Raw genomic sequence first — 55,305 nt, forward strand, 5'->3', positions numbered from 1 at the left:
GCAGCTACCATAACACAAATCTAATTGCTGTAGTCCACATTTTTTAAACAAATTGGGAGTGTTTTCTTAAAGTTTTGGTCCTTAGAAAGTGTGAACTTGGACGTTCAGAATTATTTCACAATAATTGAGGTTCTGGTAGGTAGCCATTAAACAATATGTTGTACCATTTCAAACCTCTTTGAAAAGCAGACACATCATTAGAAGGCTGTGTACAATATTTTTCTTGATTATTAGTTATTACAATTAAAAAATGGGACATTCATCGTCAGTGGAAACTAGTTTAACATCGGAGTCCAATAAGAATTGAGAATTTGGCGATTATTTTAAAAATATGGTTGCAATATATGGTTAAATAAATGGCAATATGATAGATTCTTTTTGGATGACGGTGTAAAACTATTGTATATTGCAAGGGCATATCCATTAAACTCATGTCTCGGTAAAATGGCATATGCATACAGAATGGTAGGAATTAAAGAGGTTTAAGTATTGTTTTTCGAAGAATAATGCGATTTTATATAAGTTTAAGCTTAAAAAGATGGTTGGCATCAAGAAATTTAATCTGATTTGCAATTACAGTTTGAAGACCAATTTGCAGAGTGGAAATAAAAAACTTGGCGGAGATCAATTTGCAGAAAGTGGTTGTATAGATAAGAAGGAAAGTTGGTAACGTACTTTACCAATCGTTGAATAGAACTTGGGAATTAATAACTCAACTAATTAAAGTAATTACTAAGATAATGAAATCATTGCATATAACTGGAGGAAATAGCAACTAAGTGAAAATAAAATAGCTAATTATCTAACGCCTAACTTCTGTAACAAGAGGAAACTGCGTCATAAGTGTTGATTGTGAAACGACGGCAATGGTCTTGGATGACTGTTGACAAAGGGTGTTCGAGCAACCACACACTCAGGATGGAATTAGGACCTGAGATTAGTCGATTTCTTCAACGGTAATTATGAGGTGTGTGTTTTTGTTGTGTGATCTTTTAAAGTAGAGTTTTACGAATGATAGGTTGAGGATGAGTGATTTCCATAATTTAGACACGCAACTGAATCTCACGAGAGGTTCCACCGGAAGCCATGAAAGGATTTCCTGTATGAGTTCAGGAGGTAGAATCGGTGGAGGAGACATTATCAACGAGGAAGAATCACACATTAACACAAAACAATTTTTGTTTGAGGGAAATTAACACAATACAATTGAAAATTTGGAATTATCAATCAATCTATGGTGTATATAATAGTGTATATATAAAGTAAAGTTTTTTATGCTATGTAAACTTTGACAAAAATATCTCAACAAACTTTGATCCTATCCACTAAATATTTTTGTTTATTTTTTTTATTGAATTCCTAATATTTTATGTAACAGAAATATCTAACAAACTACATATAATATTTTCAATACTATCCATTAAATTTTCACATATTCTAATCGTGAATTCCTAACATTTTTTTTATATTATCTTTTAGCAACATATTCTAATCAAAAAGTTAACTATAAATAAAGGAGATTTTGTTAATCACATGTTTGGAGCACAAATCGAAACTCAAACCTTCTTTTGATCTAAACTTTTTCTTTGTTCAGGTTTAACAAACACCTATTCTATTATTTCTTTGATTTTTATATAGCCAGATATACCAAAAACTAACACCTACAACCAGCTACTACTACTACGAGTGTTTGCATAGGAGTTGCAGATTGTTTTTCTCTACTCCGCGCGCGGGAAACAATACCGCTCTTCTCTCTATTTTTATTATAATTGAGTTTGTGAAATCCATTCTTATTTTGTTTTATATTTATTATTGTTATTATTATTGATTTCGTTCAGCAGTTTGGCAATCAATATTTATTTAGTCTATGCTTTCTGTTTTTTTTTTATTTGCTGATTTAATGATGCTGGTGCGATAGGTTTTGTGAATTCGTTAACAGTTATGATTGATGCGTGCCATTATGAGGACACCATAAACCCAAATGTCTATAGGAACACACACCTTGTCTAAATAACCAACCAATCACCAGTCATTTGTTTTTCAAAATAGTTATAATTTGCTAAAAGACACATTCATAAAAGGTGTCTTCTAGCAAAATCTATATATATATATATATATATATATATATATATATATATATATCCACTTTCTAATCTTACTTTTTAATATAACATGTTTTTATCTTTTTGTTATATTAATTTTCATTCAAATTTGATTCCTAACTAACCAATAAATTTCATCATTTTGGTTTTTCGATTTTCTTTTCTAGAAATTTTGACTACAAAATTTGATCTCATTGATAGCATTACCATCAACAATAAATATAGAGTATGGAGGTTCAATATTAGGATCATTAGAATGTGGATAATGCCAAACTTTAAAGATAGAGACCAGGTTGATTTAATCAATTTGATTTTCATGGATGAAAAAGTATGCATCGATTTTTTTTTCTTTATTAACATTTACAAACTAACATGATTTTACATAATTTAAAATTATTTTTATATGATCATTAATATTTACCGTTTTTATTTGTTATGTTTTACTATTGTTTTTAGAATAGCTCTATGTATAGTTTATTCACATTTTTTGTTGACTTTTGTTGCTTCTAATATTCTAGGGGAGCAAAATTCAATGCATTGAGTGAAGTGATAAATTTTCAAATTATCAATATATGTTGGTTGAGGGAATGTGTTACGAAATAAGAAATATCTCCGTTTCAAAGAACAATTATAAATTTAAACCAACTTGCCATGATTATAGACTATTTTTTAAGGATGCGACACTGTGGAGCCTATTGATGACTCAGTGGTTCCTTTTATTCATTCAAGTTCACATCATATGATGAAATTTTTAAAGTTAAGAATGAAGATTAACACCTAATTGGTATTTGTTAAGGAGTTTTTGTTTTAAAAAAATCTACTGCCTATTTACTTCTTATAGTTTTTTTTTTTTAGGTTTAATTGCACTTTTCCCCCCTATAGTTTGCCAATTGTGCGATTTTGCACCCCATAGTTTTAAACGAGCGATTTTGCCCCCTATAGTTTTCACCCTTTCTGATTTTATGGTCCCCATGACATTTAGTGCTGGTTTTTTTATCAATTAATGTGTGTCACGTGTGTAATTCCATTTTTTAAAAAATAAAAAAATTGTATTTTTCAGATTTTGAGAGAAAGAGCATGTGATTTTTCAGATTTTAAGAAGAAATATCACGTGCCTCCTTCTCTCAAAATCTGAAAAATACCATTTTTTTATTTTTTAAAAAATGGAATTACACACGTGGCACACATTAATTGATAAAAAAACAGACATATCAGCACTAAATGTCACGGGGACCATAAAATCAGAAAGGGGGAAAACTATAGGGGGCAAAATCGCTCGTTTAAAACTATGGGGTGCAAAATCGCACAATTGACAAACTATAGGGGGGAAAAGTGCAATTAAGCCTTTTTTTTATTGCATTGGATATTAACTTCACCTTTCACATTTTTGTAAGATATTATTAGAGTATTACCTGCAAAGGGATAACCTACCGAATACAAAGTGGTGTTTAGTCAATCAATTATTTGCCTATGGAGTTGGATGATCTTGAGTAAATATTATTGGGTAAATACCTCTTTTCGTCCCTATAATATTAGCGAATTCCGGTTTTAGTCCCTGTAAAAAAAAAGATTTAGATTTTGTCCCTGTAATTTCATATTCTTCCATTTTTGGTCCCTCATTCCACCACGTAAGCAGAATCTGCATACATGGTACGTAAAATGAGGGACCAAAAGTGGAGGAATATGAAATTACAGGGACCAAAAGTGGGAGGAATCTGAAATTACAAGGACGTAATTTATGAAGATTTTGTTGACTTGATGAAAGGAGGGACCAAAAGTAGAAGAATCTGAAATTACAGGGACAAAATCTAAATCTTTTTTTTTTACAGGGACTAAAACCGGAATTCGTTAATATTACAGGGACAAAAAGAGGTATTTACCCAATATTATTTAATGTTTTTTGTTCCACTTTGATAAACTCTTATGCGATTTTTAATTTAATTTGATAAACTTCTGTGATTTATAATTTAATTTATTTGCAGAGGAAGGGAGAAACTCAAGTGCACACTATGGGGAGAATATGAAAATCAACTTATTGGCTTTATGTCTGAAAATTTTGATGTCCCAGTTATTTTGATATTGCAATTGGCTAAGTTTAAATTATATAGAGGTATTTTTCTTAAGAAATTCTTACATATTTTAAATTTAAGTTTATTTTTTTCCTTATATGAAATAAATCGATCATATTCTAACTATTAAAAAAGTTATTGTCATATGTCTTTAAAACATTATTTTATCGATAAAAGTATTATACCTTTTAATATATTATTTTATTTTATTTATACAGAATATAAATATTATTTTCTGTTACTACAAGTTGAATCTTGATAGCTTATTTAGGTGCAAAACTAAAGTCAATAATTGTTTTTGAGGGATAAAGTCAATATTTATTGGTTAAAGGATTTTAACCATTAATATGGTATGTAGTTTAATGATTTTTATTTTATAAATTTAAATTATTTTAATATGAGATATACTTAACCTGGGCAACGCCAGGTATCTAAACTAGTATATATATAAAGTAAGAATAATAACTTGTCAAAAAAAAAAAAAAAAGTAAGAATTTTTATGCCACGTGTCACTTCCACGTGTATTCCTAATATTTTTATTATTCTTTTTATATTTTAAACTTATATATATTTTATTTGACATAAATATCTCAACAAACTTTAGATCTTATCCACTAAATATTTTATTTAATTTTTATTGATTTCCTAATATTGTATGTGGCAAAAATATCTCAACAAACTACCTATAATACTTTCAATACTATCCATCAAATTTTCACTTTATTTTTTTATTTTTATTGAAAAAGAAGCTTCAATTAATTACTATCTAATCTTTTAGGTTTTAGCACCATATTCAATCAGTTTTTCTTTGAGGAAAAATAAACTTTGGTTGGTTTTTTTATAATATCTTTTAGCAACATATTTTAATGAAATTGTTGACTATAATAAATGACACTTTGTTAATCACGTATTCACATATTTTTAGGATAAACCGAAATTCAAACCTTCTTTTGGTCTAACATTTTTCCTTCTTCTGGTGAAAATTGTTGATTTTGGTGAAAAATGATGTTGTCATTCCATATTTGTTGTTGCTTTGATTTCCTTTTGATGTATATAAACTAGTACACAAGTTTGGGGAATAAATTTGGATCAAAGGGAGATCAAAAACAGGGATTTTGAATTAAAATTGGAGAGTTCCCGAGAGGGAACAACGAAGAACAGGGTTCCTGTTATGGTGTAACACGCTAGGCAAGTCGAGTCACATGACCTGGTTTGTTGAGAAGCCTCCCTTTCCAATATTCTAGCTTATTGGAGACTCTATCCATAATACTAGAGAAATCCTCTTTCTTGATTCTTTCATGGTGCATTTGGAAGCCAAGATATTTCCCCAAGTTGGATGTGAACTGGTTGTGAGTGGTGCTAGTGATGCTCTCATTTCTTCTTCTCGTAACACTCGCTGAAGCAAACACTTTGAATTATCAAAACTAACTTTAAGCCCTGAAATAGAACAAAAGTCGTCCAGATTATTGTTAATTACTCTTGCTTGAAATCAAAGTAGAATTGACAAAATTATCTTTTAATTTAAAGTGGTTTATGATAATGAAACTTGGTTTTTTTTGGTAAAAAAAACAAGTACACGTAGCTTGCTAACTTTTTATTTTTAGTTAAGTATCCTAGTGGTTCGAGCTCACACATTTTAAATGTGGAGAAGTGAGATGTCTAGGGTTCGAACCATATCCCCCGCATATAATATGCAATATCCCTATTAACTGAACTAAGCTTATGGTGACAACTTGCTAACTTACTTTTTAATATGTTTATGTGGATGTAAATTAGGAGCCCATATATATATTGCCATGAAAAAAACGTCTCCCAAAAAAGAAGTATTTTTAATGACATTAGTTAAGAAAGAAAATATATAAATGACAATCTTTTCAGTCAAAATTTTGAAAACACCGCTTCTAAGAGGATTATAATTTTTTTTTTTAAATTATATTTCTTTTTTAAACAAATGTCTTTCAGACACTTTTATTACTTTATATTTAATTTCGTCAAACAACGAAAGTATACGAAACCATGAATATATGCTCGAGTAGTCACAAGTTTTTGGCCACTTTTTATTATTTTATTTTTATTTTAATCAAACAACGAAAGTAGTATATGAAACCATGTAAATACATGCTTGATCACAATCATTTGAAAACTCTATTATTATTATTATTATATTTTGAAGAAGTCAAACTAACCTACCGAAACTAACACAGAGAAATTTGAATAAACACGTATTTTGGTATGACCATAATATATGCGCGTGTAAATATTATGAGTGTCAATGGACTTTGGCTAGATCAAAGGTTCAGAGTTGTTTATATTATTATAAGTGTTGTTGGAACCCCAAGGATTGTATTTTAAGGTGAATATTGGGTGTTGGTTTTAGGTGCTAAATTTTTCGAAGTTTTTGGCTGGGAATTTTATAGTTGTTACGCGTGTGACGACACTGTTGTATTCTCTCTTTCGGTAAGCCAATTGCGTGTCTTGCACAGACTATGCCTTAAAAAATATTTGTTGATTAAAAAAAAAAAAAAGACCATGTGGCCAATCAACCGTTGGATAAAAAAAGGAGAGGAGTTTGCACAAAAAAAAAGCAGGAAAGAATCCAAATACTTGTTTTCCATCTTAGGTTTACCAAAATAATAACAATAATAATAATTTTCCTTTCTTCCTTTTACCAAGAATAATAATTTTCCTTGTTTCCTTTTACCAAAAATAAAAAATAATGATAATTTTCCTTGTTTCATTTCTTTTTTGTTTGACTGAAATAAATAAAAAATGTTGACCAAAAATCAATAACTAAATAAAAAGAAAATGCTAAGAAGTGTCCTTTTGACCTTCAACATTTCTTCCTCCCAAAAATTAAACGTTAAAAGTTGTAACAATACCACAACAAATGCATTACCTCACTCCAACTCAGTCACAACGTTCTCATAACGGCATACCATCGCCGAAATTCATTCCCGAGGAACACGTCAGTGATATTCTTTCATTGCTTCCCATCAAATCATTCCTTCGATTCAGGTGCTTAAGTAAGTCATATGACTCTCTCATCTCTAGTCCCACCTTTGTTGCTGATATATCTTCAAACTTATATTAATTCCATTAACATCTAAAGTCTGTTGCTGATAGTATGAACGAGTGATCCTATCAATTGATGAGACAACGAAAATTAGATTCATCATATATCTTCAAACTTATAGTAATTCCATTTACATCTGAAGTATGTTGCTGATAGTATGAACGAGTAATAGATATTTAATTTTTCTTGTTCCGATTGTGTTTAGACATAGTACATCCATGTTGATTGGGGAAGCAAGAATTATTACTCATTATTTACGTGTAATGGATAATGGTATTGCTATAGAATCTAATCTTTAATAACACAGCCCTCATTTTACCTGTGATGTAGGTTTGTATTCATGTCAGCACGATTGAAAGTTGTTGCAGAACAAATCAATGTTGTCAGCTCGTCGTTCGTGTATGGTGTGACCTTCTAGTGGATGCGGTGGGCTTTGGTGCTTGGTAGTTTTGTGTTTTATTCTCTGGTGCAGATTTAGGTTCAGTTCTAAATCTCTCATCTCAACAAACCTAGATTGATGAACATTTATTTTTTGTTTGGATTTGTTTCCTTCTATTAAATTAACAGGAACTTATATTCATTGTCTTTGTTTTCACTCAAAGCAGGAACTTTCTGCTTGTTGATTGTTTTTTAATGCATATCAGATTAACATAACATTTGATCAAGTTCTTCCTACCTAGAATAACTTCAATTAAAGTTTTTATAAAGATAACGAATCTGGACAGTTTTTAGACTCTCTACTTTTCATTTACTCGAATTTCTGCAGACCTAAATAGGCTTGTTTTCCTTCATGGAATTCAAAAGGAAATTATAGTTTGATGCATTTAATTGTTGAATTTCTGTATGCCTTCTGCATTGTTTGTTTATCAACAAGATAGATACAAACTTGTCAATACACTCCCTATCACACCTATCACACCTTAAACTATCAGTGCTCATAGAACATTTAAAAAATAAGTTGCATTGATGGGTTATATTCTAAGCTCTGACAGATCTAGAGATTAAATTTCTATGACTGCAACAATCACAATGCGCTCTACATGGCAACTAATATTATTTAAATGTTCTATGAGCAAATGAAACACTTATATATATATATATATATATATATATATATATATATATATATATATATATACACACTATCACACCTTAAACCATGTTACATAACTTTTGATATTGGTTCGTGAATACTTTAGTTGTCAACAAAAGTAGTTGTTCTTAAGATGGCTAACAACAGCAAAGAGCAGGTCATCTTCTCAGTGTTAGAACATTTGGGTGATGAAGGTGTAAAGGAAATGGTACACACGTATGTGTATCTTTCTTCTAACTTCCACAATTCTTATATTTAATTTTTACTGTCATGTATGATTATGTTTTTTTTCTTCTTTCTGTTAAAACTAAAACAATTTGAAAGAAAATGAACTGACACTAATACATGATTCAATACTGTTCTTTGTTTAACATTGATTTGCATTTTCACTTCATTCTTTTGTTAATTTACAAGCTTGAGCATGAAAGCGGGTTGTATTTTGACATGGAACATTTTGAGGACATGATACTCAAAGAGAAGTGGGACGACACTGAGAAGTATCTATCATGATTCACAAAAGTTGATGACAACGATCACTCAATCAAAATAATTGAGCATTGATCGTTGTCTTCAAGATATTTTTGTTTTCTAAGCTCAAAATATATTTTGACTAAGTGATCGTTGTCTTCAACTTTTGTGAATCCTGATAGATATTTATCAGCTTCATCCCACTTCCCTTTGAGTTTCATATCCTCAAAAATGTTCCATATCAAAATACAACCCCCTTCACGCTCAAGCCTGTAAATTAACATAAGAATGAAGTGCAAAGGCAACTCAATAATAAACAAATAACAATATTCATGTTGTATTAGTGTTAGTTCATTTTTTTCAAATCATTTTAGTTTTTCCAGAAACGAAACAAAAAAACATAATTATATATTACAGTAAAAATGAAATATAAGAATTGTCGGGGTTAGAAGAAAGAGACACATACGTGTGTACCGTTTCCTTTACACCTGCATCACCCAAATGTTGTAACACTGAGAAGATGACCTGCTCTTTGCTGTTGTTAGCGATCTTAAGAACAACTACTTTTGTTGACAACTAAAGTATTCACTAACCAATATCAAAAGTTATGTAACATGGTTTAAGGTGTGATAGTGAATTCATATATATATGAAGAGTAGAAAAGTTTATCACACCTTACGAACTAGATCTCAGTTGATATCTAAGTGTTTCATTTGCTCATAGAACATTTAAATAATAGGCTTAAATATGTAATTCATCCCTGCAATTAGGGATCATTTAAAAATTGGTTCATGTAATCGATAATCTTGGCAAACTACCCTCTCAAAATTTAATCACTTAAAATTTCGTCCCTCAACCAAGTTAATCAAAGTTAGTCACGGCCAAGTCACGGATTAACTATTTAACTTGCGAAAAGACCAAAATACCCCTGGCTTCATCTTCTCAAAACCTTGTGCCTACTACCGGTGTTCCAACTCTGTCAAAACCATAAAGTTTCTCAACGTATTCTCCATCACCTTCATCAACCATAAACTAAAGCACCTAAAACCAAAATTCTTTAATAATCTCAAATCTTTGTCAAACACATACCATTGTGAAAGATTCTTAAATCCAAAGCTTCAATCTGATTTTGGTATATGAATAGGATCAATAATATAAAATCAACAAATTAGTATGAATACAATGATTTTGCTAGATTACTTGCTGGTAGCAAACATGATAGTGTTCCTGCTTGCTTCATTCATACCTGCAGAAATGCAACAAAGCCTCACCAAAACCATACCATAGAAAAGATGGACCCAAACAACCACATAGCAATGATTTCATTGGTCCAATCAATCTATGCGAGTTGAAACTTGGTGTTGAGTTACAACCAGATCCGGCGAAAGCTTCTAATAGCGATCTCTCATCGCAGTTGAATCGGAAGCCTCTCCACCGTGTCAATTCGATGAAGATGAAGAAGAGAGCGGAACCGGAACTTTCGGTGCTCGTTCCAGAACGGCGTCGTTTGGTTCCGCGCTTTGTTCTTTAACAGAGTTGGAAGAAAGCCATGCCAATCTCAGTTGTGAAGTAAATTGGGGAAATTAGTCAATGATAATTTGAAGCTATATTGGTGATGCGAAAGGGAACGTGTTGTTGTTTTTTTGTTTTGGATTCGTCGGCGTTGATTGCGTCTTCGTCAGAATCGAATTAGGGTTGTGGTGAGGTCGCCGGCGGGTGGTGGTGACGGTGGCGGTGAAGGAGTAGGAACCAGGGTGATGATGAATTTGGGATGAAGATGATGTTTGTTTACCGAGGGGTATTTTCGTCCATCCACACTATCTTTTTCTGACTCAACAACTGACTAACCCAATTAGCAGTGCCACGTCAGCTAATCGGTGACGTGGCAGTGGTTTAGTGGGATGAGGGACTAAATTTTAAATGATTAAACTTTGTGAGGGTAAAATGCCAGGATTAGCGAATACAGGGACCAATTTTTAAACGACCTCTAATTGCAGGGATGAAATACATATTTAAGCCTAAATAATATTAGTTGCCATGTAGAGCGCATTTTGATTGTTGCAGTCTTAGAAATTTAATCTCTAGATCTGTTAGAGCTTAGAATATAACCCATATGCAACTTATTATATCGCTGATTAAGAGAAAAAAAATCAGTGAGCTACTTAGATTTTCATTAAACAAATGTTTGACCAAATGAAGCAAGTATTCACGAGAACCGGCCTTGTCTGCGTCACAAAAACATCGGCGAAGCTCTTTAAAGGATTTTCTAGGTGTGGTCAATTAGTCAATACAAATATCAACTTGATTTGATGGGCATTAAAAAATCATTTAAGCACAATTGTCATGTTTTTCTAAAGTTTTATTTAAGACAGAAAACAAAAACATTAGGAAATAGAAAATAATTGAGCATTGGTGAGCATCCGTGACCATTGATATATATGTGTGTGTGATTTTTAGAAATGACGACGCTTTAAAGAAGAAATATTATAGTGTTGTGGACCTAGCATGTTTACTCTGTTATTTCCCGTCCATTTGTAGTTCAACTCTACATTGCCTGTTTGCATGGTTAACAATATCCTAAAATCAGCATTATAACTGTTGCTTGTTTCCTTCCTCTTATGGTTTACTTGATTCTTCTAGTCGCTATCTCTAAAATTGACTTGAAACTTATATGTTTTTGTAGTATATAATCACTCATTTAAACTTAAATGATTGGGCAACTTATCCTATAGAATCAATAGGAAGATCAAGTCTATCTTATATCTGATATAGATACAATTATAGCAAGTAGAAATTCACTATAATCAAATCACAAGTAGAAAACCACAACTTAGAAAGGAAATGTGAAGTCGATATCTAAGTTTTTAGTTTGCTCATGTGTGTCTGACAAGAATACTACACCGACACATATGATTACATTTAAATATGTCATCTTCTCAAATTATTATCACTTGTCTGTGTCGTGTCTGCGTCAATGTCTGAGTTTGTGATTCATAGTTGTGGAGTATTCTATCATTGAAAAGTAAAACACAACAATGACTTGCTTCTTTGTTTTACATTAGACAATTGAACTCTCCCATTTCCGATCTCACCCTCTCCCTCGCCGTCACCGTCAGCCCCTCCCTTGCCGTCACCATTGCATACCCCGATCTCCAACTCCTCTTCGATCTACCCCGCACCGATCATCAATCCGGCGAAGAAATCATTTTCGCTCAATCTGTAGAGTTTGTCAAAACTTTACGTTTTTTATTCACACAATTTTCGGATCTGTGTTTCTCTGTTAAGAACCCTAAGTTTTGTAATTTCACCTCAATTTAATTTTCTAGGTTAATTTCTTTGAATAATTCACGTGTAACTTAGCGTGTAGTTAAAATGATTTGAATTAGGATTAATTTCTTTGAATTGCATTGAAAGTGTGTTTGTGTAAATGAAATATTCACTGAAATCATGAATAATCACGTTTGGTTCTACTTCAATTCATTCCTATGGAACCTAAAACCTTGTCCTAGTATTATTCAATGTTGAAATTCCCTTTGGAGCATGTGTGAGTTGTTGTTATGCTGCATCAAACTTTAGAGAACTACTAAGTTAGGGTTTGTTTGGATAAGTATAGCTTAGTTGGAGCTTATAGCACAAACACTTCTCATGATAAGCGCTTATGTATAAGGTTACATAAGGTGGTTTTATTGGAAATGATAAAATAAAGTTTAATTTTTTTTTTCGTATATGCTATAAATAAGTGATTTTCAGAAGTTATCTTAGGGAACTTACGAAAATAAGCTGAAAAAAGCTTATGAGAACTGTCATAAGCTGTTTATGAGAACTGTCACAAGCTTATGAGAACTGTCATAACCATGAACTCTTTCTATCTACCCTCATATTATTTTCATATGAGCATTTTGAATTTTTCATTAGCTTGCTCAACTTGGCAAGATTTATTAGGTGTTTGGATTGGCGATTGATATTCATCTGTTTTGTTGTTTAAACATGTTTATTTGATATTGCAACTTGCCCTTGTAGTAAGGTTTGAGCTTAAACATGTCTATTTGATATTGCAATTTGCAATTCTTCATTATAGTTTGTAATTGCAATTTACAAACCCAGCACCATGTGACTTGTGTCTCAGATTACATTAGGGATTTTGAAGTACCTGCAATTATGGTAATTGCTCCAAGGTTCACAGAAACGAACATAGCTAGAATTGAGAAGGCTAGTGGGGAGTGCCTCGTCTTGATCCGCTGGCTCCTAGAGCTCCTTTATGCCAGAACATGGTATGTATTTTAATGCTACTTTTGTTTTCTTATTGCAATTATAAGTGTTATTATTTTGTCAAAGTTGCAGTAATTTTTGAAGTCTGGATATTGGCTTAGCTCATGTGAGCAAACATTATAAGTTTATAATAGTTTTGGCTTTCAAACCTCATATATCATAACACATATGTGCTTGTCCTGATGTCAAGGCTCCTTTTTTCACTGTCATTTCATTTTTGGACAAGTAGCAATTTTTTGAACATAATTTGAAACATATTCGAGGGCAGACCATTGCTTTCAATTAAAGTTTTTATCAAGATAAGGAATATGGACAGTTTTTAGTGTCTCTGCTTTTGGTTTACTTGCATTTCTGCAGACCTAAATAGGCTTGTTTTCCTTCAAGGAATTTAATAAGAAATTATAGTTTGATGCATTTAATTGTTGAATTTCCATATCACTACTAAAAAAACAAAAATTAGTGAGGGAAATTTTGTGAGGGAAAACGTGAAATCCCTCTCTAATTCCGTCACTAAATTTTACGACCATGAAATTTGTGAGGAATTTCATTTTTTCCGTCACTAATTTCCCTTGTTAATTTTGCTTTTTCTAGTAGTGTATGTCTTCTGCATTGTTTGTTTATCGACCACATAGATGCAGACATGTCAATAGACTCCCTGTCACACCTATCACACCACAAACCATCAATGCTCATAGAACATTTAAAAAATATCCTATCACATCTTAAACCATGTTACATAACTTTTGATATTGGTTAGTGAATACTTTAGTTCTCAACAAAAGTAGTTGTTATCAAGATGGCTAACAACAGCAAAGAGTAGGTCATCTTCTCAGTGTTACAATAATTAGGTGATGCAGGTGTAGAGGAAATGGAACACACGTATGTGTCTCTTTCTTCTAACTCCGACAATTCTAATATTTAATTTTTACTGTCATATATGATTATTTTTTTTTTCTCTCTGAAAAAACTAAAACGATTTGAAAGAAAATGAACTAACACTAATACATGAGTCAATATTGTTATTTTTTTAACATTGAATTGCATTTGCACTTCATTCTTTTGTTAATTTACAGGCTTGAGCATGAAAGTGGGTTGTATTTTGACATTGAACATTTTTAGGACATGATACTCAAAGGGAAGTGGGATGAAGCTGAGAAGTATCCATCAGGATTCACAAAAGTTGAAGACAACGATCACTAAACCAAAATATATTTTGAGCTTTGAAAACAAAAATATCTTTAGGCAGTCGACAGGTATTTAAGAATTTTATGCTCTATATATGTGCAACAACAAATTTTATTGCAAATCTTATGTAAAGGGTTTTGAAAAAAAGAAAAAAAATGTTTATGGTATAATTAATTTTGGAAGGTAACAATGACTATGTTAATTGTAGTTCGGATACTACTTTGGTTTTAAATATAAATAAAAGTTAAAGTGTATTTAGTTATTGTTTGAACCAAATTGAAAAACAGTTTTTCAATTTTTTTCTTTTTGAATTTTTTTTTCCAATATTTGTTCGTAGTTAGTAATCATAATTTTTTTCTTATACTAAGTTTTTGTTTATTTCATTAGCAACGACCGTACCAAGGCTTCCAATATCCTCATGAAGGATTGGAAAGTATTTCGCTCAAAGAGTGAAGGACTATTTAAAGACTTGACTCATCTTCTGACAATTGACAATATAAGGTATGAGTCAATATTATTTTGCTGTGTGATGAAGTCCAGATTGAATTATTCTGTATGTATACAAATATTTTTTTACCTGATTAGGGACCACCCATTACTTTCAACATATCAAGATGAAAATTCTGGGAGATAGAATGTGATTGATGAAATTAAGAAAATCATATAGAAAAATCCTATGTTAGATGGAAAATTGCAGTTCCCTGCCAGTGAAAGTCAGAAGCAAAGGTGTCTACTAGGTGAAAGGTTTCACACTTATTTCCTTTGGAGAAGATTTGCAATATAACTTTGAGGTGAAATTTATACGGAGGAATGCATTGCATTTATTACGATAATTTAAGAAAATAAGTGTGAAACCTTTCACTTAGAAGATGCCTTAACCTCTGACTTTCAATGGCAGGGAATTGCAATTTTCCATCTAAAATAGGATTCTTCTCTATGATTTTCTTAATTTCATCCATCACATTCTTTCACCCAGAATTTGCATCTTGATATGTTGAAAGTAATGGATGTTCCCTAATCAGGTAAAAAAAAATATAATTCAATCCGGACTTCATCACACAAAATAATATTGAATCATACCTTATATTGTTAATTGTCAGAAGATGAGTCAAGTCTTTAAATAGTTCTTCACTCTTTGAGCGAAATACTTTCAAATCTTTCATAAGGATATTGGAAGCCTTGGTACGGTTATTGCTAATGAAATAAACAAAAACTTAGTATAAGAAAAAAATTATGATTATTAACTACTAACAAATATTGGAAAAAAATTCAAAAAGAAAAAAATTGAAAAACATTGTTTTATATTTACATTTGGTTCAAACACTAACAAAATACGCTTTAACTTTTATTTATATTTAAAACCAGAATAGTATCTGAACTACAGTTAACATAGTCATTGTTACCTTCCAAAATTAATTATACCATAAACTTTTTTTTTTGTTGTTTCAACAACCCTTTACATAAGATTTGCAATAAAATTTACTATTGCACGTATATAAAGCATAAAATTCTTAAATACATGTCCAATGCCTCAAGATATTTTTGTTTTCTAAGCTCAAAATATATTTTGATTGAGTGATCGTTGTTTCAACTTTTGCGAATCCTGATAGATAATTCTTAGCTTCATCCCACTTCCGTTTGAGTATCATATCCTCAAAATGTTCCATATCAATATACAACCCAGTTTTACGCTCAAGCTTGTAAATTAACATAAGAATGAAGTGAAAATGCAATTCAATGTTAGAATAACAGTATTGACTCATGTATTAGTGTCAGTTCATTTTTTTTCAAATCGCTTTAGTTTTTTCAGAAAGAAAAAAAAAATATAATTATATCTGACAGTAAAATTAAATATAAGAATTGTCGGAGTTAGAAGAAAGGGACACATACGTGTGTACCGTTTCCTTTACACCTGCATCACCCATATAATGTAACACTGAGAAGATGACCTGCTCTTTGCCGTTGTTAGCTAATAACTACTTTTGTTGTGAACTAAAGTATTCACTAACCAATATCAAAAGTTATGTAACATGGTTTAAGGTGTGATAGGATATTTTTTAAATGTTCTATGAGCATTGATGGTTTAAGGTTTGATAGGGAGTCTATTGACATGTCTGTATCTATCTGGTTGATAAACAAACAATGCAGAAGACTTGTGGAAATTCAACAATGAAATGCATCAAACTATAATTTCATTTTGAATTCCTTGAAGGAAAACATGCATATTTAGGTCCGCAGAAATGCGAGTAATCGAAAAGTGGGGAAACTAAAAACTTTCCAGATTCGTTATCTTGATAAAAAAACTTTAATTGAAGTTATTCTTGGTAGGAAGCACTTGATCAAATGTTTATTTAATCTGATATACATTAAAAAACAATCAACAAGCAGAAAGTTCCTCCTTTGAGTCAAAACAAAGACAATGAATATAAGTTCCTGTTAATTTAATAGAAGATGAAATTTAGAACAAGTTTAAGAAAACAAAATTGATACCAAATAACAGTCTTCGAAATTTAATCTGATATACATTAAAAAACAATCAAAACAAGCAGAAAGTTCCTGCTTTGAGTCAAAACAAAGACAATGAATATAAGTTCCTGTTAATTTAATAGAAGATGAAATTTAGACCAAGTTTAAGAAAACAAAGTTGATACCAAATAACAGTCTTAGAAATTTAATCTCTACATCTGTCAGATCTTAGAATATAACCCATCAATGCAACTTATTATATCTCTGACTAAGACAAAACAATATCAGTGAGCCACTTAGATTTTCATTAAACAAATGTATGACCAAATGAAGAAAGTATTCAGGAGAACCGGCCTTGTCTGCGTCACAAAAACATTGGTGAAGCTCTTGAAGGGATTTTCTATGGGCGTGGTCAATTAGTCAATACAAATATCAACTTGATTTGATGAGCATTGATATATCATTTAAGCACAATTGTCATTTTTTTCTAAAGATTTATTTAAGACAGAAAACAAAAACATTAGGAAATAGAAAAGAATTGAGCATTGGTGAGCATCCGTGACCATTGATATATATGTGTGTGTATGTGTGATTTTTAGAAATGACGACGATTTAAAGAAGAAATATTTTTGTGTTGTGGACCTAGCCTGTTTACTCTGTTATTTCCCGTCCATTTTTAGTTCAACTCAGCATGCTAACTGTTGCTTGTTTCCTTCCTCTTATGGTAGTCGTTATCTCTAAAATTGAATTGAAACTTATATGGTTTCGTAGTACATAATGACTCATTTAAACTTATATGGTTTTGTAGTACATAATGACTCATTTAAACTTAAAGCAGCTTAGCCTATAGAATCAAAAGGCAGATCAAGTCTATCTTATATCTGATATAGATACATTTATTGCAAGTAGAAATTCACTATAATCAAATCACAAGTAGAAAACCACAAGTTAGAAAGAAAATGTGTAGTGTAGTCGATATCTAAGTGTTTAGTTTTCTCATAGAATGCTTTTCTGTTGCAGTCTCCTGAGCTATGAAGCACTAATATAGATATGTATCATGTCTGACATTAATTCTACACCGACACATATGATTACATTTCATTTTGTCATCTTATCAAATTATTATCACTTGTCTGTGTCGTGCCTAGCGTCAATGTCGGAGTTTGCGATTCATTATTGTGGAGTATTCTATCTTTGGAAAGGAAAACACAACAATGACTTGCTTCTTTGTTTTACATTAGACAATGGAGAAGAAAAACATGCTAGCATATATTTAGGTTTTAATGGAAACTCATTAACCATGAAATATGACACTACAAAAAAGGGGCTGGGAGTTTTAGCTTCTCATACTGAATGTGGTTAATTACAAATAATTCCTCAAAAGTTCTCCATCAGGTTAAAAAAGGGAATGATATAAATTTTCAGATGAGACGCTATCTATATTGATTAGGATATGGAACATGAATCAAACTGTAAATGGCTGCATTGAATTGCTACAAGACAAAATATATCAAACTAATCAAAGGTATGAAAATACTATATAAAAGATCTAATATAAATTCATCATATCTAATTTGCATGGGAGAAATTGAAAGCCTCACAATTGAAAACCATAATCCAATATGCCATTAGTAAATGAAAACAAATATACGGAAAAAAAAACACATATATCAATTCCAATTGTTAAGGTAGGTCTTATATTGCTACAATACATACACTGTAATTGGTTATTCTACATTTTAATGTTAAGTCAGTTATATTTCTCAGGGTACAGATTGTGAAGGGGTGAAAGAGCTAATTATCAACATCGATTACAATACTCAACTTCAAAATATTTTAGATGATTTCTTGATATTAAATCAAGTTTCATTTGAGAAATTTGAAGTTCAGTGTGGTGATCTTGTTCGAAAAGCAAATGAATGTGAGAAGCAGCTGGTTGAGATGGAGACTGAGTGTCATGTTGTGGTGGAAGAAAATGCTCAAGTGAGGAGTGTTGGTCTCTACCTGAAGTCTCCACCAACGGGGTTGAAAGAAACCATTCCTTTTCAAAGGTATATCTATTCTTCGTTATGGTGGGATAGCTCTAATGCCAAAAGTCTAGCAGTTGGATCATGGGAGCATCTGCTACTTTGTATGAAGTTCATGGAATTCCTACCAAAGAAGAGGAATACGAAAGATGACATATTATTTCTTTCATATCTGCCACCCTAACAGTGTTTGAGGCGTCAAGCTTAATGACGTAAAAGAAAGCGCTTGATGGGAGGCAACCCATTATATTTTCTAATTTTTTTATTTGGCTGGTATTTCTTTTCAAAAATAAAATAAAATATGTGTGACTGCTGCTAGTGTTATGAATTCTATACCCCATGTTTTGTAATTGCATTTGCACTTGTTTATTATTAATGAATTTGCATTGTCTTGAATTTTACCAGTCTAGTTGCATTTTTTCATCAATGGTGTATCAAAAGTTCAAGGAGGTAGAGCTTGCATGAGGTTCCGTTGGTGAAGTGTACGGCAGTGTGAATTTTTAGGTAACCACAACTTTCATAAACCTCAGCTAGTAAGTTCCAAAGCAAAATCTTTGTTTTTTAATTTTCACAAATATGAGTGTTCCATGCTGATACTATTTCTGGGACTTGCGAATTTTCTTTATGTCAATTGGTTACATTGCTTACACACTAAGGCAAAGTGCTTGTACTTGAGCTTTCGAAGCCTACCTGTTGCATTGAATATTTCCATTTTTAAGCCAACTTTGAGCAAAATAGGTTAGACCTCGTTGTTTCGGTAGCAAACCATATTACAAGCCTAGAGACCTTAAGATTATTAACCCAAGTTTCTTTGGAGTTAGGCATTGTTATCTATTTCTAAAAGTCTAAGTTTTGGGGTTGCTCATGGGATAGCAACATTTTAAGTTTGGGGTGAGGGGATATAGAGAACATGAGTAAATAGATCACATTGTCTCTATTTAAAAATGAAAAGAAAATATATATAAAGAACAAAAAATTCAATCAAGTTGATACAAAAAAAAAAAAAATCAACCAGCTCAAAAAAAAAATGTGTGTATATAGTTATGAAATGAATTAAGACAAAGACTTGTTAATTGAGTGATCCAGAATTTCTGTTGTGTTCTCTAGTTCTCAAATTTGAGCAAATCATTTCGGGTTGTGGTGTTCCAATTGCCAAAGTAAGGAGGAAATGTTTAACTCCAATTTGTTATTTTAAGCCTACTTTCCAAATAATCCCATCTGTGACCTTAGCCCCGTTACACTTTGGAAGTCCTTAAAAGTGTGTATTGCAATGTAACTTTGATTGATGTTTAGAAGCTTTTCAAGTGTTGGTAATATAGTGATTAGTATGTCGACTTGTGTACCCTTTTATCCATGATATTGCGTGAAGTTGTTGAATGGATGTTCTGGCAAGCAAGTTAGCCCACTAACACTTACAAGAAGATGAACTTTAGATATTACCATTGTTGAGATATTACCATTGTTGAGGTAAATGCTATTTTACTATTACCATTGTTGAGATCTGGAGAGAAGGTGGGAGACCATCAAAACTCTTATCCAGTTACCAATTTCATGTAATGAATCTTTCTTTCATATTAGTTATTTGTGCTTTAGCCATGAGTAGCTAAATCTATTGTGATTAGGTCAAGAGATGATTTTGTTCTAGCTCAGTACAATGTAACCTGTAACTCTTAATCTTTATGAATGTCATTCTAGTTTATTCAATATAAATTACTCTTAATGCATTTATGATTCTGACCCAATATAACTGATTCTAGGGCATTTATGATTCTAGGACTTAAAACCTTTGATGATTATAGGTTCACCTAAGGGATTAGGGAATTATAATCAGAAAAGAGGGCTTAGGATCAAGGGATTCACCTAAGCTATTTTGTTAATATGTCGTAAACTTTATAGCATTCGTAGACTTAAGAAACAGTTTGCTAATGAGTGATGAGCAGATGAATCGAATGACCTAGTCATTTCTCTATATTATTTCTAAAACCAACTTTACTTTATGCATTTTATTTACAACTGCAAATCAAACCAATTGCCTCAGTGCAGCCCTCTATTTTACCCACATCCTTAATAATAATGTTACTACCGAGTAGAAATTGAAACAGTCTCTGTGGATACGAATGTTATAAATTTTATTACTTCGATATAAGTTAGTACACTTGTTAATTTATATCAAGTTTTTGACTTTATAAGCATTACCATCAACAATAAATATAGAGTATGGAGGTTCAAGATTAGGATCATTAGAATGTGGAGATTGCCAAACTTTAAAGAGACCAAGTTGATTTAATCGATTTGATTTTCATGGATGAAAAAGTATGCATCGATTTTTTTTTTCTTTATTAACATTTACAAACTAACATGATTTTACATAATTTAAAGTTATTTTTATATGATCATTGATCTTTACCGTTTTTATTTGTTATGTTTTACTGTTGTTTTTAGAAAAGCTCTATGTATAGTTATTCACATTTTTTGTTGACTTTTGTTGCTTCTAATATTCTAGGGGACCAAAATTCAATGCATTGAGTGAAGTGATAAATTTGCAAAATATCAATATATGTTGGTTGAGGGAATGTGTAACGAAATAACAAATATCTCCGTTTCAAAGAACAATTATAAATTTAAACCAACTTGCCATGATTATTGACTATTTTTTAAGGATGTGACACTGTGGAGCCTTTTGATGCACTCAGTTGTTCCTTTTATGCATTTCAATTCACATCATATGATGAAATTTTTAAAGTTAAGAATGAAGATTCACATCATATTGCAGAGGAAGGGAAAAACTCAAGTGCACACTATGGGGAGAATATGTAAATCAACTTATTGGCTTTATGTTTGAAAATTCACATGTCCCAGTTATTTTGATATTGCAATTGGCTAAGTTTAAATTATATAGAGGTATTTTTCTTAAGAAATTCTTACCTATTTTAAATTCAAATTTATTTTTTTACTTATATCAAATAAATCGATCATATTCTAACTATTAAACAAGTTATTGTCATATATCTTTAACACATTATTTTATCGATAAAATTATTATACCTATTAATATATTATTTTATTTTATTTATACAGAATATAAATATTATTTTCTGTTAGTATAAGTCGAATCTTGATATTTAGGTGCAAAACTAAAGTTGATAATTTTTTTAGGGATAAAGTCTATATTTATTGGTTAAAGGATTTTAGCCATTAATATGGTATGTAGTTTAATGATTTTTATTTTATAAATTTAAATTATTTCAATATGATATACTTAACCCGGGCAATGTCGGGTATCTAAACTAGTATATATATAAAGTAAAAAAAGTTATGCCACGTGTCACTTCCACGTGTATTCCTAATATTGTTATTATTCTTTTTTATATTTTAAGACTACATATAAATATCTCCACTAAACTTTAGATCTTATCCACAAATTTTTTTTTTAGTCAAACAACAAAAGTAGTATACGAAACCATGAAAATACATGCTTGGTCACATTCATTTGAAAACTTTATCATGTGCGCGTAAATATTATGAGTGGCAATGGACTTTGGCAAGATCAAAGGTTCCAAATTGTTTATATAATTATAAGTGTTGTTGGAACCCCAAAGATTATCTTTTAAGGTGAATATTGGGTGGTGGTTTTCGGTGCTAAATTTTTCCAAATTTTTGGCTAGGAATTTTATAGGTGTTATGTGTATGAGGACACTGTTGTATTCTCTCTTTCGGTAAGCCAATTGCGTGTCTTGTGCAGGCTATGCGTTAAAAAATATTTGTCTATTAAAAAAAAAAAATCATGTGCGCGAAAATGAATCTCCTTTGAACTAGGTATGTCTGTGAGAAATATATCCCTCATAGAACACATACAAACATTTAAAAAAAAACGGTGGAAAGAGAAAATATTTAAATGATAATAGTATATTTTATTTGTAATGTAATATTTATTTTTAAAATATTTAATATATATATATATATATATATATATATTCTACGGTACACCCGCAAATTAAGGTGTACCGGTACTCCTACTTCAAAAATCTTTAAATTAACTATTATTTTTATGGAATAAAGAGCTATTTGTTGATATTTATATTTTAAAAAATGTCATTTTATAAGAAAAAAACGTCATTTCATTGTTTATAAAAATAATATTAATTTTTTTACATTTTATCATAAAAAATAATCAAAATTCTCTATTATAATTACTAAAAACTCAGAAAAATTAAATTTTCTTTTGTCGACGTTTTTGGTTAATAAGATTTAATTATTATAATTATAGATGATAGAAAACAATTTTTCTCTTCAAAAAATAACACATTTAATTATTAATTTGTTGATTGGGTGTACCAATACACTCAAATTTTTGTGTTTGTGTTTGACCAAACATAATTTTTTTGGTTTTTTAAGGAGCAATTGTTTTTCTTATTTGTATCCTCTCCAACCATTTCTATCATGTCGTTTATTCTGCCATAATCTAAACCATTCATTCACCTCTCTCTCTCTCTCTCTCTCTCTCTCTCTCTCTCTCTCTCTCTCTCTCTCTCTCTCTCTCTCTCTCTCTCTCTCTCTCTCTCTCTCTCTCTCTCTCTCTCTCTCTCTCTCTCTCTCTCTCTCTCTCTCTCTCTCTCTCTCTCTCTCTCTCTCTCTCTCTCTCTCTCTCTCTCTCTCTCTCTCTCTCTCTCTCTCTCTCTCTCTCTCTCTCTCTCTCTCTCTCTCTCTCTCTCTCTCTCTCTCTCTCTCTCTCTCTCTCTCTCTCTCTCTCTCTCTCTCTCTCTCTCTCTCTCTCTCAACCATTGGATCAAAAAAGAAGAGTTAGGTTTACCAAAATAATAATAATAATTGCTTCCTTTTACTAAGAATAAAAAGTAATAATAATTTTCCTTGTTTCCTTTTACCAAAAATAAAAAATAATGATAATTTTCCTTCTTTCGTTACTTTTTTGTTTGACTGAAATAAATAAAAAGTGTTGACCAAAAATCAATAACTAAATAAATAGAAAATGCTAAGAAGTGTCCTTTTAACCTTCAGCATTTCTTCCTCCAAAAAACTAAAAGTTAAAATTTGAAACAATACCACAACAAATGCATAACCTCACTCCAACTCAGTCACGGCATTCTCATAACGGCATACCATCGCCGAAATTCATTCTCGACGAACACGTCATTGATATTCGTTCATTGCTTCCCGTCAAATCACTCATTTGATTTAGGTGCTTAAGTAAGTCATATGACTCTCTCATCTCTATTCGATTTAGGGGCTGATAGTATGAACGAGTGATCCTATCAATTGATGAAAAAACGAAAATTAAGATTCATTATATATCTTCAAACTTATATTAACTCTATTTACATCTTAAGGATGTTGCTGATAGTATGAATGAGTGATCCCATAACCAACCACATTTAGAGCTTGGTTCTTTATCAAGAATTGAAGTATAAAGATAGTTTTGAAAATTAATATATATTGAATATTCTTGTTGCGATTGGGTTTAGATCTAGTGCATCCATGTTGATTAGGGAAGCAAGAATTATTACTCATTATTTATGTGTACTGGTTAATGGTATTGCTATAGAATCTAATCTTTAATAACACAGCCCACATTTTACCTATGATGTAGGTTTGTATTCATGATAGCACGGTTAAAAGTTGTTCCAGAACACATCAATGTTGTCAGCTCGTCGTTCGTATGGTGTGACCTTCCAGTGGCTGCGGTTTGCGTTGGTGCTTGGTAATTTTGTGTTTTATTCTCTGTTGCAGATTTAGGTTCGGTTCTAAATCTCTCATCTCAGCAAACCTAGATTAATGAACATTTATTTTGTGTTTGGATTTGTTTCCTTGTCGTTTTCTTTTGTTTCTGTTTTTTAATGTTTCGTTGTTATTGCTAGTGCAGAGTTGTTGTATCTTTCCGAGCTTTCTTGGGTACCTCTTGTTTGTACTTTGAATGAGCTGTTATGTATATCAGATTATATTAACATTTGATCAAGTTCTTCCTACCTAGAATAACTTAAGTTAAAGTTTTTATCAAGATAACGAATTTGGACAGTTTTTAGTTTCCCTGCTTATCGATTACTCTCATTTCTGCAGACCTAAATAGGCTTGTTTTCCTTCAGGGAATTCAAAATGAAATTATAGTTTGATGCATTTAATTGTTGAATTTCCATATGTCTTATGCATTGTTTGTTTATCAACCAGATAGATGCAGACATGTCAATACACTCCCTATCACACCTTAAAACCATCAATGCTCATAGAACATTTAAAAAATAAGTTGCTTTGATGGGTTATATTCTAAGCTCTGACAGATCTAGAGATTAAATTTCTAAGACTGCAACTAGGGATGGCAATGGGTACCCATTTGACAGGGTACCATAGTGCTCATCCCCGTACTCGCGTTTTAAAAAAATCCCCATACCCGAGCCCATACCCTCGTGGGCAATAAGATTGGAGCCCTTCCCCATACCCGATGGGTATCTAAGTGCCCGTACCCGAACCCATTACCCGCACTTTCACAACAAAAAGATAATAAATAATAAAAAATATCTTAAAATACGATATGAAATATTCTAAATCAACATATCAAATTTTACACATCATATTATTTAGCCAAATAAAAGCATTTAAAATATAAAAAAATAAGTGCATATTACAATAAATATCAAATACTTTAGATTAATTAACTAAATTTAATATAAATAAAATTATTGGTATAGTATATATAATGTGCGGGCAGGGGGCGGGGTGGGTGCTAGAGTGTCCGTACCCGCACCCATACCCGTTCAAATTTGTGGGTAATTACCCGTGCCCATGCCCATACCCAACAATGCGGGTATTTATCTGCCCATCATGGGTATTTTTTGCGGGTGCCCACTGGGCTTGGGTCCAATTGCCATCCCTAACTGCAACAATCAAAATGCGCTCTACATTGCAACTAATATTATTTAAATGTTCTATGAGCGAATGAAACACTTAGATATCAACTGCGATGTAGTTCGTGAGGTGTGATAAATTTATCTACTCTTCATATATATAAATACATTATCACACCTTAAACCATGTTACATAACTTTTGATATAGGTTAGTGAATACTTTAGTTGTCAACAAAAGTAGTTGTTATTAAGATGGCTAACAACAGCAAAGAGCAGGTCATCTTCTCAGTGTTACAACATTTGGGTGATGCAGGTGTAAAGGAAATGGTACACACGTATGTGTCTCTTTCTTCTAACTTCGACAATTCTTATATTTAATTTTTACTGTCATATATGATTATGTTTTTTTTTTTCTTTCTGAAAAAACTAAAACAATTTGAAAGAAAAGGAACTGACACTAATACAAGAGTCAATATTATCATTTGTTTAACATTGAATTGCATTTGCACTTCATTCTTTTGTTAATTTACAGGCTTTAGCGTGAAAGCGGGTTGTATTTTGACATGGAACATTTTGAGAACATGATACTCAGGAAAGTGGGATGAAGCTGAGAACTATCTATCAGGATTCACAAAAGTTGAAGACAACGATCACTAAATCAAAATATATTTTGAGCATAGAAAACAAAAATATCTTGAGGCATAAAATTCTTAAATACCTCAAGATATTTTTGTTTTCTAAGCTCAAAATATATTTTGATTGAGTGATCGTTGTCTTCAACTTTTGTGAATCCTGATAGATATTTCTCAGTTTCATCCCACTTCCCTTTGAGTTTCATATCCTCAATAATGTTCCATATCAAAATACAACCCCGTTCACGCTCAAGCCTGTAAATTAACATAAGAATGAAGTGCAAATGCAATTCAACGTTAAACGAATAACAATGTCGACTAATGTTGTATTAGTGTTATTTCATTTTTTTTCAAATCATTTTAGTTTTTTCAAAAACGAAAAAAAAACATAATTATATATGACAGTAAAAATTAAATATAAGAATTGTCGGGGTTAGAAGAAAGAGACACATACGTGTGTACCGTTTCCTTTACACCTGCATCACCCAAATAATGTAACACTGAGAAGATGACCTGCTCTTTGCCGTTGTTAGAAATCTTGATAATAACTACTTTTGTTGAGAACTAAAGTACTCACTAACCAATAACAAAAGTTATGTAACATGGTTTAAGGTGTGATAGTGTATTTATATATATGAAGAGTAAAAAAAATTATCACACCTCACAAACTACATCACAGTTGATATCTAAGTGTTTAATTTGCTAATAGAACGTTTAAATAATATTGGTTCCTATGTATAGCGCACTTTGATTGTTGCAATCTTAGAAATTTAATCTCTAGATCTGTCAGAGCTTAGAATATAATCCATCAATGCAACTTATTATATCTCTGAGTAAGAGAAAAACAAATCAGTGAGCTACTTAGATTTTCATTAAACAGATGTATGACCAAATGAAGCAAGGATTCAGGAGAACCGGCCTTGTCTGCGTCACAAAAACATCGGTGAAGCTCTTGAAGGGATTTTCTATGGGCGTGGTCAATTAGTCAATACCAATATCAACTTGATTTGATGAGCATTGATATATCATTTAAGCACAATTGTCATTTTTTTCTAAAGATTTATTTAAGACAGAAAACAAAAACATTAGGAAATAGAAAAGAATTGAGCATTGGTGAGCATCCGTGACCATTGATATATGTGTGTGTGTGTGATTTTTAGAAATGACGACGATTTAAAGAAGAAATATTTTTGTGTTGTGGACCTAGCCTGTTTACTCTGTTATTTCCCGTCCATTTTTAGTTCAACTCAGCATGCTAACTGTTGCTTGTTTCCTTCCTCTTATGGACTATATAACAAGATTGCTATAACATGAATCAAACTGTAAATGGCTGCATTGAATTGCTACAAAACAAAATATATCAAACTAATCAAAGGCATGAAAATACTATATAAAAGATCTAATATAAATTCATCATATCTAATTTGCATGGGAGAAATTGAAAGCCTCGCAATTGAAAACCATAATCCAATATGCCATTAGTAAATGAAAACAAATATACGGAAAAAAAAACCCATATATCAATTCCAATTGTTAAGGTAGGTCTTATATTGCTACAATACATACACTGTAATTGGTTATTCTACATTTTAATGTTAAGTCAGTTATATTTCTCATTTGCAATTGCTAAGGAATGTTTTTTGTGGCTCTTGTGACTTATTAAATGTATTTTTCCCCTGATATAAATCCTTTTCATGATTTAATTGCTTGGTACATGATGACAGAGCAACATATGATATTTTAGCTATGTTTTTAATACTTTTTCTTTGCATTTGAAGACAATTAAGATGAGAATTAGAGGAGTTGTCAATGGTTTCAGAAACATATTGTTTTGTTTTCACTTGAGTCATAGGTGTTTTGAGTGTTTTGTAGTGAGGACTATGTAAATTTTCAAATCAAGACATCAAGTGAAGGATCAAAGATGAAGAATTGAAGATCAAGGGTTCTTAGAAGGTTGTTGAAGACAATACAAAGTGAAAAAAAATCATTTTAAGTTCATAAGAGTATTCAAATGGAAGAATGATATAAGATGGGAAGAAAACACCTAGGAGGGGCTGCCCTGGGCTCCCCTACACCTACCCCATGCGCCTGGGACAACAGTGACTACAGCCTCGATGCCCCTCCGCCTGGCCCCTACACCCAGAAGAGGGTAAAAACTGTTGTTTGCTTGTTTTCCAAGATGGATCAACGAATAAAGCTCAGTTTTCTTCTCTTAATCCCTAAGTACGTAACTTCATGAGCAAGGGTAAAACATTGCACACTTTTTTATGGACTTAGAAAAATTGTCGGTTCAGATCAAGGGTAAAACATCAGAGATTCATGGCGGAATTTCTCCTCTTTTTTTTCTTTCCAGGGTATGTTTTTCTATTGTTTTGTTATGATGTATGTTGCCATGAGCAACTAAACTTCTTGATTAGGGTTTCACAATGAGCCGCTTCTTATTTGTTGGAATTTATTAATAAATTTTTCTTTCAATTTATGCTTTTGATTATGTTGAGATTTAAATTAGATTATGCACGTTCTTAATGCGTCGACACTTGGTTAACTATGAGAGTAACCTTGTTGATTGATCCATAGGATTATAGCAGACACCGACAACTCGAAATTGTATCACTTTATTGGCTTTTCTAATCAATTCGTCTTCTAGAGGTTAGGAAGTTAAGATTTGAGTCGTCTTCGTCCTTACTCCGCTCTTAAGTAAAATGTAGTACACTACTCCGGTGGATCCTACACGAGTTATCTAAAGAGCCTATTGTGTGTTTGACCATCGTGACACATTAAATAAGTGATACACTGCATAAGTTGTTTTATTTCTGAAAAGATAATTCCAATAAAGATGAAGGGGGATTCATAGGGAGGGTTTCATTTCTAATCAAAGTGTTCGGGTTTCATTTCAATAATCTCAGTCATGAGTATCTCTCCAAAGTTACAGCTGCCACGCCCCTCGCGACGGTAATCCTCCTTGAAGAACTTATTTTCGAAATGCTTTCCTTCCTTCCAGTTAAATCTCTTATGCCAGTGAAGTACGTGAGTAAGTTATGGAAAACAATGATCTCTGATCCTATCTTTATCAAAATTTACTTTAACCATTCTGCTCAAAACTGTCATCTTGCACTGTTTATCAGTTGTACTACATTTTCTGATTTTTGTGCCGTCCCCATCTCGTTGAATGGTTTTCTCGACAAACCATTGAAGTGGATCTTGTAGAACAATCAAACTCTAAGCACAAGTATATCACTCAAATGTTGAGAATGATTCTTATTCAATATGAAAGTTAACAAAGGCTAAATAGCTACAAGGAAAGAAATAAACTGCAACCCACGTTTTACAATCCTAGAACGTGGAAGTGGCTAAATAATAGCAACAACTATAACTGATGCAAATCAACATCTGTCACTCCTAATAATTAGGATTATTGACTCAGTAAAATAAAGACCAACAAACTAGACTAAAACTACTCCAATAACCAGCAATTAGACCGCACTTACTCAACATTTCCTCCCCTAAACTGAAACTTCTAATACTAATCAGTTTACATCTGTTGCTGGTCGAACTCCAAGTAACCCGCGAAGCCTTTCAAATACTTCTAATTTCAATGGCTTTGTCATGATATCAGCTATCTGCTCATCAGTTTTGCAGTGCTTCAGCTCCAGCTCACCATCTTTAATTAGATCACGCAAGAAGTGGAACCTCACATCGATGTGTTTGCTTCTTCCGTGCATACTTACAGTGAGAATATTGTAATATACTTACAGTGAGAATGACCAATCTGGTTTAGCATTCTTTTCATCCATATGCCTTGACATGCACAAGCAGCAGCTGCAATAAATTCTGAATCGGTTGTGGACAATGATACAACAGGCTGCTTCCTTGAACTCCAACACACAGCTCCATTAGAAAATAAAAATGCATACCCTGATGTGCTCCTTCTGTCATCTATATCACTCGCGTAATCACTGTCAGTGTAGGCTAGCAGCTCATTCTTGACTCCTCTCTTGTAGAACACCCCCATCTCTCTATGGTTCCTTTTAAATAACGAAGCACCCTTTTTGCCGCCAGCATGTGTGCTTCCTTAGGCTTCGCCATATACCTACTTATGAGACATACAACATACATCATATATGGTCGGGTGGCTGTCAAATACATGAGGCTTCCAACCATTTGCTTAAACAACGTTGCATCCACGTCTGCACCTCCACATTCTTTTGTTAGCTTAGTACCTGGAACAATAGGATTCTTCACCGAATTGCAATTTTTCATTCCAAACCTATCAAGGACTTCTTGAGCATACTTCCTTTGGCACATATGAATCCCTTCAGAACTTTGTTGTATTTCAACACCTAGAAATTATTTCATTTTTCCTAGGTCTGTCATGTCAAACTCTAATTTCATAGAGCTTTTGAACTTCTCACAAATGCCAATATCATTCCCTGTAAATATCAAGTCATCAACATAGAGACTAATAATAAGAATTTTAGCTCCTTCAATCTTGACAAATAGAGTAGGCTCATAGTTGCATCTTTCAAACCCTTCTTTAATAAAGTATCCTTCAATCCTGCTATACCAGGCCCTAGGTGCCTGTTTTAATCCATATAAAGCCTTCTTAAGTTTGTAAACTTTGTCTTCCTTCCCTTCTTGCACATACCCCATCGGTTGTTCAATAAATACAGCTTCATTTAGTTTACCGTGCAAGAATGCACTCTTTACATCCAACTGAAACACTGTCCATCCCTTTTATGCAGCCAAAGCCAAAACAACGTGAATGTTATCCCATCGTGCCACCGGAGCAAATACTTCATTATAGTCTACCCCGTATTTTTGGGCATAGCCTTTCACCACCAAGCGTGCTTTATATTTATCAATCTCCCCGCTTTCATTCAGTTTGGTCTTATATACCCATTTGACACCAAGTTTTTTTGCTCCATGTGGTAAGCTCACCAACTCCCATGTGTCGTTTTTCTCTATGGCTTCAATCTCTAAATCCATCGCATTCTTCCACTTTTCACTCTTTGCAGCCTCTTCATAATAAATTGGATCTTGTGACATAAAGAAAGCTAAATCTTGCACATTCTCCTCCTCGGACAATTCTTCTCCAGTTACATAATCTTCCATCCATATTGGTGCACTTCTAATTCTTTCTCTGTTTGAGTGCAGATTATTTACTTCAGGTGAGGTTGATTCACTTCCTTCATTTGAGGCACTTGAGGCTGATGCTTCATCTTCTTGTTCTTCCTCAACATTTTCAGTTTCACCAATGTCACTAAATTCCTGATTTATATCTCCCGAATCAAACTTTACCTCTTCATTACTCTTCCCCCAATTCCAGCTCTCATTTTCTTCAAATACCACATCTCTGCTTGTCACTACAACCTTAGCAATGGGATCAAAAAGTCTATAAGCCTTAGACTCATTACTTACACCTAGAAGCACACATTTGTAACTTTTGTCATCCAACTTCAATCTTTTTCTATCCGGTATATGCACATGGCCAATGCACCCAAAAACCCTGAAGTGCTCTACATTAGGCTTGATTCCACTCCAACATTCTTCAGGTGTTTTACCTTTCACAGCTGAAGTAGGGCTCCTATTTAACACATGCACAGTCCATTGAGCAGCTTCTGCCCAAAAAGTCTTCGGCATGTGTTTCTCTGTAAGTAAACATCGGACCATATTCATGATGGTTCGATTCTTCCGCTCTACCACTCCGTTCTGTTGTGGCATGTACGCTACTGTAAGTTGCCTTTTGATACCATGAGCCCTGAAGAAATCATTAAACTCATGTGAATTGAATTCACCGCCCCGATCAGTTCTTAAGCAACATATACTACTTCCTGTCTCTTTTTCAACAAGGCTCTTAAAATTCTTGAACATTGAAAATGTTTCACCTTTTTCAGCTAGGAAATAAATCCAAATTTTCCTGCTAAAATCATCAATAAAGCTTAAAATGTACCTCTTGTTGCTATTCGACATTGGTGTTATAGGACCACAAATATCAGAGTGTATCAGTTGAAGTCTTTGAGACGCTCTCCATTGGTTGATCTTTGGTATTGCTTCTCGGTGTTGCTTTCCCACATTGCAAATAGTGCACACCTTATTTGCAGCTTTGAATTGAGGCAAGCCTTTAACAAGTTGTTTAGACTGCAACATTCTAAGACTTTGATTGTTCAGATGCCCATATCGCTTGTGCCAAAGATCAGTGATGTCTTCGGAAGTTGCTTGAAAACAGGTTGGAGACTGTGGTAAAAAAGCAAGTAATGCAAACATTCGGTTTGCTGATATTTGAGTGTGCATTATCAGTCCCCTTCTCGCATGATAAATTTTGCAAGCTCCGTCTTGAATCAAAATAGCCAATCCCTTTTCTTGTAATTGGCCAATACTTAGTAAATTATTCTTGAGTTCAGGAATATAAAATACATCTGTTACTACCTGAGTTACTCCTTCAACCTCGAGCTTGATATTTCCTTTTCCCATCACCGGCATTTCGAATCATTTCCCAGCTTCACCGAGTGTCTGAATTCCTCATCCAAACTCACAAACCATTGCTTGTCACCTGTCATGTGATTAGAGCAGCCCAAGTCAAGAAACCACACTCCTTCCCTCTTTGCTTTGTTCAGTTCAACATAAGACATCAAAAGAAGCTCCTCTTCTTCATCTAGCTCTGCATAATTTGCAGCATTTCCACCACTAGGGCATTCATATTGATAGTGCCCTAACTTATGACATCTATAACATTCAACAGCAGCTTTGTTGAATCCTTGTCTGCCTCTTCCTCGACCCCTTCCTCTGAAAGCTCCTCGTCCCCTACCTCTGCCGCCTGAGTTGTCTTCATAGGAGACTTTGAGTGCTTGTTCTTCAGCTGCATGACCTCTCATTCTCTGTTCATGTACCAACAGACTGCTTTGTAACTCATCGATTGTCAAGGTGTCCAAATCATTAGATTCTTCCACTGAACAAACAACATAATCAAATTTAGCCGTCATAGAACGCAGGATCTTCTCAACAACAGTGATTTGATCCATCTTTTCACCGTGCATCTTCATTTTGTTTGCAATTGTTAGAGTACGAGCAAAGTACTCATCCACTCCTTCTCCTTCCTTCATCTGCAAAATCTCAAACTCCTTCCTTAGTGCTTGTAGTTGAGCTCTTCTCACTTTGGTTGTTCCCTGATACTTTTGTTTCATAGAATCCCAAATATGTTTTGCAGTATCCTTCACAAGAATTGTCTCCAATATTGTTCGGTCTATAGCCTGAAACAAATAATTCTTCACCTTCAAATCTTTTAACTTTTGATCCTCAATCTGCTTGCGTTGGGCCTCTGTCGGTACTGAACCACTTGGAAGTGAAGTAATGCCAGTCTCCACTAAGCCCCAATACTCCTTCGAACGCAGAAAGTTTTCCATCAACAAGGACCAATGGTCGTAGTAACCATCAAATTTTGGAATTGCAGGTTGAACAAAACTACCTTCTGTAGTCATCTCTCACTTTTTTTCTCTCTCCTTTTTTTTTCTCTCACACAATCAGGGCCCCAATAAGGAGCTCTGATACCAGATGTCGAACAATCAAACTCTAAGCACAAGTATATCTCTCAAATGTTGAGAATGATTCTTATTCAATATGAAAGTTAACAAAGGCTAAATAGCTACAAGGAAAGAAATAAACTGCAACCCACGTTTTACAATCCTAGAACGTGGAAGTGGCTAAATAATAGCAACAACTATAACTGATGCAAATCAACATCTGTCACTCCTAATAATTAGGATTATTGACTCAGTAAAATAAAGACCAACAAATTAGACTAAAACTACTCCAATAACCAGCAATTAGACCCCACTTACTTAACATTTCCCTCTCTGATGATCCTTACTACCAATTGAAAGACAAGGACTGATTTTGGGTTATTGCTTCATGCAATGGGTTGCTTAGTTTGTTTGGTTACTCTGACAATAGTGATTCTCGAGATATCTGGCTCCGTCTCTGGAACCCAGCCACATGAACAATTTCTAAAAAACTATTGTATTTTAAATATTTTGACATGTTTTACCCAGGCTCTTTATTTAGACATCATGTCCCTAAAAATTTCAAGTTCACGTTTGGTTATGATAATTCAATAGACATTTATAAATCAGTGGTGTTATGTGATGATGAAGATATAACTACTGTCAAAGTTTTGTCTATAGGTGATAATGTTTGGAGAGAGCTTCAAAGTCTCCCCATGGTTCTTTTAAACTATACTCATCCTAATGAGACATACACAATGTTGCTTCCACCTCAAGGTTTTGATTACAGAACTCATTTTTTTGACCCTACTCTATGTGTACTGTTGGATTGCCTTTGCTTTTCTCATCATTTCGAGGGACTTTATTTAATTATTTTGCAGATGAAAGATTTTGGAGTTGAGAATACTTGGACTCAATTTATTAAAAATCTTGAAAACATACATAATGACTTTGTTGATGCGAGTTGCTTGCAGCCAATGTGTATTTCGAAAGATGGTGATACATTGGTATTGACAAACCGTAAACAAACACAAGTAGTTCTCTATAACTTGATAGATAACAAAGTAGAGAGAACTAGAATTAATGATATTTCTTGGTTCATCCATGTCAAGGATTATGTTGAAAGCTTGGTTTGATAACCTTAAAAGTAAGTTCTGTTTGCTATTTTTAAGAGTTTTACTATTGCTTAATGAAATGAATTTGTGTGCTCTTATATTTAATTTAAGCTAGAAAATGTATTTTCTGATGGTGATTCTTCCAACACGAAATTGATTCCTTAAAAACACTTTGATCAAAAATCAAGTATGAAATAGTCGATTTGGGAGAATAATACATTATTAAAATTTTGAAAGCAAGGAAGATTTCCTTAAAAGATAATAGAAAGATAGATGAAAGCCAGAAATTGTATAATTTGCAAGCAACATATCAGTACATTAAAACATTAATTTTTATATTTATAGATCTATAGATGAGAAATGGAAAAACATGATGATATTATGTTTTCAAACTTGTATATACAAGTTGTATTTGTTTTGTTTACTTTAAAATTTTATGGATAATACGTTAAATAAATTCAGTGATCTTATTTGAATGTTCAGTGCTTTATTATATATATATATATATATATATATATATATATATATATATGCCTAATTTAAGCAAGACTTTTTTTGCAGATTAAGCAAAGTATATCCAGGTTGGTTAAGGATCCAGAGAATTATTCTATGACGTGACGGTTGAAAGTTTTTTTGCAGCACAATTCAACCCGAATTAGCTCCTCTCAAAGCATCTCAATCAGATTTATATGCATTTAGTCTCTTTTTATGATTGTTTTTCTCTTCTGAATCAGTTGTGGTTGATTGTATCGCTTCTAGGGCATGCTTGTCAATGCAGATTTTGTCCTTCTTTTCTGTTACTGATTTTTCTTAAAATGTTTATTCAGTACTATTCGTCCCATTCAGTAGTTTTTATAGCACTTGATATGGTTTCTTCTTCTGTTAACAAAGGTGCAAGGTTTCTACTTTTGTTAACAAATGTGGAGGAATATCAATACCATTCACTTTTATTGAATTTTTATTTGAATTGTAAAAGAAAACAATAAACAGATAGTTGATTGTAAATAAGATAACCAATAACTTCAATCATTAAATTTCAATACTTCTTTAGGTACAAGATTTAATGGATAGGCAATAGGACATGATACTGGCTCATTGTATAATAGCAATAAAATAATACAAAAGTGCATCAAGCAGCAAGTTTCTATTGTTTTATCCAAGAAAGATTTGTTTGCCTTCGTATATATGTAATGAGAAATGATATTTGTATTTGTGACAACATTCTCTCTCATATTCACGTTGTGTTTTACTTTTTCTCTCTAGTGCTTTAGTTTTCGTGTCAATAACTACTTTTTTTTTTGGAAATCTATGGTTGTCTCATAAGTTGTTAAGTAAATGGTTGTTCAAATAACACTTCTCATGTTTAATTCCTTACTATATCATTTCTTATCTAAAATAGGCAACGTGCTCCACTAAAGGACGAATCATTCGGAAAACCCGAGTTTGATTCTTAGGTTAAACAATTTTTGGTTAGGCTATACTTACCTGATGGTCAAACTATGGATTATCAAGGTCTCTTTCCCTTAGCAACAAGGTTTACAAAAAAAAAAAAAAAAAGGCAGTATAAAGATGGAACAAGGGTTTCTCTCATTCTTTGAATCCATTAATTCCCAAATAGGGTTCGATTAGGATTTTCTGTCATTCTCTGCATCCATTCATTCCCAGAATATCCCGTAATAAACTACAACAAATCGCAGATGAATCACAATACATATGGGCCTCGCCCCTTAATATGATCACACATTACATATCTCACTTACTTATTATGTTACATGCTAGCACTTACTTTGCGTCAGGTACACCTCCTCCTGTTGGAGGAGGAGCATACGACCAAAAGTTCAACTTAAATTTGAAAATAAATATTATAACAATAAAACTTTTAAAAAAATTATAAGAAAAAAAATGTTCAACTAAAATAGATAGTTATAGTTTTCAAATTCCATGTAACTGTGGTGTAGATTAGTTGGAATTTAAATTTAAAATGCAAAAAGAGTTGAGTTGATAATGTAAACTAGGAATTTTATACCCCTTTAAATATAGTTAAACTTCGATTTGAGTGTCCTCGTGAGCTTAGTTCAGTTGGTTTAGACAATGCATAATATATTCAAGGTTCAGGATTCAAACCCCGGACACTACCAAAAAAAAAAAACTTCGATTTGAGTAGTAATTTTCAAACAATGATAGAATTGAGGAGTAAGATATTATTTTCAAATAGATAAATTCCAGTTACACTAATGAGTAGTATTTTTTTGGTGGTGAAATGTGAGTATTATTAGTTACCAAAAAATAAAAAAAAGGGAAATGTGAGTATTATTAATGGATGTGCATGGGTCTTAAATTTTAGTTTAATTTCAAAAATACTTATGAGTTATCCAAATCCTATTTTTGTATCCATCTTAGCTTCACGATCCGAACATACTTATTTCACTTCTTTTTATCTACAATTGGGTTTTAGCTTAAGATCGCAGAATTAGCTTCAGAACAACGGCACCACGCCTTGCTCTGATGAAAACAAAGACACAGAAGCCGCGGCGTTGCAGCCGTCAATCCAATCCAGCTCCGTCCGTATTTCTCCCGGACGAGCTTATCACCGAAATTCTATCCTGTCTTAGGGTAAAGTTTCTCATGAAGATGAAGTGTGTATGTAAGTCTTGGAAAACCCTTATCTCCGATTCTAAATTCGTCAAAATACACCTTAATAGATCATTTGCATGGAACCCATATTTCTCACTAGTCATGTACAACAGACCCACCGAAACCGATGTTTTCAGTTTCATACCCTTCTCCGTTAGCAGTTTATTCGAAAACCGTTATATCACTCCTCCTAAAGATCCTTACTATGAGTTGAATGATAAGGATTGTCGTAAATTTATTGGTTCCTGCAATGGATTGGTTTGCTTGCTTGGTTATTCTCTCGCCGATCATAGTGCAGTTATGTGGTTTCGTTTTTGGAACCCTGCCACCAGGAAAATTTCTGATAAATTAGGATATTTGCATGATGACAATTATAGACGGAACTCTTGGATGTTTGTGTTTTGTTTTGATAATTCAACCGACACATATAAGGTTGTGGCCTTGAATTGTGAAGATGTTTTCAAAAAACCTGAGGTTAAAATGAGCATTTTTAGTTTGGGTGATAATGTTTGGAGAAGTATTCAATGTTTAACTAATTGTGTTGGCGCCCTCTCTTTATCTCCTTATTCAAGTGTCTATGGTGGTGTACATTTCAGTTGCACCGTTAATTGGTCGGCCCCCTCTCTATGGACTCCTAATTGTGTTTTTAAAACTGTGATTGTTTCCCTTGATCTAGGTACTGAGACATACACAAAGTTGATGCCCCCTCCAAGTTGTGAGAAGGTGTCATGTGCATATGCAAGTGTTTGTGTGTTGATGAACTCCTTTTGTTTTTATCATAACACGATCAACGGAACCAATTTTGTTATATGGAAGATGACAAAATTTGGGGATGACAAGTCTTGGATTCCATTCCTTAAATTTAACCACCATAATCTTGGAGTGAATTATGAAATTAGATTTGCTGAGTTAATCCCATTGCATCTTTTTGAAAATGGCGATACACTTTTATTTTCAAACAGTCTACAAGACCGAGCAATTCTCTATAATTGGAGAAATAATATAGTATTGAAACCTAAAGTTAAAAATAAGGGAAGCGGGTTCTCTATCAAGGGTTATGTTGAAAGTTTGGTTTCAACTTGTTGAAAACGTAAGTTATTTGCTAGCGTATACTTGTCAATATGGTTAATGAACAAAATATCTGATATCGAAATATATTGAAATATTGTTCGTAGTCTGATCACACCCTTGCAAGAGCTATTTTATTTCTAAATTTGATAATGATATGTTGCAATTAAATTTAATTCCGTATAACACAACACTTGTGTCACCTGTTGAATAGACTTGTATTATTGCATCATGATAGAAGCTAATGTCTTTTAAGTTTTGTGTAAGGAATATTGCTGCACTTTAGAGAAATAGGCATTAACTTTTCTTTTGCGTCTTTGTTTTGTTTATGTGTTTTGGTTTTTCACTCTTGTCTAACTTGAGTCCTCTTTGAAATATAGACAACAACATCAACTTGGAGCGAATTCGACGTTATTGATGATAAGTGTCAGAACGGAAGGATGAAAGAAGATTATTGAAGTTAACTTCTCTTCAGCTAAAGTATTTGCTTAATGGCCCTCTCGAGTACTATTTCTAGGATTATGTGGAAACAATTGTAGCAACTTAATTATTGTTTTATAATTCTACCGATGTTTATTTTATCTTTGAAAAAAACATACTCTATTTTTCTTAACTTTGCAGTTTAATATTATATTCTTCATGTTTCGTTAGGATTTATTTCTCTTTCCAGATGAAATCATTGAACTAAACACAGATTTGTAATTAATTTAGACGCATCTTTCTTTGTCTAGATATTGTTGTCAAGTAGATGTCGATAATAATGTGATCAAGTGTTTCAATGAATTCTTGTGAAAACTAGTTCTGAGCATGTTTAATAGCAAGTTAAAAATGTATAACCATAATTGAGTTGAAGAACTTGGTGTACTATTGCTTTCAATTTCACTATCTTAGACAGTGTTGACTCGACAGTTGATCTCTTAAACTTTATAGACCAAATTCACATAAGCATGATTTCCACTCTCTATACTGTCTGTACTAGTCAAATTGAAAGCTTAATATCAGACTAATTTAATTCATGTTGTGAGAATATTTTGGTTCGAGTCTAATTTTATGAGGTTAAGGTTTATGACTGAGCATTGATTAGTTGGATAAATACACGATTTATGATAGAACATTTTGCCTTTAGATTTGCCTTATTTGATTAGTCGGAACAAGTAAGGAACCAATAAAGACATTATCACATCCTGGTAGTGATGCAATCCAATAGATTTTCCTTATTTGATGTTAGATTGTGTGTCACGACTCACGATACTAGCTCCGAGTATGCAAAAAAAAAAAAAAACATCTTAACGAGCTGCTAATATCCATTGTTTTTGTCTTTTGGTGTCTTGGAGACTGCTGAAATTGATGAGGAGGTGGAGCAGAGGAAGCTCCTCCATATCCAAAATAAATTGATGACTGAAATTATCATATGAGGTAAAGGTTAAACGAAAATGGTTTATGACTAAGCATCGGTGAGTTGGATAAAAACAAGGTTTATGATAGAACATTTTGCCTTTGTTTGATGATAATAGAAGACTAATTTATTTCATGTTGGTAAACAAGTAAGCGATTCTTACCTTTTTAATGTGGCGTGAAGCGTAAGTGTCGGAACAGGCATAAGAAAGCAATAAAGATATCATCACATTCTGGTATGCAATCCATCAGATTTCCGTTAATTGATGTCAAGATTCACGAAACTAGCTCCGAGTATGGAAGAAAAAAAAATGCATCTTAACGAGCTGGTAATGTCTGTTGTTTTTGCCTTTCGGTGTCTTGGAGGCTGCTGAAATTGATCAGGAGGATGAGCAGAGGAAGCTCCACCATATCCGAAATAAATTGAGGTCTAAAATTATCATATGTCGAATTTAGAGATTGAATACCATGACTATTGCAGCTAGCATAACACTGATCAAATTGTTGTAGTCCATATTTTTTAGGGTAAATACATTTTTTCGTCCCTGTAATATTAACGAATTCCGGTTTTAGTCCCTGTAAATAAAAAATTTAGATTTTGTCGCTGTAATTTCAGATTCTTCCACTTTTGGTCCCTCATTCCACCACGTAAGCAGAATCTGCATACATGGCACGTAAAATGAGGGACCAAAAGTGGAGGAATCTGAAATTACAAGGACCAAAAGCGGGAGGAATCTGAAATTACAGGGACGTAATTTATGCAAATTCTGTTGACTTGATCAAAGGAGGGACCAAAAGTGGAAGAATCTGAAATTACAGTGACAAAATCTAAATCTTTTTTTTTACAGGTACTAAACCGGAATTCCCTAATATTACAGGGACGAAAAGAGGTATTTACCCTATTTTTTATACAAATATAATACAAGGGAGCAATACACTATTGTCTCTTTGAATAAAGCTATTGGTGAATTAAACAAACTGTTCAATTTTATCTGCGTTGAGAACTTCATTCTCTATTTTTGGTTACCGTTCAATTCTTTTGTTTTATTTTGTATCTTTTTTTTTTAAACTAGGGACTAATTTGTCCCCTTAAAATTATTTTAATTTCACATTGACACTTTTTTTTTTTTTTTTTGAAGGAGTTTCACATTGACACTTAACTAACACTTTTAAACGCCATATAGGTAAACCAATAGTACAAATTGTAGGTTCAATGATAGAAACTGGTTCAGAGACGAAATTGTCTTCGTTTAATTTTTTAAAAGACCAATTCAGATTTGTTTTATTTGTCGATGACTAATTTAGGCCCTAACCCTACACATTTGTGAGAGACCCAAATGAATCTTGACGCATAACAATAATATACCTGCAATTTCTTGGTTCATGGAGATATTGCCACAAATTACTATGATTACGTTACGGCGTTGCAATTGAATATATTCATGCCATGTGAGTCTCCTTCATACATATAAGTAAAGAAGAGTTTTGTGTTTGTTTACCTTGAGTCGCATAATGTCTCCTTCACTATAATTTATGAAACTCGTGTTCCTTGCTTCTCAAATTAATAAGGAAATCATTGTTATATCTTTTCATTGGTGTATAGAGAATGGTGAAACATGTATATAAATTCAATTTGGACTATTCAACAATAATATATTATTACACCTATGTATAATTTAAAGCATAGTTTTTGGTTCGATGGAGACAAAAGCATCTTTTTTCGTCTATAAAATGCAGCACGAGAGAAACGATTTCATGCAACACGAATCCTGAAGCTCGTAAAAAACAATCAATTGTAGCTGCTTCTTTGGTGATATCAAACAATGGCTAATGCAAAACTAGCTCCTTTGGCTGTCTTCTTGCTTGTCACATTTTGTATGTATTTTAACCATCTTTGTCCGCAATATATAACATGCACTGCGAATTACATGTTTACGAATTCATGAGAAATACCACTTTTTTGTTTCTAAAACTGGTCACTAATTTTATTTTTATCTCATAATGGCTTTTACAGTAATGATCTCAATGAAGAAGGTAGAAGCACAAAGCTGTGGTGGTGCTTGTGCAGTATTTGACAGTAACCCAAAATGTGGTAGTAGCAAATGCAAATGTGTATACAGTATTATTCCTTTTATAGCTGGTCATTGTGATGTACGAAGTTCTACAGATGTGGAGACGGATGAGGAACATCCTAACTTATGTAGGTCACATGTTGAATGCACGGAGAAGGGAATTGGAAGCTTCTGCGCTCGTTATCTTGATCCTGATAATCAATTTGGCTGGTGTTTTGCGTCTTACTCCGAGGCGGAAGAATACTTCAAGATTGCCTCAAAGTATAAGTTCACAAAAGAATTCTTGAAGTTGCCTATCACCGCATAATATTTATGGCCAAAAAAACCTATGATATAGGGCATGGTATCATGTTTGTACTGCTTTAAATAAACCGTCTTTGTTTCCAACTAAAAATTGGATTTCTTAGATATCTTTCTGAATTCCAATAAATCATGTTTGTTCATGGGTATGGATATTTAATATATGTTGTTATTTTGCAGGCACTCATTTTCTAATTCTTCGTAAATTTTAAAAAATCACTTTCATATAGAGTGAAACATGGAAACAGTGTTATAAACTGTATTAGAATGAGAAGAATTGAAATTGGGAACAAGGAAATTTTGTTATTAATTAAAGTTGTAAAAGGTAAGAAAAACTCAAGAAAGTCATAAGGTGATTTTAAAAAAATGTAATATGTCTTAGATACTCACTTCATTACATAATACATGTCGCATCGACAACTTCGTACTTATCATTGTACTATTTTGATCATTGTGCTAAAAGTTATTTCGTCCATCCATATTTTTCTCCAACCTTATATATTTTCCGATTTTTGAACCTTGAGTGGACATGTGTGGCGATCCACTTGTGACGAAAGGGCAAATATTGGCAAGTGCACCAGATTGTGACTAGTGATATAGTAATAAATTTATCGTGTACCCAAAGGGACAGTAGTCGTTCCACTCGGTAGTTAGCAGAACTTATTTGAAAGTAAATAAAAGTAAAGAGATTAAAAGAGTCATCGGGTTATATTGACCTGTCCAAGAAAGAGATTATGTTGGTTTGATTCAGATGCGCAACGGTGATTGGAGAATCCTTGAATCTACCAATCAAGCCTGAAAAGCAAGCAAACAACAACTTTTGCACGCATGCCATGCGCAAGGCTCATGAGTGACACGCAGGGGCGCATGAGGCAGTAACAATTGCTGCCTCATGTGCAGGGGCGCATAGGCCAGGAGGAGGGGCGAATTTTGCAGTTTTCGTGTGTTCTTCAGTCTTGCAATGCCCTGAAACTTGAAAGGAATTTACTTCACTTTGTATTGTCTCTTAAAATACCTTGCAAGAATCGGTGGTCTTCAATCTTCATATCCTTGATCCTTCACTTGATGTCTTATTTTGCCGATTTACATGATTTCTCACTAAAAAGACTCGAAACACCTATCATGTTGCGTGATTTAGGATGAAATTGAGTTACAACGACTCGAATGAAAACAATACAAATTGTTCCTCAAACCATTGACAACTCCCTTAAATTACATATTATTTGCCTTGAAATGAAAAAAACAAAATTACTAAAAACATAGTCCGAAATATCATATAATGTTTCGTCATCAACTGTCACGGGCATCAATTTCAAATTTAAGGGACATTTATATCCCTAATTATAAAAGACAAGTATTTGGGAAAATTTTAAAAGATGTTTTTAAATTTAATTGATCATCAATGGTGGAATCTCAGTCCATACTTGAGTAGCATCACATCTTATGTTCAATGGAGAAAGTACACTATTAGAGTGATTGAAGTACTTGACGATAGATACATCTCAAGGGGTAAAAGTATTTGGATCATAAGAAGAAAATTGGTACGATAATGTTTTCTTCTTGATGGACATATACCATATATTTGCTGGAATGAGTACTTATGGAGCACTTCTGATATAGTTTACCTATAGGATAATGAAGTAAGGCCGCTTTGTAGAGTTCAAGGGTTTTAATATTCAATTTTCATGAAAAGGATAAACGACACAAGACCTTACCAATCGTTTCATTTGTATAATTCAATTAGTGGTACTGAGATTTCGTGCGAGTTATGCACACTTGTTCTAATGAATATACAATGAAAAACTTGACTAATAATGGTTCAAATTGTGGGATACCGAAACCATAAAAATTTTAGAATAACAGATTTAGATATATTTTGAAAATGGTGGGCGACTGTGAGAGAAATTTCCAAAAAATAAATTTGAAAAGTATGAATATTTGAATAAAGACCTTTAAGTGAAAAGATGCAATGCTTGACTATTGGACCAATGTAACCATTATGTCAATTCATGAAGAAACTATTATAAGGTTGTTTCTCTTCACCAAAAAAACAAAATTTCTCTATAAGTAGGTACACTTTGGAGTCCAAAAAACATAGACAGAATATCACCAGGGGCGGAGTCTGAAATTTAAAGTCACTGCAACCGAATACGAGGAACATAATTTGATTAAAAGAATAATTGTTTAAATATAAAATATATATAAGAAATCCTAAACTAATCTTTTCTTGTTTGTTAAAGAAATTTATAACTATATTTGGTATGAGAGACATTAATCAGTAAATATATTTAACATATAAAATAAAAATATTAGTGCATATGTTCTAGTTTAGTCCATCAAAAAAAAAAATTGTTCAATTTTAGTCCTTCTTTGCATTTATATAGACTATTTTGAAGACTAAAAGTAATTCGTTTGACTATTCTTATAAACTGCAATATTATGGAGGGTTAAACTTACACTTCAAATTTAATAGTGACTAAACTTAAAAGCTCATAATTTTGTAAAAACTAAAAACATATTTAAACATATATTTTGTATGTAACTTTGAAATTTATTTCAAAAAGAGAATTTGAAAATGAAAAGTATCTTACTATGGACACACAAAAACGACAATCGACTAACTAAAAAAATGAGATCAAGTGGTTAACAAGTTCAACCAAAGAATAAATTGTTCAGAGGAACCTGATTTTGTTTCTTGAGTGGAACAAATTTTATGGAGGGCTAACACAAAAAATAAATGAAATATAATTTGATTTAAAATGTGTTGTGAAAATGACCATATCGATATATTTTACGAAATATGAGATAATATAAATAATATGACGTATAAAATTATTAATATTAGTTGCCAATTAATCTAGTAACAAGGTAAAAAAACATTTTTTTTTTAAATATTTTAATTAGATTAATTGGGGGGACCATAACCTAATTATACTTTTTTTTTTTAGAGGAAATAGCTTATAGCTTTTCATTAGAAATTAAACATCCAATACAAGAAGGTACAACATTAAAAATTTGGGGACTAGCTAGGATTATGGCCTCTACCAAGAATATGAGCGACCATACTCGCTTGTCTCCTATTAAACTCAACCTTAGAGTTTTCAAACCAAGAACAACACCGACGTCTACAATCCTCAATGATTGTGCCAAATTCAGATATATCATTGCTTCCTTTAATGTAATAATCTACAACCCGTTTGGCATCCATCTCAAAATCAACATTAGTGAGTTGCAGCTCATGTACCCACTGGATAGCATATGACAGACCCAAAGCTTCACCTATACTTGAATCACATATAGGACTAGACCTAATTATACTTGATGAAACAATTTAATACACTTTATTTGTAATGTATAAAAAAGAATTATTGAAAATGTGGGGGGGACCATGGCCTCTAGAGACCCCCCAGCACCTCCACCATTGAACATCACATTCTTATGAGTCGAAAATAATACTAAATCATTATTTACTTACTCTAATGTACGAGAGAAATTGACAGAAATTTATTTTACAAACAATCATTGATCGATATGCTTGGTGTGAATGTGCAAGTCTCGTTAAGGATTTTAAAATATTTTGAAAGAGATTTGCCGGTATACCATTTTTCATCCGATTGACATAACTAGTGGGGACGAATCGAACCTAAAAATTAGTATATCCTACACGCGCTTTGGAATTTATATGCATTCTTCATCAAGTTATTTTTATCATCTCCTTAATCTGGTTATTGCAGCTGTCCTTTAACACAGGTGCTAGTAACCAATATTTAATCACCTTCACTAAAATTTATAAAACGCTTGATCCTTGCTCCTTAATTCAATAAGGAAATCATTGTTATATCTCTAACTTATACTTGTTTTTATAATTATACCGTATATGGAGGATGGTGATACATGTATATAACTTGAATTTGGACCATTCAACAGTAATATATTATTGCACCATGTCTAATTAAAATCGAAGTTTTCATTTCGATGAAGGCAAAAGCATCTTCACTTTAAATAATACATGTAGATAAACCATGCAATATCTGGATCAATGGACGCAAAATATTGCCACATTGTATATGGAGATTGGTGTTTTGATTGCTTTTTAAGAAAATTATCTCTTACTTTTTTCAAAAAAAAAATGTATATATGGAGATTGGTGCAATTTCAGTAATGATTTAGGAAACTCGTGGTCCATTCTTCTCAATTTAATATAATCGAAGCGTTCTTTTTTATGCTAACCCTTTGGATCTTATGAAAAAATGACTTTGGTAATTTGAAGTTCGGTTGAAAGATAAGTAAAGTCTTATCAACAATTATTTCATCCACATATTCAAATAGATTATCTTGAACAATTCGTCTTTGATGGAGTTCAATAATCACTTAATTGTTTGGTTATAATTAGGAAAACATATTCAATATTTATGTCCACGTTATTATGGATATGGTTCAATTTTAAAATTTCATGTTAATCATACAAGAGTTTCTTACATCACTATCCTTCATTTATCATAATCAATCAATTACACAAATATCATCATGTAGAAAATATAATCATATATTCAACTCCACTTATTTCATATAAAGCACATAATGTATATAATTTACCTCATTCACATAATTCACACCATTCACATAACTCACCAAGAATATAGTCATCATCAAATGAAATCACCAAGATGTTCTTACATCACCACATATGTATAATACCAAAACAAACATAATCGTGTACACATCTCCATAAACATTCACATAATCAAGTATGAGACATTTCACAACGACTCATATGTATGCAATGTTCTAGACACGACTCTATATGCATGTGGTATCATTTAGATGTCGGAATTATTTTACCGATTGATCCACCATCACCAATAAATCATCACCAATAGGACTTGACCATCATAACATTTCATCATCATCATCATCATCATCATCATCATTTCATATATGTATATTCAACAACAAAATCATCATCAAGCATTTCAAACATCAAGAACAATATTCATTCATTTAGCACAAATTGCATTTAAAGACTATTAAGGATTTTCACCAAGTAAATCAATACATCATGTGCATATCAATCACCAATCATTTGGAACAAAAAGTCATTTGCAAGCTATCATGCCTTAATTCATCATTTTGCCAAAGTTCGTCTATTTTCTTAAATATCCAAATTTCACAATCATAAATATCCTTACCCAGCCTACATGTTTCTTGTACGTTTATATTCACAATAATTAAATCATAACAACAACATTTCATTTGAGAAAAACCTTGCTTTGTTTCCATTCCAAATTCATGTTCATATATATTCAAAGTTCGTCTCAATTCAACAAAACTTAATCGGCATCAAGCAAACATGATTGCATAAACTCAATGCATCAAAACAGCATCAACACATCTTATAAGGACACTTAGGGATGTCCAGAAACATCCCCAAAAGGTCGGAACACACAGAACAACACATGATGTTCTACACTAGCTCGCCATGGCACAGAAGTTGCTCGCCCAGCGAGCCCTCTGTTCTTCGGAGCTCAAAAATTGGGTTCCCTTTCGAGAACCATCCAAATATTTCCCCAAAAATCCCATTTTTGATCACAATTTTCCCAAAATCGATGTATAAACTTCATCTATAGTTAATACACTTAAAAGGAACACTTAACACATCAAAACATGGATTTCTTCTTTGAATTCAAGAATCATCAACCACTTTTTCAAAAAATCAAAAACATAATCACTTTTAAACCATGAATTTTCAACTTAATTTCCATACAAAAAACACACACATACTTAATCATTAATCAACAACAATCTTCATGATTTGAACAACATTTAACAACAACAACATGATTTTCACCCAAAAGTACTAAAATACCCTTAATATCTCTATAATCCAAATAACTAACAAATATAACACACCAAAAATAAAATTTTAAATAAAACAATTAAATAAATAAAATCCTAAAATCGGGTCGTTACAACTCTCCCCCCTTAAACAACTCCGGATACAGCTCCTTCATCCGACTCTCCAATTTCCAAGTTAAGCTCTCTCCCGTAGGTCCAAACGAAACCACCTTCACCAAGGCAACCTCTTTGCCTCTCAACTTCTTAACCTCTCGATCTCCAATCCTTAATGGCACGGTCTCAACGGTCAAATTATCCCTTCCTTCCAAATCATCCACTTGAATCACATGTGACGGGTCAAACACATACTTCCGCAATTGAGACACATGATACACACTATGAAGATTCGACAACGATAGTGGTAACGCAATCTGATATGCTACTGCTCCAACTCTCTCTATAATTTCATATGATCCAACAAAACTAGGCGTTAATTTCATCGACTTCAAAGCACGACCAACACCGGTCACGGGGTTAACTCTAAAAAACACATTATCTTCAACTAGAAACTCAATATCCTTCCTCCGCTTATCATGATAACTATTCTGCCTACTCTGAGATTCTTTCATCTTCTCCTGAATCATCATAACCTTTCTGTAGTCTGCTAAGCAACTTCTGGTCCAATCAAAACACTCTCTCCTGACTCATACAAACACAATGGCGTCCGATACCTTCTTCCATGCAATGCTTCAAAAGGCGCCATTTCAATACTCGAATGAAAACTGTTGTTGTAGGTGAACTCAATCAACGGTAAACATTCAATCCAACTTACACCTTGTTCAAAAATACAAGCTCTCGACAAATCTTCTAAATATTGAATAGTCCTCTCTGATTGACCGTCCGTATGAGGATAATAAGCGGAACTCAACCTCAACTTAGTTCCCAATGCTACTTGCTAACAAATCTTGGCTTAATTTGTTTACAAATACTACTGTAGAGACTCTTGTGGTCCCAAGGTCCAACAACTATCTAATTCTTCTAAATTGAAGCCCAATGCCTTGACCTCACCTTCATAAATGCAACTTTCCTTACGAAAATGTGTGGCATTTGGAACCGGGGTTTAGGGAGTTCGTTACTTATTCTTAAAAGATACATTTTAGTAATTTTATCATTCCTAAATTGTTGTCGTGTGCTGCAGATATTTCAGCTTGGAGTAAAGTTCATTGTTATAAGTTGAAAATTGATATCGAAGATTGTCATTGTCAGATGAAAATTTTCTACCTTAATTCCTCATGTCATGGTCAGACTCAAATGTTCGAATTTCACAAAAGAAGGCTCCTATTTCAGGATGATACTTATTGGCGTCAGCACGCTAAAACTCATTGGTACCGAGATGTGGATCGCAACACAAAATATTTACATGGTTCATCCACTGCTAGCAAAAAGGTAAATCATATTATTTCCTTGAAGATGATATTGGAAATAAAATTACGGATGGTCAGGGTTTGCGTGACGTAGCAAAAAGTTATTTTGTTGCTATTTTTGAAAAGCACAACGCCACTATACCTGTCGCCAATCTATATTTTCTCATGAAAATGAGATGCTTACGTACCCTTTCACCAAAGCAAAATTTCGGGAGGCTAAGACTTTCGATGCACCTAGACAAATGTCCCGAAACTGGTGGGTATAATCCAGACTTGAATATGACGAACATTGCTCTTATCCCTAAAGGAAATACTCATATTAGTATGAATGATTGGAGTCCAATTACTCATTGAAATGTGTTGTGCAATCTCATTTCTAAAGTCTTAGCTAAGAGGCTGAAAGTTGTTCTCTGTCATTGTATCTCGGATAACCAAACAACTTTTGTTCTTGATCGGTCCATTCTCGAGAATTCCAATGTTTTTTTAAAGAAGTTAAACTAGCCCACCCAAATTGGCATCTGGGAGAATCGAACCTAAGACCTTGAGGACGAGCATACCGAGAATGCCATGGTTGATATTGAAGGCATTTATTTTATGAAGACTAAGACTATGGAAAACAAAAGTTATGTTGATTTGATATGTGATGTTAGTGAGGCCTTAAACCATATGGATTGGGATTATCTGCGAGATGTTATGGTAAAAATGGGCTTTAATAGTCGGATGATTCACTAGCTGGGCATGCGTGTGGAACCAGTAGACTACCCAGTTCTTGTTAAAAAGGAGATGATTGGACCTATTGTTCTGGGGCGTGGCCTTAGGAAATTGGATCCTCTTTCTCCTTATTTGTTCAATATTGGTGTGGAAGGCCTGTCACCTCTTGTTAGTGACGTGGAGGAGCGAAACACTATATCTGGTACTAAGGTATGTCGAGGGGCATCCTCAGTTTCTCATCTTCTTTTCACAGACGATTGTTTTCTCTTTTTCATAGTGTAAGAGAGTGAATCCCAGTTTATGAAGAACAACCTCTTTGTGTAGGAAGCAGCCTCTGGTTAAGCTATTTGCTTGACCATGTCCACAATGTGTTTGATCTTATACAACATGTTCTCACTAACATTTTGGGAGAACAATAATTTCTTGGTATGGGAAAATATTTAGGTTTAAGATCTACTATTATCAGGGATCGGACGACAAATTTTACTTACATTAAAGATAGTGTTCGGCATCAAATCAACTCTTGGAGTAGCAAGTGTTTGCCTAAATCAGGCCGCGAGGTTGTGATTAAATCTTCTTTTCAAGTTATCTTGTCATACGTCATGAGTAATTTCCAGTTACCCTACACTATTGAAAATATGATGAACTCCTTTTGGTGGGGTCATGGTTCCACCAATCAACATGGTATTAACTGGCTAAGTTATGAGAAACTATTTATGCATAAGTTCCATGGTGGTATGGGATTCAAGGATCTCTTAGTTTTCAACTTGGCTATGTTAGGAAAACAAGGTTGGAATTCCTAACGGAACCCGATTCTTTTGTCTCTCACCTTTTTAAGGCCCACTTATTTCCAACAACCAATTACCTCGCGGCAAAAATTGGCCATATTCCTAGTTTTGTGTGGTGTTGTATCCTTTGTGCCTTTTTCATTGTGTGCAGAGGTGCTAGATGGAGCATTGGTTATGGCTCTTCTTTCTCAATATTGAGTGATCCTTGACTGTCGGATGGGGAGTGTATCAAAGGAAATATATTGGAAGCCAACTTTGTTTGAAATGTCATCAGTGATAACTGATGGACAGATTTGTAATATGTACCAAATTGTAACAAGTAATAAAGTAGTAAGTTTATCGTTCTCCAAAAGGATCCTCATTCAACTTAGTAATTAGCCAAACTTATTTTTAAGGATGAAATTAAAAGAGATTTGAATAGGTTTGTAGGGTTGAATTGATCTGCCCAAATTCAAGATCATGTTTGTGATTCATATTATTAGCGTGATTACAGAATCCTTGAGTCCCCACTTTGTCTTTGATGGAATTAACTCAGAAAATAATCAGGTATGTGGTATCTACTTATGATTTAAGAAACTAAATTTAGAAATCCTTATTAACCCTAACGACAACATTTGCGCTAAGATAACCTAATTATAATTACAGCGTTACCGAAAGGAAGATTTAGAAATTATGAAGTTTCATACTTAATTTCATTAACTATTATTAAGAAATAAGGAATTGTAACTTCCATGAACAAAGTAATATATTCGGGTTGTCAATCCAACTAATTCTCTACATATCAATTTTCAAGATTACCGATACGGATTCTCAGTTGAAAAAGCATTAAGCACAAGCAAGAACGAATTAAATCGAACACAAGAAAACATAACTTAATATAAACATTATTAGTTGAATCCAAGAAATAAAAAGGGCTATATCTTAAAACCCTAATCAAAGTGGTTTAGTTGTTCATGGCAATATACATATCATAACAAAACAAAAGAAAAGCATACCCTAGAGAGAACAATGAGGATGTAATCCTCCTTAGGAACTCTGATGCTTAACCCTTGACTTGAACCGCTAGCTTTCTAAATGAATAATAATTTGTTAAATGGTCTTTATTTATAACATATGATTACTTAGGGTTTAATAGAAGAAAACTTGACTTTTTCCATTTTTCCTGCTTATTAAACAAGTTATTGACGATTTTGCCCACAACAGTGCGCATGATGTGCATACAGGGGACGCATGAGGAACATGAGGCAGTGGCAACACTGCCTCATGCTCAAGAGGCACATGTCCATGCACAGTAGGCGTATGAGGCATCCCCTATTGTGCGAAATCTTACGTTTTCATATTGTTTTCGATCGTTCTTCTGTCTGGAAACTCATACGAACTTGAAATCAATTTTCTTCATTTTGTATTGTCTTCAAGAACCTTCTAAGAACCATTGAACTTCAATATTCACATCCTTGATCGTTCATGCGATGTCTTGATTTGTCGATTTACATGCTTTATCACTATAAAACACTCAAAACAGCTATGCAGATGCATGATTTAGGCTGAAAGTGAATTACAACGACTTAAGTGAAAACAATATAATATGTTCCTCAAACCATTGACAACTCCTCTAATTATCATCTTATTTGTCTTCACATATAAATAAAAGTACTAAAAACAAAGCCAAAAAATTCATATGATGCTTCGTCATCACAACCCCAAACTTAAATTGTTTGTTTGTCCTCAAGCAACACGATAGCAAGAAGTTATAATTTACATAAATTTAAAGATAAGAACATACTTTTCCGGAGATTTTGCTCTTCCCACCATAGACTTAGCTATGGCTTTCTAGCAGGTCCAAAACATTACCGTTCAATTCTTTTAATTCTAAAAAAGGCACATAACGGAAACTTTTAAAGCCACGTAGGTAAATTAATTTTGTAAATAACTAGATAGGCTCTTTTATATGTCGAGGACTAATTTAGGCCCTACACATGTTTTCAGGGACCAAAATGAAGCAGGATGCTGAACAATAATATACCTGCAATTTCTTGGTCAATGCACATATTGCCACGTTAATATATGGAGATTGGTGAAATTTCAAATGACTACGTTACGGCATTACAATTGAATATATTTATGCCATGTGAGTCTCCTTCATACATATAAGTACCTTGAGCCACATAATGTCTCCTTTGCTAATAATTTATGAAACTCGTGTTCCTTGCTTCTCAAATTAATAAGGAAATCATTGTTATATCTCTTCATTGGTAATATAGAGAATGGTGAAACGATCCAACAATAATATATTATTACACCCATGTTTAATTAAAAGCGTAGTTTCCGGTTCGATGGAGGGAAAATCATCTTATTTTGTCTATAAATTGCTGCATGATAGAAACGATTTCATGCAACACGAATCCTAAATCTCATAAAATTAAACAAACATTTGTAGCTGCTTCTTTCTTGAGAACAAACAATGTCTTATGCTAAGCTCACTCCTTTGGCTCTCTTCTTGTTTGCCACATTTTGTATGTATTTAATTTTAACCATCTTTGTCAATTATATATAACATGCATTACTAATAGACTAATAAGTTAGCTTCTAAATCTATTTTTGCACTTGTTCACTTGTTCCAATTTTTTCTTCTTTTAATAATGGTATGTGCAAGTTGTTCCAATTTTAACTAGCTTCAATAATTTTACAGTAATGTTCCCGATGAAGAAGGTAGAAGCACAAAGTTGTATCGGTTTCTGTTCAGTGTTTGATAGTAAACCGCTATGTGGTAGTAGCCGTTGTCGTTGTAACAAGCCTTTAAATAATCCATTTGTAGGCATATGTGAACGCCGACCATCTACAGATGCTATCGAGATGGAAGAGGAACATCAAAAATTTTGTCAGTCTCATACAGATTGCACAGAAAGAGGAATTGGGACCTTTTGTGCGCGTTATCCTAATTCTGATAATGAATATGGCTGGTGTTTTGCTTCTAGCTCTGAGGCGGAAGAATACTTCAAGATTGCCTCCAAGTATAAGTTCACAAAAGAATTCTTGAAGATGCCTATCACTGCTTAATATTTATATGTCCAAAAAAACCTATGATATGAGGCATGGTATCGTTTATCTAATACTTTAAATAAATCGTCTTTGTTTCGAACTGATATGTTGGATTGCTTAGATATCTTTCTGAATTCCAATAAATCATGCTTGTGCATGGGTATGGAGATTTAATATATGTTGTTATTTTGCAAGTACTCATTTTCTAATTCTTCTTATATAGTAAAAATCACTTTCATATGGAGTGAAACATGGAAACAATGTTGCTGAAGAGACTTAACTTTGTTGGAAAAAAAACCAACAAGGAATACCAAAAATAGATTTTCTAATAATAATCGCTGATACATTCATCTATCAATACACGCCCCCATTACGGGGCCAAACTGTCGGATTTTCCAACTCTTGTTAACCGGTTTTACCAACGGTTGACGTCTATTAATGTGAATTCGATACAATAAGCACACCAATAAACATAGTTGTGTGGAGAGAGCGTCTCTCCATTCCACAATAAAGTGAGTAATATAAAGAGCTTTCAAGATATTAGCTTCCAAGCTCACAAAGAGCAAATCCTAATTCATACCTGTTTTTCAAGTCACTCAAACCCTAAAGAACCTCATGCCCAAAGACACTCAACCCTAAAGTCACCTCATTTAATTTTTCTATGATTCTCTCTCTTGAAGCCTCTAAAAAAATTGAAGAATGAAGCCTTATATAGTACTCAGACCCAGGAAAAATCGTGCCTCAATTTGTCTGGATCGTGCCATGATTTGCAGCTCGTACATAGTATTGTATTGAACCTATACCTCGAAATCACACCACAATTTTCTTCCATCATGCCGTGCAAAAATGCAAACCAAACCTCAAAACTCTTGATCCATAATGCGCCACGATTTCTCCAAATCGCACCTTTTTTTAACTAACTTCAACATCAATTTGGAGGCAATTTTCAACAGGGCTGAACATAGTTGAATCAGTTTAAATACTATTAGTAATGAAATCTAAGTTCTTGATTCAGGGAAGTATTGTTTACAAGATTAATCAAATAGTGATAGCCACACTTAACAAAAAAAAACAGAATGAAAATTATTTGAAGTTAGAACTTAAGTAACAAGATAAACATGCTCAGAAAGAACTTTTCTACCAAAGAATCCTCCTTTTAGTAGACAAAATCAGGCCTTAATCTTGTTTC

General features: G+C 32.9%; 3 protein-coding genes across 3 annotated transcripts; all 3 read left to right on the plus strand.

Annotated features, from left to right (window-relative positions):
• Window positions 1–37,586: 37,586 nt before the first annotated feature.
• Window positions 37,587–38,570, plus strand: LOC25498388 (F-box/kelch-repeat protein At3g23880). Its single transcript, XM_013593294.2, has one exon. The coding sequence runs from the start codon at window positions 37,587–37,589 to the stop codon at window positions 38,568–38,570; it is 984 nt and encodes a 327-aa protein (XP_013448748.2).
• Window positions 38,571–41,680: 3,110 nt separating this feature from the next.
• LOC25498390 (albumin-1 B) lies at window positions 41,681–42,502 on the plus strand. Its single transcript, XM_013593296.3, has 2 exons — window positions 41,681–41,822; window positions 41,962–42,502. Exons 1-2 carry the CDS (start codon window positions 41,771–41,773, stop codon window positions 42,324–42,326), a joined length of 417 nt encoding a protein of 138 aa, XP_013448750.1. The 5' UTR covers window positions 41,681–41,770; the 3' UTR covers window positions 42,327–42,502.
• A 10,955-nt stretch (window positions 42,503–53,457) lies between these two features.
• LOC25498392 (albumin-1 D) lies at window positions 53,458–54,313 on the plus strand. Its single transcript, XM_013593298.3, has 2 exons — window positions 53,458–53,590; window positions 53,767–54,313. Exons 1-2 carry the CDS (start codon window positions 53,539–53,541, stop codon window positions 54,132–54,134), a joined length of 420 nt encoding a protein of 139 aa, XP_013448752.1. The 5' UTR covers window positions 53,458–53,538; the 3' UTR covers window positions 54,135–54,313.
• The last annotated feature ends 992 nt before the right edge of the window (window positions 54,314–55,305 follow it).

Source organism: Medicago truncatula, chromosome 7, assembly GCF_003473485.1.
Source record: "Medicago truncatula cultivar Jemalong A17 chromosome 7, MtrunA17r5.0-ANR, whole genome shotgun sequence".
NCBI classification, from domain to species: Eukaryota; Viridiplantae; Streptophyta; class Magnoliopsida; order Fabales; family Fabaceae; genus Medicago; species Medicago truncatula.

Excerpts from the sequence above, each read along its gene's own strand:
- LOC25498388 (XM_013593294.2), top strand. The coding sequence starts at position 37,587 with ATGTACAACAGACCCACCGAAACCGATGTTTTCAGTTTCATACCCTTC.
- LOC25498390 (XM_013593296.3), top strand. The coding sequence starts at position 41,771 with ATGGCTAATGCAAAACTAGCTCCTTTGGCTGTCTTCTTGCTTGTCACA. Across the intron at positions 41,823-41,961 it reads CTTCTTGCTTGTCACATTTT|TAATGATCTCAATGAAGAAG; the intron begins GTATGTATTTTA and ends TGGCTTTTACAG.
- LOC25498392 (XM_013593298.3), top strand. The coding sequence starts at position 53,539 with ATGTCTTATGCTAAGCTCACTCCTTTGGCTCTCTTCTTGTTTGCCACA. Across the intron at positions 53,591-53,766 it reads CTTCTTGTTTGCCACATTTT|TAATGTTCCCGATGAAGAAG; the intron begins GTATGTATTTAA and ends ATAATTTTACAG.